This window comes from Aphis gossypii, unplaced genomic scaffold (genome assembly GCF_020184175.1).
Source record: "Aphis gossypii isolate Hap1 unplaced genomic scaffold, ASM2018417v2 Contig00458, whole genome shotgun sequence".
Lineage (NCBI taxonomy): Eukaryota > Metazoa > Arthropoda > Insecta > Hemiptera > Aphididae > Aphis > Aphis gossypii.
This window is the reverse complement of record NW_026083115.1, coordinates 113677-185765: the sequence shown is the minus strand read 5'-3', so window position 1 is coordinate 185765 and position 72089 is coordinate 113677. Positions and strand designations below refer to the sequence as shown.

At 29.5% G+C, this 72089-nt stretch overlaps 8 protein-coding genes across 8 annotated transcripts in view; 6 read left to right on the top strand and 2 right to left on the bottom strand.

Moving 5' to 3' along the window:
• LOC126554271 (zinc finger MYM-type protein 1-like) overlaps positions 1–28 on the top strand; it is a 2896-nt gene extending 2868 nt beyond the window's left edge. The window contains exon 6 of the mRNA XM_050209360.1: positions 1–28. This exon is cut by the window's left edge and continues 26 nt beyond it. Within this exon, the coding sequence (XP_050065317.1) occupies positions 1–28 (28 nt within the window).
• Positions 29–16389: 16361 nt separating this feature from the next.
• Positions 16390–17082, bottom strand: LOC126554270 (uncharacterized). Its single transcript, XM_050209359.1, has one exon. It carries the CDS (start codon positions 17080–17082, stop codon positions 16390–16392), a length of 693 nt encoding a protein of 230 aa, XP_050065316.1.
• Positions 17083–31149: 14067 nt separating this feature from the next.
• Positions 31150–32199, top strand: LOC126554269 (uncharacterized). The gene is made up of 2 exons (XM_050209358.1): positions 31150–31389; positions 31466–32199. The coding sequence occupies exons 1-2, from the start codon at positions 31323–31325 to the stop codon at positions 32197–32199; spliced, it is 801 nt and encodes a 266-aa protein (XP_050065315.1). The 5' UTR covers positions 31150–31322.
• A 1337-nt stretch (positions 32200–33536) lies between these two features.
• On the top strand, positions 33537–35483 carry LOC126554254 (uncharacterized). Its single transcript, XM_050209343.1, has 7 exons — positions 33537–33706; positions 33767–33877; positions 33935–34245; positions 34302–34611; positions 34671–34775; positions 34837–35311; positions 35374–35483. The coding sequence occupies exons 1-7, from the start codon at positions 33637–33639 to the stop codon at positions 35402–35404; spliced, it is 1413 nt and encodes a 470-aa protein (XP_050065300.1). The 5' UTR covers positions 33537–33636; the 3' UTR covers positions 35405–35483.
• A 5408-nt stretch (positions 35484–40891) lies between these two features.
• Positions 40892–41509, top strand: LOC126554268 (uncharacterized). Its single transcript, XM_050209356.1, has one exon. It carries the CDS (start codon positions 40892–40894, stop codon positions 41507–41509), a length of 618 nt encoding a protein of 205 aa, XP_050065313.1.
• Positions 41510–41526: 17 nt separating this feature from the next.
• LOC126554267 (uncharacterized) lies at positions 41527–42138 on the top strand. Its single transcript, XM_050209355.1, has one exon. The coding sequence runs from the start codon at positions 41527–41529 to the stop codon at positions 42136–42138; it is 612 nt and encodes a 203-aa protein (XP_050065312.1).
• A 199-nt stretch (positions 42139–42337) lies between these two features.
• On the bottom strand, positions 42338–42908 carry LOC126554261 (uncharacterized). Its single transcript, XM_050209347.1, has 3 exons — positions 42726–42908; positions 42614–42664; positions 42338–42554 (listed from the first exon to the last, which is right to left on the bottom strand). The coding sequence occupies exons 1-3, from the start codon at positions 42861–42863 to the stop codon at positions 42345–42347; spliced, it is 399 nt and encodes a 132-aa protein (XP_050065304.1). The 5' UTR covers positions 42864–42908; the 3' UTR covers positions 42338–42344.
• Positions 42909–56638: 13730 nt separating this feature from the next.
• LOC126554266 (uncharacterized) lies at positions 56639–58006 on the top strand. Its single transcript, XM_050209354.1, has one exon. It carries the CDS (start codon positions 56639–56641, stop codon positions 58004–58006), a length of 1368 nt encoding a protein of 455 aa, XP_050065311.1.
• The last annotated feature ends 14083 nt before the right edge of the window (positions 58007–72089 follow it).

The window sequence follows — 72089 nt, the reverse complement described above, 5'->3', positions numbered from 1 at the left end:
TCAACTATTCCAAAAACATTACATGTAGGTAGTTATTATAATTCACATAGATAATATCTATGATAATTCAAAATACCTAATATTATCATAGATATACCTGCTAAACCATATAATCACATATAATATTGTACACATCCAAGGTTTATAGATTATTATCTATAAACCTTGCACAGCTGAAGCTGCTGGTATAGATAATAAACTTTATCTATATCTGTGATATTTTATGTTTTGTTTACATTCCGTATGTTGACATTGTTGGTTGATTACGGTTTTTAAAATTTTATTTCTATTATGAATTAACCATGTATTAATTGTAATCGTTTTAAATTAATATGATTCGACGTCGTGTTGATTCCTTGTGTAACAATTACATATTAACATCAAGACGAGCCATTCTTAAAGATTTCATTATATAAGTTTAATAAGTACCTATCACATTAAATTACTTATATTTACTTATAATTATGTTTTTTGTTTATTGTTTAGATATTACTAATGGCTGAATTTTATCATCAAATATGCATATTATAGTGTAACCAAGCTCAGCTGATGTTATACTCAGTGTACTATAATACAAATTGTTATTAGTTTCTCAACTGGTAGACTTTAGTACAGTGGTATTCCAAATAAATTTGACCTGATTACTATGGACTATTTACAATATTAATAATTCAAATTAAACCATTAAATAAAAGATTTTTTTTTATATTTTATAAAAATAACAGTGGATTAATAAATTTCTTAAATTCTAAGTTCAATAGATACAGAATTGTGTAAGAATTTTGTATCACACAGCACATTGAGTAATGACAAATTGTTTATAAGATTCATAGTTCACAGTACATCAACGATATCAACTAATAAAAATGTTTGCACTGTTAAACCCAATGAAGGCAATTGAAAGATTCATATACTTTCAACCCTTAAATTGATTAAATATTTTGAATCTGTAAAAAATAACAAATTTAATGTAATAAATTAGTATTAACATATATAGTAAGTGGCTTTTTAAGTATTTACTTTTTACCTTTAATGTATTATAATATATTCAATAAATTGTTAGTATTCGAGTTGTATCATAGTTAAATGTACAATGTAAAATATGAAGTATTATGAATAAATAAATTTGTCACTGTATATTATAATTATATACTTCGCACAAAATTACAAAATAAAATGTCCTAAACAATTTAAATTATGTATGGAAAATAACATCTATTATACAGGCTAAAGTCATCTAAATACTTAACACTGGAAGATAGGCTTTGCTGTATAACTGATACTATATAAGTTATTAAAATATGTTATGATCCTAGGCGAATACATAATGAATGTTGATAATCTTAAGACCGCACAATTAAAATTGTAGTTTGTATTTGGAGGATTAAATACAAACATACATAGTATAAGGTATTAAGGTCAGAAGTGTGGATAATAATATATAGTTCGATATTATTTAAATAAAAATAAAATCTAGGTTTCTGCTTATGTTAAAAATAAAAATTATTATAAGGTTAGCACCCTCACACTTTTTATCCAGGCTTGGGACTGGCAACTCATACATAATATATTGTAAGTGAATAGTTGGCGGTTTATACGTTCCTTTTTGAATCCAATAACAGTCAGATTGTAATATTGTATACTTACAGGTTAAGTTTACAATTTATTTTTAGCTGTGTTATGTTTTGTTTTTTTCCAATTGGAAAATATTTTTACATTCTTTTTAGAATGATAACATATACATCTTTGCTGTTGTTTGGCCATCTTTTTTCTGCAACTATTGTGTCATTGGCGCAAACCCAATTGGAAGTTCCTTGTCTCAGGTATGCAATGTAATGGCCAGAACTCGTGTTTTCTCCCATATGTAATATTGCAGCTTGAGTTTTGTATTGTGCTCCAGCAATTTTCAAAATAGAGGTGGGTACGCTACTAAGTTTTAGATCTGTTATCTTGTTGGGAACAAATTGACCATTTACAAATGTTGGAATAAATAGTTTTAGTTGAATTACTATATACTCATTTGCCACTATTATCTGATGTTTATCTTCAGAACTTCCGATGTTATTACAATTATTGCATTTGTAATCATCTAATGTATTCCAAACATTTTAATTTGTTGAAAATAATGTTTGCAAAGTTTATGATCTGTGCTGTGGAATCTCAAAATGTAGAATCAAACTTGTAGGTGCATTGTTGGCCGTTGTATGTTTACAAGTATTGCAACGAATGGTATACAATTCTTGAAATCCAAATAAAGATTCAAATGTAGGTCTACTACGGTGCATAAGTGCTTCTAAAAATTCTATAAAATCTTGTTGCTGTTGCAGAGCATATAATATTGTCTCGTTGTCCAAATATTCTCTGATTGTTCGAGTATCACATGATCCACTATTACTTGTATATTCGTGTAGGCTATGTTGAAGTGTTGGTCCGAGTTGATTATTGCGAATTTCATTTACAAGAGATTGGCAATTAAAAAGAACCTGTATGACAGAATTAGCATAACATGATACACCATCAGTGTTAGTAAAGCCACAAAATGTACTAACATCAAGTTGTTATTTCAACTTTATTCTTAATACTTGATATTTTTATTGTTTTTGGATTTTTCGACACAGTTGCATTATCACTTATTGTTTCTAATAATGAATCTGCCCTTATGTTGCAATTTTCTGGAACTTTGAGAGTATTACTATTGACCTGAATAAATTGAATATCATTAATTATGATATTATAATCAACTATTTTGGTTGAATTAGTTTTAGTTTCTGGAACCAAAATAGTGTCACTATCAACCTGTATGAACTCAATATCGTCCAAGTTATTATTATTCAGGACCTTAGTTGATTTAATCGATTTTTAGATTTTTCCACAGGAAATCCATCGATTACAGGAACGTTTGGTTTAATAAAATTGTTTTTGACTTCTTCTTGTACAATTTGGTCATCAACAGTCTCAGAATATTTTTCTATTTCCTTGAAAGTATCTATGTCCATAACCAAAATAGGTCTGTGATCACTTATGAGGGACTCGTACACCAAAGCCGCAATGTCAACATTTGTAATGACATTGTCAATGGTTGTTCCGTGATCTGTAGTAATACCGACAACCAATATTTTGTAATTGAAATGTTTTAATATTTGAACTAGTTGTTTTGGCGGTTTGTTGAAGTTTATATTGAAATCACCAATAAAGATAACATTGTTTTTGGTGGAAGCTACCGTTTCAATGAAATCACAAAGCTTCTGTACAGGAAAATTTGGCGATGAATATATCCCAATATCGGTAATATTTTCAATGATAACTTCAATTGCTTCTAAGTGTGTCTTTTTCTTTTCATCTTGAAGCAATGTTGTGCTGCAGATTATTTCTTTATGATTAATGGATTCTCCGACAAAACAAATTGAACCACTTTTACCATTTGCATGTATACTGTCTATTCTACAGCATTCAGTATGGTTCTTAATGGTATATGTGTCAGATGATTTTGAACCAGTTTCTTGAAAGAACATTATTTTAGACTGTAAAAGAACGATATCCGCATTAATGTGAGCTTCATATTTTTTTAAAGATCTTATATTGTATGACATGCAGGAGAGTGGCATGTTGTGTGTCATAATTCTAGAAAAACTCGGAAAAAGAGCACAACTTGGTGTCCTGAGTCTGCACATCTCATGTTCAACTTTTGCAGAAGGTTTTGGTGGCTTTGCAGGAAAGTAATCTATACGCAAACCTTGAGCAGAAGTTGCTCGACTACATCCTACATATAACATATTGCACTTCAAGAGTTTTAGAGGTATATGAAATGCTAAAGATTGATATGTGGCACCTTGACTTTTGTGTACCGTCAATGACAAAGCTTCTACTAAGGGCAATTGCATTCTAGTTACTTTATGGTGCTCTGCATTACCGAGTTGAAATTCTAATTTTATGATTTCAATTGGTGTCCACTTGCACATATCATCTGTGTGTTCGCCTTCGGGTTTAAGTTTGTCTCTTATCTTCTGTCTGGTTAGTGACCCCACCTCTGGCTCATCAAACTTGATCCAAACCCTTTTTGTAACTTCTTTACCTCCTGCAGTCTGTCCTTTGTTTATTTGCATGAGTTCTCCGATTGCACCGTTCACTATGCCGTCTTCGGTTGAAATGTTAGCTATCACCATGTATTTAGCTGTTTCTTTTAAAACTAATCTTAAAGCTAAACCCATAGTCTTTTGTCGTGGCAGTTTCTTGGCAGATTCAATATCCGATCGTTTCGCAGACGTATCAATGGCTTCGGATATGAAACTAACTTGATTCATAGAGTAAAGCACTCTCTTGTTCATTTCATCGACTTCGTTATTAGTAGCCCAAAGATGCATTACTTGTGGTTGAAAAGTAATGTCTAGGTGGGTTATAAGATTTTGGAAATATTTTACATCAGCTTCCTCCAACTGTCCTCTGGCCAACTTTGTTAACATTATTGCAAATTGTTTGTGATCTTTTTGGCGCATTATTTCAGTCAACTCATAAAACTTGAATGTTTCCCAAATCGATAACATTTCTACAGCACTTGGAAAGTTAGACAATATTTCTTCAAAACTATCGTACAATGGTGTTGCTAATACCGGTGCTAATTGAAAGAAATCGCCAAACACTATTACATTTATGTCACCAAATGGTTTATTTATTCTTAATATAGACCTCAATCGTTGATCAATATATCCCAGTGTTTTTATGCCAACCATGGAAATTTCATCAATTATCAAAAGTTTTACATTGGCAAACTGACAACGTAGTGTATTTGAAATATCTGAACTTAACTTTGGTAATAATCCGGCAAATTGATTCAATGGTAGTTTGAATGCGGAATTAAATGTTAATCCTTTTATTCCATATGCAGCTTTACCTGTTGGTGCTGTCAGCAATACGGGAAGAAGTGACAGATCATCTATATCTGGTCTAAGATTTGCTATCCGAATTACAGATTGTGCTAATGCACGTATAAGCATTGACTTTCCAGCTCCCGCTGGTCCAGTGACAAATACCTTCATCGCAGGATGACCTTTTCCCCACAATTGACTTCTTATGACATTAGTTGTATGATATAAGAGTTGGCGTTGACCGTCGTTTAGACATCCGATTAGTCTTTAAACTGTTCATTGTCTATCAGGTGCACTATTATCTTACCATCATCTTTAGGTGAATCTACATCTGATGTATTGGTATTTTCAACATAATCTCCAACATCGTTTATTAGTACATCATCTGGTACCCAATCTTCATCGTCTACAAGCTGATTATTGTTACGGCCTTGTTCTCCTTCTATTTGAATTTCATTATCGTCTAAATGGGTTTCTTCTACTTTATTAAACTGTTGGTACAACTTTTTTATTTGATCAATGTTTGTTTCATACACTTGTTTACAGTTAATTTCTAACAAATCAGTTTTTTCATCGCGCCATGGTAAAAATAATATAATATTTTCTCTGTCAAAGTCTTGTTCATTTTTATCCACATTAAACCTAACATACCGTATGATTTTTCTGATTTTACGTTTATGTATATACTTGTTTGGTTTTCCGATTAGAGTGGAGTCAATCGGATAAGTGGTATCAGGTTCATTATCAGTGTCAGAATCAGAACTGTTGTTAGCCGTTTTTTTTTTACCGCGAACTTCATAATTGGAGCCAAGATTCTGCTAAAGTTACATCTTCAAGACTGTGTGGTCTACATGAATAGTATTCATTGAGACCGTCACAAAAAAATGTCGTCAGATTTTGGATCCATTTCTCCTCTAACTGCCATTGGTTTCAACATTCGAGTTCTTTTATCAGGATGGCTAGTGTTTATAAATATATACCCATTGAAGTATTGCATTGCTTCATACCTAAGCAAGTGTACACTGCTTCCTGTGCAGAGATTTCTTGACTCCCTGAAAAAGTTGACGCTATTTTTTTCAGTTGTTCTTTAACCGATAAATCAGTAGAAGACTTAAGATTTTCGACAATGTCTCTCATTAGTTTTGATATTCCGCGTTGGCTTTTTCCAATATACTCGATTACATATCTAACACAAGAATAACGTCCAATATGAACTGTATATCCATGTTAGATTGCCATAACGGAAATAATTTTTCATTGAATCCAGAAACCATTCGTTGTTTTATGGTACGTTTTAGAAAAACTGTTGGCCGTCTGATAACAGTTCGAATAATGGATTTATATTCATTAACATCTTTAATTGACAATTTTTGTAAAATGTCTTCTAATGTTGGATGTGAAGATGAATCACTGTCCTTGAAGTCCCTGAGGTATTGCAGAAGTTTTTCATATTGTAGTGTACGAATTTTTCTTGTGATCGGATTACTTATGTCTTCTGTTAGCGGAGTCAATATACAGGTTTCATTCATTGGCGGATATGGTATGTTTAAGCGTCACTTTTTCATTTGTTTTTCTTTGTCAGTTCTGTAACAAGTGTGTGTATGGCTATGAGTATTTTTATGCAAATACTCATGGGCCGGACTGCCATCGTCTACCATACACGTAATGTATTTGTTGATAAGTGTTACACATGCACCAAAAGTTTCTGGTTTGGCTGGTCGAAAACAGGTACATTGTCTAACCACAATAGCATGTGTACATGTGGACTGCCCCTATGTTGATATTCGACACGATAAAAGAAATGTTTCACACTGTGTTCTTTGAAAATAACATTTTTGGACTTGATCAATTTAAAAAGTGCTCTAAACCTATGATCAAAATAAGTAGCACAAACAACTGGGTCTTGTCGAATTAAATCTGATTTTTGTGCATAAGTTAGGACAGTATCATCAGACAACGTTTTGGAGTAACGCAGTTTATACAAAATCTTTAACAGATCAGTCCAAGTTGATTCACTAGGGCTAAATATTAAGAATAATGTCGGTTGACCTTCTTGACGCACCATGGCAAAAACATTTTTTCTCATCGCTGCAAGATATGAAGGTGAATTTTGTACGTTGTGTAACATTCGGTATCCTTGATCGTTATCGATCATTTTGTTTAGAACAGCTGGATTTGCTACGTCATTCGCAGTTGTGTTTCCTTTTTTGTTTTTTCGTAAAACAATTTACACATTGCTTGCAATGAGTTACTAATACTTTGCATTTAAAAAACAAGTTAGATGAGTCCGATGCAAACCTTCGATCTACGTTCAGCAGTTCAGACCTTACTACTTTTGAGTAATTTTTTAAAGGTGATTTATTTGTACGTGGATGACCACCAAATAAATCAGGAAAAGCTTTTTCCTCTGCATGGTCATCAATAAGAATAGATAACGGTTTCATGCCTTCGCCTGGTGCTAAAGAAACAAAATCACAGTTTTCAATCATCGTGTCCATTGATCCCGGATTGATTGGTTCAATATTTGTGTCTTCATCATCTGTTTCTTCACTTTCGTGATCCGAGCTGTTTTATAAACTTTTTGTTGTTTCTGACACATGCGCCAGCCAATCTTTGTCTATTACAGCATCTTTATATAGAGGTTTTTTAATCAAATCATTCAATGCTGATACTACTAATGATGGTCCGACATTTTGATAAAGATAATGCTGTTTAAAGCACGATTTTCTTTTTAATTTTACCTTCATCATCTTAACTGCAGCTAAATTTTCGGCACGCCTTGGCAAAATAGATGTAGTCTTAGTCAGATCTATTGGAACATTGATAACGTTACCTTTAATTTTTAGCTGTCCATCACTGCGAAGACATTGAATATTTTCATAAACAGTAATCTAAGGGAAACCATTTGCTTTTCTATTTGATTTAATTGCGTAACTGAAGACGGAACACTGTTTAACTCATAACCATTTCTTATGTACAACGGAGGAACTTTGGATTTTTTTATATGTGGAAGACAACTGGAACATATCGTCACAGTATTCTTGGCATCACTTGGAATTGACATTCCCAATCGACTGAAGATATCAGAGTTGCATTTATTGACACTGGATGGGAAACGTAATCTATGACACGAATAACATTTTTACATTTTTCTGATAAACCTTGAGACCTTTTCAAAATATATTCAGATATCAAAACATCTTCCTTCTGCATAGTTTCATTTGCTTTTTGCCGTTCTCGTTTTTTATAAGATATTGAATTTGGTGTTTTCTTTTTAGTACCCGGGTAGCAATTACTGTGCTATGATTGTGTCAAATCATCAATAAATCAATTGTGTGGAACACGGTGTATTTACTGTCTCTGCACTGTGTTTTAAGCCATTTTGAATACCAAATTTTTACATGGGTAGCACCGTGCACTCAAAGTGCAATTGTCAGTTCAAACACCGTGTCATGGTACAGTATTTTAACGGAGTTTTTATTGGGTATTGACCCATCGTACAACCGTGTAACAGTCTGTTCAAGCACTGTGCAACTGTGTTAATATTTCACCGTGTACTTATTGGGCATTTGACGGTTAAAACACCATACACTGATTGTACTGTATGTGTGTAGGTCTGGTTCAACACCGTGCAACAGTGTATTAATTAACTATAGCTATACGCCCCGGGCTCGTATTTAGAAATTATGAGCCCCGGGCGCACTTACGAAATTCTGCCCTTCTTTTTGGTAGCATGGAGGAGGATGTCTAGTGTTAAAAATAAAAATTATAAATACTTATATAAAATTATAAAACATTACTATTGTATTTTAATAAAGTAACCAATTCACTATTTAGTTACCTAACGTGAATAAATCTCCACCAAATCACAATATACATAATATAAGAAAAACTATTTTGCATAAATTATAAAAAAAAGTTCATGAAAATTATAATTATAATTATATAATATATATATATATATATAGCCATGCGCGTTTGTTGTCTCCGTTTTATACCTGTTATTACCAACGTACGACAGTAAATTTCTGTTCACTATATAGTTTCAATAGTGTGCTGTTTGTTTTTAAATTAGAGAAAATTGCCTATCATCAAAATTTTTGATATTTTCATTTGAATGTATAATAGATACAAGTATGTGAAATATCACAAATTAAAAATACCCATATCTCACTTGAAAATGAAAATATTTAATAAACACCTTCACTTGAGCACATAGAATGTTCTTACCTAGAGGTTTGATTATAGGTAAATTTACTCTAATATTAAAACTAACAGCACACTATTATAATCTAATTATAGATGATAAGTATTAAAATATGACATAAATAACATTGTATTATTTATTTTAACAATACATAATAACATTATTTCTTTTACATTTAATATTAAATAAAAAAATTAATCTTCTCACAATAGTAGGAACTGAATACAAATATAAAATTGAAAAATAAAACTGTTCATATACTTGACATAATAGTTGTAACAAAAACATTTAAAGAAATTATAATTTTTTTGTTCCTCCCTTATTACCACTGCAGTTATAAAGAGGCGCATGTCTTATGTAGTTGTCAGCAACAGAATGAAATTTAGTTTCATCTTCAGGACTTCGGCGAAAACTTGACAAGGAATCTAATAAAATTATGATATAAATCTTATAATTTATTCTTATAAATGATAGTAATGTTACCATAAATAACTGAGAATATCTGGAGACCAATAAATTTTTCTTTTGTTTTCCCCTTATAGCTAAATTTTGATAGCAATTCCTTTTCAAAACAACAGTCAATTGTTTTCTTAATCGCAGTGTTAAATGACATCCCACCAACTTTCATCAGCAAATAGAACTTCTGAAATGGCATCAATAAAACCAGTAGAAAAAAAAACAATTATTTAGATTCTATATCTGAATTATACATAATAATATATACCTATACTATTATGGATGATCTATGACTAAATATATATATGCAGTACAAAATTACAAATACCAGCTACTATACAAATGCACAATGACTAATTGTGACTAACACAGTGACTAATTTACAATACATTGTATCCATGTGATGTAGTATATTAATATAATAGTACAACTTATATACTATAAAGTTTTAGTGATTTGACAATTATGTAATACACAATTTTAAGATTATAAACTGTCAATATCCATAAGTCTTATGTTAATATATATATTTTATTATAATTTTATTTTATTGACTATTAAATATAATTTAAAAGTTTTTTGAATCGAAGAAATAATTTTTGTTTTATATCTGCAATATTAATATTTAAATAATAATTATCAATTACCAGTTCTTCTTTATATTTATTTGCTTCTTCGTTACCATCAGATAATAGTGTCTCTACAGTTTTCAGCTCATCCATTGTTTTTACTGGTAAGATACCAATGAAAGCCGGAGGAATATTTGGCAGTGGGACAGCCATGGCTCTAATTCGTGAATCTGCTTTCATAATACTTACTATTTTTTTGTCCATATTTTCCACTGCTTTGCAAAGTTTGGTGTTTGAATTGTTTAGCATCATTATTTGAACCATAAATTGTTTATCTTTAGATTTAAACTATGATTTCATATCTGAAATACTTTTACAGCAACAACCTACAAGATATGAAATAAAAGTTTTGTTTAATGTTAAATGATTGACAATAACCATATACATTTACAAATTACAGCATGATAAATATTTTATTATAAAATTGTTCTGATAAAATAAAGCTCGGTTTTGAATTTAAATAATGTTTTACTTATATTTGATATTGTTTAATTAAGGTTTGTATGCAAAAATAGAGTTTAAAGAATGTTACTTAGTTATATTTGATTTAGGTAATATACTTAACCAACTTTGTAAAAATAATAACATATACCTACTTAATATGAACTATTCAGAAATAAAGTTTTCTCTAACTTACTTGTGTCAGTGGTATTTTCTGTGTTTATTGAAGATTCAACTGCAGATGTGTTGGAAGGCTCATTACACGTATACAGAGGTGTAGAATCAAGATTTGTATATTTCATGTTAGCATCATCATTATCATCATTATTTATTAATGCTGAAAAATCTTCAGCACTACTACTTTCCTTTAAAAAATCTGAAATAATGTCTTTTTCGTGATTTGTTTTAGCATCTTTCAACCCATCATTACAAATAGCTGAACAAAATAAGATTGATAATCAATACACGATTGAAAGTATATTTGAAAAAATAATGTATAGAGGGTTAATTACACAAGGTTGACACATAAACTGACTTAATACCTGATAAAATTGATTGAGATGCCACATCTATGAATTCATTAATTTGAATTGAATTTGATTCTAAAGATCTATAATCTTTTGGCTCTAGATAATTTGCTGCAACATAGTTATAACAATTAATTTTAGTATAATATAAAATAAATAGTGTATTGATTTACTTGTATTTTGGTTTAAATCAGATTGAGTAACAGCAACTATTGGTGGATTCGGTAATGAGTATTCAATACCTTCATCAGTTTCTTCTGTATCTGTTATAGAACATATTTGTTTGGGTTTTTTAACTAGACTCTCAGGTGAATACAATATTTTTGGCATTCTTTTTCTTGTTGAAACTGTTATATTTGAACTAATTAGTTCTTCATCGCATGTTTCGCAGTCTGAACAAGCCTTTGCTACATTTCTTGCTTGGATTTCATTACCTTTATTTGAAGAAATATTTGTGAATTAGGTAATATAACAGATGGAAAGTTATAAATATATATATATATATATATATATATTATATATAAATATATACATTTTTTATCAGATTATAAATTTAATATTATTATTTGAAAGATTCTCTATGTAAGCATTTTCATAATACGTTTTAGTAAAATTATTTTTTCAAGTGGTCTTACATAAAAATATTATGTTTACAAATTAAGTAATAATTAATTTAATAAATTATAAACAAAAGAAACACATTTAAATGATGACTTGCGTATTTAGTACATATGTAACTATAGAGAGAATTTTATGAGAGCTGATATTTGTATAGTTTGAATAGTAAAATTATAATTATTATAGGTAATTACATAATATAATATTTTTGATAGTTATGAAACCATGGTTAAACTAGCACTAACCAAATGGTCCTGCAGTTCTTGAAGCTTCATAATATGACCCATCACATTGATTAGGTTCAATGCATATGGTTATCATTTTGGCAATTTGGGATCCACTAAAAAATGTCCTTGCAGCAGATGTATCTGATACCTTTTTGGAATCAGATTTCATGTTTGGAAACCAACAAGTACTTTGATTAATTTTTGAATAATTTTCAACAAACCACACAAATGGTACATGCTGTACTTCATTTGTGTTTAAAAATGTAACAACTAGCCACGACCTGAGAAATTTGAAAATTCAAATGAAAGAATGCATTTAAAATTTATAATAATTAAAATTATAATCAAACATTTTTATAAATTATGTTAGGTACTTAAATTATTAAACTAATAAAAAGTTATAAGGTAGGTAAATGTAAAAAAAAAGTTATATTATTTCATTGGCAGTGTAACTGTGGAATAACAATTGATGTTAATTCGTTGAGAGGTAAACACATATATTTTTTTTTTAAACATTCAAAATCCCAAGACTGAAGTGGTCCAAGTTTCGAGGCGGATTGAATTCCTAATAGTTTTGATGAACATGGAGTGGTGAAGAAATCTAACAATTTAGTAAATCGTCTTCCAATAACCAACATCATGTCTTTATTAATTTTTGAAGTCGCAATATTCTCTATTACTATTATATCACCGTTTTCCAATTCAAAACAATTATTAGCGTCATTAAGTTTAACTGTAAAATGTTTATGCTTCCATCCTGAATACTGTGGATCACAAGCTTCTTGCAGTAGTGGTCTATTTTTATTTTTACATGAAACTTTTATTGGGTAGTCAAATTTAGATTCATTTAATTGTCTGTGTTCCCGTAATAATTTATATTCAGTATATCTTCTAGCCAACTGTTGAAGGGGTTTTACACCATTTTTAATTTTTTTTTTCAATGGCTGCATGAAACTTTCAAACGGAAAGGCAGAATAACAATTTAAGGGTCCAAACTCTTTCACATCATCAGCTATATGTAGAGTTATGTGAATATTGTGTGACATGAATGTTTTTCCATAAATTGGTCCAAATGTTAAAACAAAATGTGTAAGTAGTTCCTTAGCAAACATAATATATGCATCTGAAATATTATCTGTAGAGAGAATTCTTATAGCGACGCATAATTCCATAAAATGGTGATAGGTTTTTTTACTGAGAAAATCCTTAAAAACTACCATACCCGTATAGAGGAGACATTGTCTCAACTCTGTAGCCTTCCGCCGGGATACATCGTGAAGAGGATGCTTTCGACTATTTTCATTTAGATTTCTTTGGAATTCTTGAGGAATATATTGAGATAAATTTGTCAATTTTTTATCAATTGCTGAAATTAAATTTTTCGGAAGATTTTGATTGTGTTGTTTTATTCCACCAGTCCAGAACATTAATAATTTTTTGGTGACACCAATGAGAATACAATGCATGTAATCAAATGGCACAGAAGAAATTACATCAAATTTAGGTATATCTAACAAAATTGTTTTACCACAATGAAAATCTGAATCAGAATATAATCTAAATTCATCATGAGTTCTAAGTGGTGCATTAATTTGAGGAAAATAAATACGATTATTCCCAAAAGAACCAATAGTATGACAACGAATACATGATTTTTTTCCAGTGTGTCCCTTAAAATTTAATGCAAACGATTTTGCTGGGGCATCACATATAAGAGCTTTTAGATGAAGTTTTACATGAATATTATTATACATCACACCATCATTAATCAGCACACAAATTTCATTTACAAAATTACTTAAAAATTCGTTACTGTCTTCTGGTTTTGGTTTACCATAATATGAACCAATAATGAAAACACTAGAGTCAGAGATATTTGAAAAATACCCTAAAATAGGCCATAATTGACTAGGAGGATTTTTTGTGATGGGTAATCCGTCTATTCCAACCATTAGCATGAGTATTGAAGGAAGCGAAGTACCAGATTTTATCAAATGTTCAATTTGATCAAAGATTCCAAAATGATAGTAACTACCCCCTTTGATTTCTTTAATAATAGTTTTGGTGGGGGTTTTTAATAATGTTCGAGAATCTATGGGTAATTCCTTAAATTGTGGATGCTTTGATAAATTTTTGAGCAGATCGTCTAAAGCCATGTGAGTAATATTATTTCGAATGGCCCATTTAGCAATAGTTAAATTAACCCCATCATCAATTTCTGGATTAAATGTTTTTCATCATAAGAACTAGAGCTAGAACTTAGTTCACAACAATCTTCATCATCATTAGTTAAAGTTACTTCTTCCTGTGTGTGTACTATTGCAGGTGATGAACAACGTTCATACATTTCTGAATTTGATGGAAATGCAATATGAGGAAGTGAGTTTTGATGAAAATCATTATTATACTCATTACTAGAACTAGATGATGAATACATTGAAGCAGTAAGAACTGTAGCAGCTCGTTTTCTTCTACGATACCGAGTAGATTTGCTTAAGTTAACCTTAAACCTATAAAGAACACAACCAAAACTTTATATTGTTAACACGTGTTACCTGTTATTTTTTGTATTCATGGATATACTTTTGGCATTGAATTATAAAATTAATAAAATTTTTTTTATTTTAAAGCAAGACAAAATTATGGTACTTATACATATTATTTTAATCCAAATTTAGTATATAATATATGTCATTTCTAAAAAAATTACCTAATTAAAATATGATAACATGTTATTAAAATAAATTAAATGTAATATAGTACCATCCTGACTATATATGTATATTGTATAATATATATGTAGGTATATACACATATATTATTATGATTACTTTTAACTAAACATAATCACTATTCGCAAGACAGTCTATAGATTTATACATAGGTACCTACCTATATAAAAATAATTAAAACTGAATGTTACATGTTGTAGGTACTATAAAAGATTTTATAAGTAAAAAAATTAATTTGAATTAGGAACCTATATTTACTTAATTAATAAATGAAACCTTTATTCAATCATTCCACACCTTTTACAATTTATAAGACCCAATATTATTTTAATAAATTAAGTTATATAAATTGGTTCTTTTAAATTAAATTAAATTAAATGTGTATATTATATAGCAAATAGGTATATATTTTTTAGTTACTTTTCATAATTACCTAAGTATATCTATATTACATATTTTAATTTTCAAGTTTGTATAATTATACCAAATCTATAATACCATGGCTAAATATTATAATAGTGCAGTGTTTACCATGTGCATAACTACATAAGACATATTAATAACACATATCACTAGTAATATACAATATTATATATCTGAGAAGTGAGAAGTATGATTAAGGTAGAGATATAATAATATTACTATTAAGACGATTGTAAAAATTAAATAAAATACTACTATATTATATAGTTATAATAATATAAGATAATATAGATAGGTATGTATATAATATATAATGTGTAGACTGCTGTTTATATATAAAATATATATGTGCTATATAATATATGTATCACCTATATAACAGACTGTATTATTTACATTTATTGTACTTACATTTTTAAATGTTGAATATTTATTATATATATAGTATATATATACTGTCCTTAGAATTCAATATTCATACATATTATGAACAATGCGATTTATTGAATACATATAAGTCATAAACTTTAGAATCTTACTATATAAAACGTGAATATAATATAAAACGTTATAATTTTTAATAATTAGGATTTAAGATAAACACTTACAAATACAGCTAGGTTAACAAAGAAAATAACGCGCTAAATAGTGAAAACTGAAAAGCGGAATGCCAATACAGAATGATAATAATTATTATACTCGCTATATTATCAATCTAAATCTAAAACACGTGGTTTAAATAATTTGCCCATTATCATAATATTATATAAGTTCACCGTGTGTGCTTTGCACAGACACACGTTATTCAACCAGAAACATAAACAACTACCTATATATAATATATTATATATATAAGTCTATATATAGACTTATAAATATATTTATAAATATATGTTATTTAATATTTTACATTTTGGCACAGTGGGGACACAGTGCTTGAAACAATTTTCACACGGTTATTTCACCGTGCGTACCTTGCACGGATACACGTTATTCAACCAAAAACACATATATACCTATTATATATAAATATATAATAATATGTTTCACGGTTTCATCTCTTGTATATAGCACACTGCAGAGAACACCGTACTTGAAATAATTTTCTCACAGTTATTACACAGTGTTTTTTTACATTTACACACGCAATTTAACCCAAGAATATATTAACACTTTTATTGATTGATAATTTATTGAAGCTGCACAGTGCTCACACCGTGTATGAACGGTCTTATAAGCACCGTGTAAATATACAGACGTTGCACCTTCAAATTGCTACTCGGGTAGATACATTTTGAATTTGATATGTTTTTTTGAAAACTGGATTTTCCATTCGTTTCAATCTGTTCTTCATACTGGCAACCTTGTTTGCATTTTTTATAACTGGATCTTGCAATCGTTTCAACATGCTCTTACGACTGGCGATCTGGTTGGCTTTTTTAACATCCGGATCTTGCAATCGTTTCAACATGCTCTTACGACTGGCGATCTGGTTGGCATTTTTAACATCCGGATCTTGCAGTCGTTTCAACATGCTCTTACGACTGGCGATCTGGTTGGCTTTTTTAACATCCGGATCTTGCAGTCGTTTCAACATGCTCTTACGACTGGCGATCTGGTTTGCTTTTTTAACATCCGGATCTTGCAGTCGTTTCAACATGCTCTTACGACTGGCGATCTGGTTAGCTTTTTTAAAATCGGGATCTTGCAGTCGTTTCAACATGCTCTTACGACTGGCGACCTGATTAGCTTTCTTTAAAACTGGGTCTTTCAATCGTTTTATTGTACTTTTTGAATTTAACAATTTTCTTTGATTTGTAGCAACAATATCATCAGACGCACGGCTTAATTGTTTTCTCAATTTATCCTTTTCAAGTTCTTGCAAATGAAGAACAATGTTTTCGGGTGATATTTTTATTGCTTCTTTTTTATTTTGTGTACGTTTACTCGGACGTCCCATTTTATGAAAAAAAAATATATATATATATTAGACAAAAAATAAATAAATAAAAATAAACTTACAGCTAAAAAAAACCTTAATACTAAAAGTTTAAAAAAAAAAAACAACAACAACTGCTACCTCTGTCAACCAAAAAAAAAAAAAAAATACAAAATTAGCTGATAATTAGAGTATATAATATTATAAAATAATTAATTTGAAAATTACCTTAACACAAGTCACAATCACAGAAATCCAGTAAATGAATCAAGAAAAAAATGATCTAAAACAAAATTATGAATGTTACCAAAAAGAAATATATAATAAAAACACCTGAATTTTAGTAGCACCGCTATTATAATATGATAGAGTGTAAGGACACAACCTTAACATATTTGACATTTACAATTAATATACAAATACATACTAATTCCTAATTTATTCATTTTCCTTTATTAAATAAAGTAGTTATTTTTTTAAGAGGATGCTATCCATACATTTGTTGTCTCCGTCTTACACACGCCCGATATACCAAAATTTCGTTCACTAGTTTCAACAGTGGGCTGTTAATTTGATATTGGAGTAAATTGACCAATTATACAATTTTTATATAATAACATTATCTGTGTTTAAGCGTTGGCTTCTATTCTATAGTTTAATTCTCAAGCGGGATATGAACATTTTTAATTTGTGATATTTCACTGCATACTTGCTCATAGTATGCTTGAAAAAATTGAAAAATCGCCAAAAGCACAGATAATGTTCTTACCTAAAAGTTTGATAATAGGTCAATTTAATCTAATATCAAAACTAACAGCACACTATTGAAACTAGTGAACGAAATTTTGCTATATCGGGTGTGTGTAAGACGGAGACAACAAATGCATGGGTAGCGTCCTCTTAATAAATAATAAATATATCTAATATTTTAAAAATTAAGTACAATTAAAATATTAAATACTATCTCCTACTCATAATGTCTAATAAGTATTATATTTTCAATAATCAAATGCTAAATATTTTATGGAATCCAAAAAAATTAAAGAGCTTTATTTATATTTAACTATTATAGGTATTTATTATTGTTTAACACGAAAATCATAATATATGAGTACTTTTTAATTGGTAATCAGTCAAAAAGTCTATGGAAAAAAGTCCGAACACATGTTTAGTGTCGGACAAACAAAAAGTCCGAAAATACAAATTATTCTATTAAATTTTCATTTATAATTGTATAATTTATTATCCATTTTAATCAATTTTAATAGGTATTTTAATATACATGTATTTATCTAGAATCTATATATATATAATGTTTGTTCTTTTATATAATAATCGTGGTAATATTGATTATTGTTTGTAGGTACATAATATAATTTTATGGTACCTAGCTAACATGTAGACATACAGCCACATATCATAGCGATAGATATATCTTAGAATTTAGATCATATACGATCTAAGAGATATTAATATAATATAATATATAGGTAATTAACTATAGTAGATTTCCGTTTTATTTTTTTTAGTTATACGAAATAATAAGAATAAGAAAATAGAAAAAAAAATATTAGTTATAAAGAATATTTTGTATTTTCCGAGTTTTTGTTAGAAACTAAATAATGTGCTAAGAATTTTTGTCCGACTATAAAACCTGAATCCGGACTTTTTGTCAAACTTTTTTTAAAATGGACTTTCTTCAGCGATTAATTTTAGTTAATTGCTGTATTCATAAAATGTACAATGTAAATACACACTACACAACTTGATAAACGAAAAAAATTATTCTCATACATGAGGAAATTCTTGACATAGGTACTAATATAATATATATATATATAATATATATATACGAATCCGATGATTGCAAAAACGTCATGAGTCAATTATTTAAAGCTTTTGGATAATTGATAAAAATTGTAGAATATAAATATTTTTGAAAAATAAATTAATTTAAGAAAAAGTACTTATTAAAATATATCATACACCTACTAATAATACTACACCTATAAAGTCGGTTTTTTCACTCAAAAACACATGATATGACTATTATAGTAGGTATATACGTTTTTACTAATATCTCAATTTCAAAAAAAAAAAAAAAAAAATATGACTCGTGACGTTTCTAAAAACATCAATTCACAATTTGTTTTACTGAGCATAATATTCAGTTTAGCATTTGAAAATTATTGAAGCATAAACTTATAATAATTTGTATAAATCTATAGTTATAAATAATTTATAAAAAAACATAATATGGAGACCAAATTATAATTATAATTTGATTTTTGTGTAGTATTAGCAAGCTTTAAATACCAACGCAAACTGATATTTACAATTAAGCAAGCTCCACTACTATAGGCTACAATATTATTTAAACAGAAGAAGAGGCCCAAACAATATACAAATAATAATATTAAATAAATTTCATTCAAAATCAAAGTATGGATCTAAAACATGATATATCTTTCGGATCACCTCCCGTAAACATACCACTGCACCTATGTAGTATGTACCAACCTACTAGGTAGATATTAAGATTATAAACTTAAGTAGTTAGTAGTTACTCACCAGAAAAACAATGTATTTATTAGATATATAAATGTGTATGAAAACAAGTCCCTTTCACATCGATTGCTAAAAACACACTAAATCAGAATTTACAGAATTTAAAATAAAATATATAATCGAATAGTTGTTGCCAATAACTATAGGTAGAAAGGAAGGTATAGAAAAAAAAGTATTTTGATATTTTGTTGCGCGTGTCAGCAATTACTAAGATAACGATTACAATTTCAAAAATCCAAAAGAAATGTATTTTGATATTTCGTCGCGCGTGTCATCAATTAGTAATACGACGGCTGGAATTTCAAAAGGCCAAAACATTAGATATAACAATGAATAGTATCTATGACTTAGACCCACACCGAACAGCATTGGTAGAAAACTGGTAAAATTATACAGCGAGTACAGGCAATAAATTACGATAGGTAATGATAACTAATTAAAAAAAAAAAAATAAATTGTCAAGGATAGGTACCTGAGACATATTATATCAGTAGAGATAAACTTCCGATTTTGGCACACACGTTAAATTACGAAAATAATTGGACCATTCGAGTTTGGCTCAACGTTCAAGCAACTTTATATGCTTATTCAAATAGCAAATGTAAGTACAATATTGACGTAACTTTATATTTATATTTTATTTTTTTACTGGATAAGTAATATTAGTACACAAACAATTAGAATTTCTTTAAATGCATAATATAATTTGCGATGTTTAAAAAATGTTTCATAAGATTTGCAGTCGTAAGTAATTCTTGAACAAATTTACATCGGAGTGACGTTTTATGAACCAGTTCAGGATTAAAATTATATTTTTAATTTTTAGTACCTATTATATTGAAGTTATAAAAGAAAAATAATAGAATAGGATTTATTAAAAATAATATTTATAAATCATTATAATTTAAATTCCTAAATAAAATTGGAAAATACAAATGCTTTTAATAATTTCTGTAACTAAATGTGTTTGAAACCCATCATATACATATACCATAGTATACTTAAATCAGAGGTTCCCACCAACCTATGGTTCGCAAACCATACCTACCTACAAAATTTAAACAAATATTTTAATTTTATATTAATTATATTAATTTAATATCTTTATTGGGCGTCACCGATATCGGCCAAAATGTACCCTTCCCTTTTCGGCCAGTGTCACTTTTCGGCCAACATTTACTGTTTACTTTTCGGCCACTGTTCCTTTTCGGCCAGCACAGTTTTCTTTAAAATTTACAATGTTACATTATATTAATTACATAATATGTTAAATTAAAAATTAATTTTTGTTTGGCAAATTTTACTATTTTTGTAGTCCTCACTCTTCAATGTAAGTTTAATTTCGTTTATAGTTGGTTTTTTGGAAGTAAAGATAAACCAGCGTTATTTCTTGTTTGACATAATACAATGTAAAACGCTATTCAATCAGTTATAACTTATAATGATGTGTCTAAAGTATAGACAATAGAGTACAGTAGTAATGCCAAAATGTTGTACCTTATCGTTTCCATCTTATCTAATATATATATATATAATATTATGGGAAACCAATTATATGTTATCGCTGGCATCAATTTAATACGACACACAGTTACACACACACACATACACACATTGTATGAAACAATTATAAACACTCAGTATAAAAGTGTTCTAGCATACGTATCTTTACTTTTTAGTACCTACCGAGTAGTGATAGACATTTTTTTAAATTAAAATTTTAAAAACATAAAAATAATTTATAGTGGCCGAATTCATTGAAAGCAATCGGGGAAAAAGTTTATTAATTTTTGAAAATTACAAGTTTTCAAAAGCTAATACAAAATTGGACGGCACAACTCGTTGGAAATGCATTAATCGTAAGTGTGCTGCTATAATATATACAAATCAAACAAATACAATTTGTTCCGAAAGCAAGAATATAATACACATAAACCATGATCCATATACAAGGAATTTAATTGATCGTCAAATACTTAATACAGCTTGTAAAAGAAAAGCTGAAGAGGATCTTCACAATAGACCAAAAAAAATTATCATGGAAGAAATATGTAAAATTCCGGCATTGAAAGAATAAGCAAAAATATTTATGAAAAACGCAAGAAAATTCTTCCTGCTAATCCTGATGATCTTGCTGGAGTACATAAAGCTTTAGACGATATGAAACCGGTGACAAAAGAAGGTGAGCCTTTTTTATTATTAAATGATATAGTAAAAAATGTGGTTATATTTTCTTGTAACACAAATTTAAAGTTACTATCTGAAATAGATACAATATATTATATGGATGGTACATTTAAATTTTGTCCTCGGTTTTTTACACAAATGTTTACCATTCATATACTTAAAAATGGTCATTATATTCCTATAATTTTTTGTTTATTCTTAAACAAAAGTTATGAAATTTATGTATATACTTTTAATAAAATAAATAGTCTGTTAAATGATTTTAATATACAATTTTCTCCAAAATGGGTCACAATTGACTTTGAAATGGCAATTCACAAAGCTGTAGAAGTTGTTTGGCCTAACGTAGAAATAGTGGGTTGTAGGTTTCATTTGACTCAAGCTTGGTGGCGAAATGTACAAAAATTTGGATTATCCGTGGATTATAAAAATATGTCATCTGAAATAGGACAATGGATTAGACATACTTTTGGATTATTATTTTTAGACTCACGTGAAGTTTCGGAATGTTTTGTTAATGATTTTATGTCAGACTGTCCTGATGATGAACGGTTAAAAAAATATTGTGATTACCTAACTGACAATTTCATAAATGAGGAAAGCTTATTTCCACCTCAATATTGGGCTGCTGCGTCGGCAAGTTTGGTTAGAACTACCAATGCTTGCGAGTCGTTCCACTCATTTTTTAATCAATGCTTTTATAAACATACTCCACCCATAATGAACTGATTAGCTGTACTCATAAATGAAGTCCAAACAGATGTATATATAAAAATAAGAAGTATAAACATTTTAAAAACACCTCGGGATACGAAAAATGTGGAACGGCAACAACGAAATGAAGCTTACATTGAAGACTATAAAAAAAATAAAATATGTCGTTACAAATTTGTCAAACTAATATCATATAACTATAAAAAATAAAACTTAATTATATTTTTATTCGACTAATTGTGTATTATAACAGTTTATTGTATTATCAATTATTTTATTTTATATTTTTTTAACAAAGTATTAGATGCATATTTATTTTATTATATTTTTATTCGACTAATGTATTTTAAAACATTTTATTGTATTACCCATTATTTTATTTTATAATTTTTTCACCGAGTATTAGGTAATAATTTTTTTTTAAAAAATCACATTTTTGGATATAATTATAACTCATAAGTTGTTATAATTGAAAATTTTAAAGCAAACTGTGCTGGCCAAAAAGGAACAGTGGTCGAAAAGTAAACGGTAAGTTTTGGCCGAAAAGTGACAGTGGCCGAAAAGAGTAAGGTAAGTGTTGGCCGAAAAGTGACACTGGCCGAAAAGGGAAGGGTGCATTTTGGCCGAATAGGAGGCCTCCCATCTTTATTAGTAAAGGAAATACAAGCCCAAAAATCACATTAACGTATTTTTATAATTTTAATTTACTTTTGATAAAAATAATAATACAATATACATTTTTTTAATAATAGTAATTTGTGTTAAATTGTTGATAAATGTAAAACTTTTACTTAAACTTGAACAATAACAAACATTATTATTATTATATATTATATTATATATATATTATTATTATTTATTATTAATATGTAAGTTATAAGGAATTTCATTATATTTTATTTATTCATAACCTAAATTCTAAAATGTGTAAAAAATTGATTCTTGGCTATGAGAATAAATAAAGTCTAAAATGTATAGTGGTCTGTGACGTATCGAAAGTTCTCAAAGTAGTTCACAGTGTCAAAAAAAATTAAACCACTGATTTAAATATCTTTCAAAATAGTATAGACATAGTAATTTGTATTTTATACTCAGTTCATTCATTTTACTAATTTTAATCTCAAAATATTATCCAATAAGATATATTTGTGTGACATTGTCACTGATGTCATGAATACCTGTACGGGATCCCTGCCCAACAATTAAATTAACTCACGATAAGTACACACTGTAAGCATTATACATACTTTTTTTTGTATAATATGTAAAAAAAAACAACGGTCATCTTTTAAAATTATATAGATTACTTTTTCCTGTATTGTCTACATACTTCTTTTGGTATTATAAATATTAATCACATATCATACAATCATGTGTTTATTTTAATAAATACACATCAATGTTTCTTTTTATACAACCATTTATTTATGTACTGAAATACTATTGTACAGTAATGAAATAATGAAACTACAAAATATAAAATATCAATGCCCCAATGCACATTTAATTTATTATTAATTTTTATTATGAAAAAATCAATAAAAATATTGATGTAATTTTCATGAAATTAAATTAATTTTATAATAAAAATAAATTAAATAAGCATTATTTAGGGAGTTTTATTTAAATGTATGTATTATCATCAAGATGATTAGATTAAATATAATTATTATCTTATGTAGATACCTAATTATTTTATTTTTATGATCTTAACTCTATTCATATGCTAAACAAAATACCATCATTCAAAATTTGTGGACCTTAAATGATTTATAATTTATTAACAATATCAACTTTGAAATTATATATTTAATATAGTTATTTTATTATATAGTATGTCTAATGTCTATATAGATTATATTATAATTATTACTATGGGGGTGCTGCCCCCATAAACGAAGAAAAAAAAATAGTAAGCATGAAAAAGTAAATTATTTAACTTCAAACTGATTAATTTCTATTTTTTTTTTTTTTTAGATGACAATCAACAAAATGTTGAGACAAAAAAAAAAAAAATAAAAAACCAAGTATGTATATTGTATACCTATTGAGTATGCTATGTAATTAATTTCACATACCTAATTTATTAAATTTTTTTTTTTTTTTTAAGAGTGTAAGACGTGTAAAAAATTACATTTCGGCAAATGCCGAATACAACAGGCCAACAAGTGTAAAAATAAAAATAAAAGTTAGTATACCTATATTGGATATTAAATTTTAATTGATTAAGCAATAATAAACATGTATTTTGTTGTTTAAATCAGAATGTGATATATGTAACGTCGGCCACAGAGGCGTATGCTGGTGGCAAGACGAAAAGCCAGTAATTATTAAATTCAACAAAACAGTTTTCTGACTAGGTGCAATTTGAATATGATTATTTTAATAATACAATTTTTTAAATTTTAGAAAACTACAAAAAAGGACCTGAGAGAGGTCCTCAACAAACGTAAGAGCATACCAGTAAGTTTTTTTTTAATACTTAAATATCACTATGCACATATCGAATATTTAAATACAATAATATTTATACTAAGTTCCTGTTAATTACAATCAAACCATGTCTTCATTTAATTTATTTATCAGTGGAATATCCAAGAGAAAAGTTCAAACTTCAGGAAATATTAAATTACTCTATAGTTAATTAAATAATAGGTATATGATAGTGCAATTATTGATATTGCAAATTCAATTGAAATCATGGGCGCCCATTGGGGGGGGGCAAGATAGGGCACTTGCCCCCCTGGACAAAAAATATTATGGACTTGTAGCTCAATAAATATTACCATAATATTATTATTATCTTTATTAACTTACATTTGAGAATTTTTTTTATTTTGACACCCCCCCCCCCCCTAAAATGTTACCTATGGACGCCCATGATTGAAATAACTAAAATGGCTCACTTTTGGTTTTCATAATCACACAATATCAAAATACATTCCACTACATTCAGACTCTCAAATATTTACAACCAAACATTTAATGTGTATTTATTAAGGATTTTTTTGTAATGTAACTAAACAACCACCCTCTCTCCCAAAAAAATTCTGAATATCACTGATGTTCATAAAAAAAAAAAAAAAAAAATAGGATAACTATCAACTTCAAACACCATTATAGTGAACCACTAAAGAATATGTGTATACACTGAAGAATAAGTTTATTAAAAATATTATGTCATAGTCAAACTAAGCATTTTACTAAATGACAATTAGTCAAATAAGTTCATTTTTTATTCAATTTCACTACCAGTCTAGACATTTAGTTAAATGATTTTAAGAAATTAAAAAATATAACGATATTTTCTATTAATTATTAGGTACTAATTAATTTATATATTATATAAAAAAAAAACCATTAGTGATGATAGTGAAATTATACAAAAATGTAATTTAATAAAATGTCTGATTTGACTATATGCCTATCACATATACACTATTAAAACTATAGTAAATACAAAATATTATCTAATTCTGTTGTAGAACAAAGAAGAAAGTCAAATGGAGGTGGAGGAGGACCAGGAGGTCCGGTTAATTTCATTGAATAAAAAAAAAAAAATCGTTTTAGTTTTTTTTTTTTTTTATATCCTACCTATCTACCTACATTCATCATGGATCATTAAAAAAAAAAAAAAATTCTACCTATAAAAATTACAAAATTTTATAGTACCTGTTCTTATTATACGTTGACTAGTTGGTTGTGAATGAGTTGCTGGTTGAAGCAGGCAGATATGCTAGCCAGCATAACGTATGCAGACATGCACTAATAAATAAATACACTTTTTTAAATCTGCTTCCTCAGGATTATAGGACCTGAAAATATAGGTGAATTATGTTAATTAGTAAGTCAAAGACAAATGTGTCAAAAGTTGTAACTCTCAGTGTATACCAATAAAGTTCTCGCCGAAAAGAGTATAACATTGTTAATAATACTTACCTATACATTGTGCTATTTCAATTATTGCATTGAAATGTCTAGTCCATAGTAAAGTTGCCCATAATCACATAGGTTGGAGTAAGAAATTTATAATTTATTGGCCAAAATATATTTTATTTCGACAAAACAATTTCAATGAAAAAAAAAATAATAATAATAAAATAAAAAAATCACACGTGCAGGCTACAATTAATATTCGATTCACAACCAGATTACCAGAAACCACTATTAAACAAATTAAAATTTAAAAAGTAAACATACCTTGACGAAATGTGAGGTATTATAGGTTATTATATTAAATATAATATAATATTATAAGTCTATGAATATACCATTACAATTAACTAAATATTTTGATTTTTGATAATCACAATGTAGGTACACTATAAAAATAATTTGAGCATAGCGACTGTCAGTGAAATATTCAAATATCACGTACCTATAACATAGAGTAATACTACTACTATATAATAATAGTACTCTATGACCTATAATGTATAAACTTACTATAAATGTATAATAATATAACATTATTTCGAAACTTTAAATTACATATTGGTACCACTGTATAGATTATAATGTTCAAACCACGAATTAAAATAATATACTGGATACCCAACGAGAGGTGATAAGGAGCTCCCAAAGTGACTTTTCATGTACAAAGGACAACTAGCGCTTCAAGGGAATTCAAAATATACTAATGTCGTTGTAATCAGGAATTGAATTATATAATATATATTTCCTAGAAGTTTTATTAATTAATTTAATTCGTGGAATTTAAACGTTGACGGTAAATTATCTTGAAAAAAGTCGCCACTAATATGATTACAAGTGCTAGGTGTAGTTTGCAACAGCTGTTTTACGAGTCAATTTGGGTCCCAGAAAAATGGTTGTTTGTATAGGTCGTTGGGTATCCACTATATTTTAATTCGTGGTTCAAACCACGGACTACGCTGATATTATCCATGAACTCAACGTTTATAGATTATTCAAAATTTGAACTTCAAATGCTAATAAAAAAAAAATTGTGCCTATGTATTCTTATAATTTTTTAATTACTATAAGAATAACATATGAGGAACTTTGTATAAAATTTACAAGTATTTTTATAGGGCCAAAAAGATTTTATCGACACATAAAAAAACAATTTTCAGAAAAATTGAAAATTTCAGTTGTCTATAAATAGCTCAAAAAAAGTCAAAATATTTTGAAATTTAAATCACGTAAAGAAAACGCGAATCTTAATAACTGGTAAAATTTTCAAGTATCTACGACTTATACTTTTTGAATAATAACAAATATCAAAAATCGTTTGAGGCTAAACTGTTATTTAACGCGGGTTTTGTAAAAATTTAAATTTCAAACACTCATAAAATTTTTTTGTCTGAATCCGGTAGTAGAGTTTTTTTTACAGATATTTGAAGAAAAATGTATGGAGAACCTTGTACCAAATTTTCAAAACTTAGTATTAAAAAAAAAAAATTTTATGATTTTTCAACTTCAAAATTACTTTCAAATTTTCGCGTTTTCGACAGATTTCGTAAAAATTTGAACTAAAAACGCTTATAAAAAAAATTGTGACCAACGTTTTAATTTTTTTAGCTACATTAAAAACAACTTATAAGGAACCTTGTATTAAATTTTCAAAACTTTTTGGTCATCCAAAAATTTTTTTATCGACACTTTAAAAAAAATTTCTCAAAAAAATCGAAAATTTCAGTGGTCTATAAATAACTCAAAAAAAGTCAAAAATTTTTTGAAAATTTAACTATATACGGATACCACTGACATTAACATTTGGTGAAAATTTCAAGTATTTTCAGTGATTAGTTTTTGAATTACAACCATAAAAAAAAATCGATTTGGTCGAAAACTGGTTTTGCGTAAAAATTGCCGTTTTTTTCGTCATTTTTTTTTTTGTTTTTCTCGATTTTTTTGAAAACTGTTGGAAAATGTTAACTTTTTACCTCTATAATGCACCAAGGATATTCACTTTTACATCGGAAACCACCCCCATAGTTTGAAATTGGAGCATTATTTCGACTAGTTATGCTGTACAGACACACAAAAAAAAAAGAAAAAAAAAAAACACACCATTGTAAAATCAATACATTCATCACTTCGTTCAGAATCTAAAAATAACAACGAAAAATAAAACAATTTTAAAGGCTTTAGGTTATAATTTAAAGCAGAATGCCAGAAAGTGATATTTTAGATATAAGTTTCCTAACCGATTCTAAAATTACGAAAATCGAATATCATTCATATACACCGTATACAACTTCATTTAATAATAATAATGAAATACGTATATCAATCCAACAAACAGATGTTTATCCGTATCTGAATGAAAGCTTTAGTAGGTGTAAAATGGGGCTTCTGGAACCTGAGCTTCTGAGCCGCTGAGCCTTGCTGAGCCGCCGCCGTAGCTGAGCCGCCGCCGTCCCCACCACCGCACCCGTCTAACCAGCCGCTGCCGTAGCTGAGCCGCCGCCGCCCCACCCCCGCCGCCACCGTCGTCCCTGTCCCGCCCCCCGTCCTCGCCACCGCCGCCCCCGCTGCCACCACCGCCGCCGCCGTCGCCCCCGTCCCCGCCACCCAACACCGCCCCCGCCGTCCCCGCCACCCCACCGCCGCCGCCGCCACCGCCGCCCCGCCGCTACCATGGTTATCATATTATTGTACTATATTACCGTACTATATTACCGTACTATATTACCGTACTATATTACCGTACTATATTACCATACTATATTACCGTACTATATTACCGTACACATATTACCGTACTATATTACCGTACACATATTACCGTACACATATTACCGTACTATATTACCGTACACACATATATTAATATATATTCAACAGTTATTTCCTTTCAATAAATATATCTGTATAATCAAAACAAAATGTATATTTCATCTACCTCATCCCTCGATGACCACCATAGATCGTCACTGCGTACTGTCACACATTTAAATTAAAACGTTCATGTCTGAATACACGCCTCACTAAAAAAAGAAATCCCTAACAAACAATAGTACAGGTAAGTATCCGTCTGTCTAGACTCTATTTAATTCATATAATATACTCTGGCTCCTTTAAGTCAAATGTATCCTAAGATTTCGAAATCGAAAACCAGAGTTTTTCGAAATTAGTTGTATTTTTGTCGATCAACAAGCAACAGCACATTTCTACATACATTTTCTGTACATTTTTTTTTCTTTTAAATATGGATCTCATGACACGTAAGTACCTTTATAGTTTTTTTATATGTAATACATCTAAGATTTTTTTTTTTTTTTTTTTTAGTTTATGAAGTATTCCATTTCTATTTAAATACTTCTTTCGAAGAATTAATTAACGTCACTTGTAAAAATTGTACTATAGATTCGTTATGTTTAGATTGTAGGTTAAGGAAAAAAAATTTTTGTAGTAAATACCATCTTGTAAAAAACTCAAGATGGTATAAGTTTATCAATAATAAGTTTATTGGTAGACCGCAATGGTTAATCGAGGACATAACCAAATACTCGAGCTTCGATGTCGAATTTTTCTTACGTGAAATCTTCGAAGAAGCCTATCAATTACATTGCGACGATGGGCATTCCCAATGGAAGCTTCATTTATTAGATAATAGTTTAGTTTGTAATTTTTATATATACCAAATAAATCATAACAACTGTATAGATAAATTATTAAATAAGTGTTTTTTTTTTTCGTAACTCCTCCTCCATAGGAAAAAACTATTGGGAGGAGTTATTATATAAGATTTATATGTATAAGTTAAATAATGTAAATAATGTAAATATTAGTTTAAGTAGCATTTTAGATTTAAGATTAGGAAAAATTAGAAGATAAGAAAAAATAGAATAGAATTAGAAAAATAAAAAAATTAGCTGTTTAATTTGATTCGTTAAATATAGACTATAGTAATAAGATTTTAGATTATATCAATAAAAAAATAAAGTTTCACGATAATTATGACGAGGAGGAGATATGGTGAAAAACATACAATCACATCTTTAGGTGAGTTATATAAATCATATATAAAATGTGTTACAAATTAAATAATACGTCGTTGGGTTTTACGAGACTATTTGATCGAAAAACACTAGTGTATTCTATTGTTATCGAAAATGTCCTGTCCCAACCGGTCTATTCTCGACACGTGCAGGTCAGTTTCAGGAATTTTATCGATGCTCTGTTCAATACAATGATACCCAAAATAGTTAAAAATCTATAGTGATATACCTAATTCCTAAATAATATTTTACCTAACCCTGGCTATATTTATCTTCACCTCCGCAAATGCTAAGACACTTGCTCCGTTACCCGTCGATGTACGTTCAGTCTGTTCTAGACAACCACTTCGTACGTATTATCTCCGCGTTTTCACACAACAGTATTAACAATTTTTCCAAGTGTTTAAACACTTTATTTAAACATGTTTAAATGCGATAAGTGTCCATCGGTTTTTAACGCGAAGCGTAATTTGTTGACTCATAAAAAAAATCATCTCGGAATTCGATTCCAATGCACTATTTGCCTTACGATATTTAAAAACAAGTCACATCTTAATAGACACCAAAAAACACATACCGGTATACGTTTCCCGTGCACTATTTGCCCAATGACATTTAAATACAAGTCAGATCTTAATAGACACCATAAAAATGTTCATGGTATGTATTTATATAATATTATTTTTCATCATTCATTATATTAATTTATAATAATTTTTTCAAGGTATCATTAACGTGCCTGCTCATCGTCAACCCGCCGCACGTGAAGATATACAGATAACACCACAAATAACTGTTCCAGATATACCGGCTGGTGGTTCAAACATGTTATCTGATGACGATATTTGTATGCTTGCAATGGACGCATATGAAATGCTAGACGCTAATACAGGTATTTATATTTTATCACTCGCGATATTTTCGACAACACATTTTTAGATATTAATTAGGTTTATTATTTTTTAAAGATTCTTACACTACAACCGATAACGGAAAACGTACTTCTTCCGCAAACACTACGTCTGCTATCAAAGCTAAAAAAGCACGTTTACTTCTTGTACAGTCTCCCGGCTTTATCGAAATTTCGTCTTCTGCAAATAGAAAAGTCGTATGGTATTACGCAAAAAATATCGAAAATATTCAAAACTATATTGAATTTTTTAATTCGATTAAATCTGAATTAGTCGAGTTACTAAAATCACAAGCGTCTAAACATCCGATCAAGTTTAATTTAAAGCTGGAAGCTACATACAATATTCCAAATGTTGATAATACATCAGAGAACCGTTCATTTAAGACCTCAGCTAGACCGATTTTTGCCGAAACTGGTGTACGGGAAATTGTTGAAGAAGGCATTATAAAATTAATGGCTGAACAAGACGAATATTCTAGCAAAGGAAGTGGTTATACGCTACAGTGTATTGACGGAATATTATTAGGTGTTTATCAATATACGCCTATGAGCGCATCGTCTTATATTCCGTTACCTGATTTCATTGAAAGAAAAAAAGCTGTAATCAACCCGCAAAACTCAGACCAACAGTGCTTCAAGTGGGCTATATTAGCAAAACACGTAACAGGTTCAAATAAACAACGTATAGAAAATTATACAACGCACGAAGAAAAATATAATTTTTCCGGTATCACGTTCCCGACAAAATACATCAGGTTAACATTTTCGAAAAAAATAATCCTAATGTAACTGTCAATGTTTACGGACTCGAAAAACATTTCCAACCACCGCAAAAATTTCCAAAATATGAAGTGTTTCCATTGAAGGTGGTAGATGAAGAAAAAACAGATCATTTCGACTTGTTACTAATAACCGATGATGAAAATTCTCATTTTACCTACATCTCTAATTTTTCTCGACTTGTACGATCACAGAAAACCCGACATAAAGCAAGCGCTGTATTTTGTAAACGTTGCTTTACATCGTTCGAACCTCTAAATATTAATAAATACGAATTAAATGAGCGCATACGATTTGAAGAACACAAGTTAATATGTGGAACACATAAACCAATTTTACCTCGAATGCCTGCTCCTGGATCGATGTTAGAATTCGACTCATGGAAAAAAACTCAACGACATCCGATAGCTATATATGCAGATTTTGAAGCACTACTAAAAAAATCAGATGAAAAATGTGGAAACAATACAAAAGCTATTCAAAAACACGAGGCCATGAGTTATGGTTTTATGGTTAAAGCAAATAACGACGTTCCCGCAGAACTGCTTGAACAATTTAATATTCCAACTTCACCTATAATTTTTCGTGGCGATGAAGATAATCAGAATGTGGGTGAACATTTTGTGAAGAGTATCGTTGAAATAGCTGAAAACATTGAAAAATTACTACAAACCAACATACCCATAACCTTTACTGCAGAACAACAACAAGCACATAATTTATGTAAGACATGTAATTTATGTAAAAACGGTTTCTCTGTGGGAAACCATAAAGTTGCTGATCACTGTCACTTATCGGGTAAATTTCGACAAACATTGTGTAATACCTGCAACCTCAAGCTTCAAACACCAAATTTTGTACCATGTTTTTTTCACAATTTATCGAATTATGATGCACATTTTATTGTAACTGAACTCGGTCTCGATGTGAAAAAAATTTCTGTTATACCAAACAGTGAAGAAAAATTCATCTCATTTTCAAAACACGTTTCCAACAACTTTTCAATACGGTTCATCGACACATTAAGATTTATGGCTTCAAGTTTATCAACACTCTCGGACAATTTATTAACACCAGGTTCGAAAAGTTTAGAGAAACAGCTAAACATTTTAATACCGCAGACTTGCCACTCGTTACTCGTAAAGGTGTTTACCCTTATGAGTATACGGATGGTTGGAACAAGCTGGAGCAAACCAATTTACCAGAGAAAGCAGATTTCTACAGTACACTAACAGAATCAAATATACAAGAAGAAGATTATGAACATGCAAAAACTGTTTGGAGTCACTTTGGTTGCAAGACTTTGGGTGAATACAGTGATCTATATCTGAAAATTGATATTTATTGTTGGCTGATGTGTTTGAGAACTTCAGAGACCTATGTTTAACCACATACTGTTTGGACCCATCTTTTTACTATACAGCACCAGGATTCTCCTTTGATTGTATGTTAAAATATACCAGAGTCAAATTAGAGTTACTCACAGAGTATGATATGCTGTTGATGATTGAAAAGGGTAATTATAATAATAATTATATATAAAAATTTACATTTATAATATATAATTTTTTTATAGGAATTCGAGGCGGTTTGACACAAGCAAGTATGAGGTATGCTAAAGCTAATAATGAAAAGACCCCAGATTATGATCCAACAAAGTCCAAATCATGGTTAATTTATCAAGATTGTAAGTATACATATACATATATTTTAATTATTTTTTAATATTAATTTATTTTTTTAGGTAATAATCTATACGGTTGGGCAATGTCACAACACATGCCCTATGGTGGTTTTAAGTGGGTTGAACCTAAACTAGAAGGGCTGAATGATTTGAACGATACATCACCCATCGGACGGATATATGAAGTTGACATTACTTATCCGAAAGAACTCCATGATAAACACAACGACTTACCTTTCCTACCACAAAACGGTATTCCAGCTGGTTCAAAAGTTAAAAAACTCATGGCAACACTTCAGTCGAAAAAAAACTATATTATTCATTACCGAAACCTCCAACAAGCTATAGCCAATGGACTCATAGTTGAAAAAGTAAATGTATAAATGTTTTTATTTTACATTTATAATATAATTATTTTTTATTATAGGTTCATAGAGTAGTTCAGTTTAATCAATCACCATGGCTGGCTCCATACATAGCACTAAACACAGAGATGCGAAAAAAAGCAGCAAATGACTTTGAGAAAGACTTTTTCAAACTTTTAAATAATGCGGTTTTTGGGAAAACCATGGAGTCTATGCGGAAAAGAATAAAAATGGAACTGGTGTCTAGTGATCGTCGTTTACAAAAACTGATAAATCAGTCAACATTCAAACACTGTACCACATACAATGAAACTCTAAATGCAGTTGCATTAGAAAACAAAATCATTGATTTTTGTAAACCTATTTATATAGGTAAATTACATTTATTTTAATTTTTTATTGTTATATTAATATTTTAAATTTTTTATCAGGTTTTGCAGTGCTGGAAATTTCCAAGTATTTAATGTATGACTATCACTATAACGTAATGCAGAAACATTATGATGATAAAATTGAGCTCATGTATACAGATACAGGTAAATTATTATTAATTTATTATTTTAGTTTCATTGGTATTAATTTAATTTATTATTTTAGATTCATTGGTGTACTATATTCAAACTGATGATTTTTACAATGATCTGTTGAACAATCCAAACTTGTTGAATCGAATGGACACTGCAAATCTACCCCGTGACCACCCGTGTTACATTGCTGAGAGAAAGAAGATTCCTGGGTTATTTTCTGATGAAACCGATGGACGTATTATGAGAGAGTTTTGTGCTCTCCGTGCAAAGTCCTACGCTTACATTTTAGAAGATAATGAGAAAATCAAAGCAAAAGGAATCCGTGGACATGTTGTTAGAAACCATATGACCTTTCAAGATCATAAACGGTGTTTGTTTGGTGATACCAGTTTGGAAGTAACAACGTCAAACGTCTCTATCCGTTCATTCAAACACAAATTAAAGACCATCAAATCCGATAAATTAACTTATAACAGTTTTGATGATAAAAGGGTTATACTTGAAGACAAAGTACACACCCTAGCTCATGGACACTATTCTATAGAGTGAGTATATAAATATATATATATTTTAATTATTTTTTAATTAATAATTTTGAATTTTATAGGGAGGAACTCGAAGCAGAACTAGATAGTTAGTTATATATTTGTAATTATTATTTCTGTATGTATAATTTTTTTATACTTGTTTAATTTTTGTAAATATTTTTTCTATGTCTTATTTTGTACTTGTATATTTTACTTTAAACCATTTTCTTTGATAGTTAGTAGTATATATTTGTAAAGATTATTTCTGTATGTATAATTTTTTATACTTGTTTAATTTTTGTACTTGTATATTTTACTGTAAACCATTTTCTTTGATAGTTAGTATGGTATAGAAATAAAACTCAATTTTGAAATAAAAAAACATGATTACAATTTTTATGAATTATTTACAAACCATTTTCTTAAAGCAAACACTTTATAAAATGTACAATATTTAGGATTTAAGTCCTTATGAAAGATACAACAAGGTAAATTTTCTTCATCACATATTTGATCCAGTCGAGGACAACCCAAGTCTTCAATGTTGATAACTGCAACGTGTGGTATATACTCTATAAGTAGTTGTTTTTTCTGTTCGCCTTTGGTGTAAATACAGTCAAACTTTAACGAATTCAATATTCTGGTCTGCCATCTCACTCAATATCACCATAATCTATAGATAGCTGATGAAAATTTTGTAGCCACTTGTTAGTTTTTCGACGTTTATTATCTTGATTAGATTTTGAATTTTTAAAAATCCAGTGTTGAGTAGCCCATGTTTCTGTGTCTACAATAGACATCTCTTTAATCATATATTTGTTATTCGCTCCAAGAATGCATTGAATGTCAATGATGCCTGTAGACATTATGACTTGTCTTTAAAATAAGTTTCAATAGTATTGAGTTGACTATGTATAGCAGGTAATGTTTTTTTCAAATCGTTTACAGCTTCTAGAATAGTTTGTAATGTAACTTCAGCTTTTATCATATGCTCTGTTATATCTAAACACGTTAATTCCAACTTTTCTGTTTGTTCTTCTTGTAATTGAATAGATGTATGATTTTCTTCAATTAAATGTTCAATTTTATTTAATTTATCCGAATATGATTTAATCGAATGTTCAAGATTTGAATTAATTTTTTTTATTTCACCAGACTGAGAACTACCGAACACGTTCATAGTAGAAACTCAACTAAAGTTATTTTCTAGTGTCACTTATATTTATCCAACTATTATGTGTATTGTCAAACCCCAGCCACTTTACAAATATCTGTGTCCCCTTCCTACGAATAATTTTTTCGATTAAATATTCGTTTGGGTAATTTGTTTTACATATTTCCTCAGAGTAAAAACAGCCAGCAATTGGTTTTCCTGTATAATCTTGTAATTGATATGTAATAGGCATGGTTTGATTAATTTTGATAATTTTGAATATTTCCGCAGACCAACTTGGTAAATAACCTTTTGTAAATACACTTTTATATGTACTTATACGAACGTAATCACCAATTTTTAAACTATTTTTTCTATTAATAATTTTGCGTGTTTTTATTTCAACTGATGTTGGATCTAAATCAGCTTGTGTCGGAGTCATCCTTATTGTTCTATGTTTTGTATTATTATACTCATTAATCAATGAAGGTAAAATAGAAATCCAATTGTATGAACCTCGTGCAGTAAACTCTCTAAACATTTTTTCTTTTAATGTACGGTTGAAGCGTTCTACAATACATGCTTTCATGGTGCTATACGTTGAATATTTGTGTATGTTATACTTTTTCATCAATTTATCGAATGTTGTATTATAAAATTCTTTTCCGTTATCAAGCTGTAGTAGTTTTGGTGAACGTTTGAGTAGTATTTTCGACATTGCATTTGAAACTTCTTTAGCAGTTTTTGATTTTAATGCTATCGCCCATGCAAATTTCGTAAAACAGTCTATGACGCATAGAATATATTTGTAACCTTTATTTTTTTTTGAATATGGTATCATTTCAACCAGATCAGCTTGCCATAGATCATTTTTTCCGTATACATTAACTATACGTCTTATGTAATTTTTTCTAGCAGGTTTGTGTAGTTCAAATGCGATATCTCGCTTAGACATTTGGTATACGTTTTATGTAACCAGCTTCGCGTAATTCTTCGAAAATTGATAGTATTTCGTTGGAAACACCTGTATTGCCAGCAGCTTTTGATGCTAATAGTAGTTTTAAACGGGAAACCAATTCATTCGGATCGTTCCAATATTGAAGTGTATGTTTCTGTAATTGTACAGATAGTCCACTACCAGATGGAAATAATGTTGTGATTATATCTCTGTATTTATTACCACCTTTTTTAATTTGTTTGCTGTTTGACGTTAAATGAGCTGATGTTTGAATTAATATAGATTTATATGTTTTTAAATCGTTTTCGGTATATAATTTCGGGGCTTTTGAAAATATTAAACTACAGAGACCCTGTGTTAACGGGTATGTAGTATCATCAACAATTATCGTATTTCCAACAAGTTTGATTTCTTTTTTACCTAAACGTACCGTTTTATTAGGTGTAATTTAGGACCATACGTCTTGTCTATGCTGTATGAATCTAACAATTCATCTATTTGATAAAAATGTAAATCTTCAGTGTTGTCTATAGTTTTATCCAAAGTAGATTTTTGTATTTCGTTTAACGGATCGATAATCGGTTTAAATGTTTCTGTTACTATCGATTGAATATCGGCTTTTCCTTGTTTTAATGCAATATATTTTCGTTTAATATTTTCTTTTGCTTTTATCAATTCTTCGAGTACTTCACCACTGGCGTCCATGATCGTGAATGAGATGTTTTTTAAAAAACGTAAGTTTATATAATAACAAACGTGTCGAAGCCGTGACGATAACGTCCATTATCGCGTTCACACTCTTTGTTTATTACGATAAAGTTGAACCTCCCCTTACGCCAACACGATGTACAGAAATCTTTAAATTCTGTATACGACATGTCACCAGAGCAATGCTCCATGTAAACATGTTTTAAATTAGTTTCATCTTGTTTAAATAAAACGATAAGGTTAGCGTTATCACGCAAAAGTTGTTTTGGTACTCTTGAATAACTCTGAGCTAGATAGCACACATCTATAAGGTTATGCCTTCCCCTTGCAAAGATTGATCTACATACTCCTTGCCCCTCTGTCAAAATATCGTCTAGAATATACACAGAGTTTGGTAGGGCTTTTTCAGGTTCAATAACTTGTTCGTTTTCGTAGAACGTAAATAATTGTACTCCTTCGATATCTGATAAGATATTACTCAACATTTTATATTTCGGTTGATCCAGAGTTTTCGAATATATGTAAACGTTGTGAAATCTTATTCCATTTATATTAGTTAATAATGCAAACATTAAATTCGTTTTTCCACAGCCGGACGGACCCACAATAAGCGCACGTATCGTATTGGGTAGAAGCGGACCGTGTCTATAATTTTGAAACGAAGTAGGTGGATCTACGTTCTCAACTGTAAGCTCGGTTTCTTGTTTAATGAATTTCATTTTGATATAAATATCTATGTTGTGATGAGAATGTCATCAGTACACAATGTCACTCGCTCGAAGAAGCAACAAGAATAAAGGTGGCGGGCTTATTAACACGCTTATAAACAAATTACCGGTCGAACTTCACGTGCCTGGTAAGTTTATTAAATCCGATATTATCATAATAATAATAATAATAATATTTTAATTTTTTTTGTAGGTTATCAATACTGTGGACCTGGTACAAAATTGAAAAAACGTTTAGTTCGTGGTGATAAAGGTATAAACCCGTTAGACGCTGCGTGTAGAGACCACGATATCGCATACGAACGTAGTAACTCTATCGCCGATCGTAACGAAGCTGATCATATATTAGAACAGCGAGCCTGGGAAAGGTTCAAATCGAAAGATTCTGGTTTAAAAGAAAAAGCTGTAGCTTGGGGTGTGACTACCGCCATGAAGGCAAAACGTAAAGTTGGTGGTGGTTGTGATTGCGGTTTAAAGCAGCGGTTAAAGCAACTAAAAACGTTTTAAAGAAAAATGTCGGTGAAAAAAATTTAATGAAATTAACAAAAAAGTGTGTAGCCGTCGCACGAAAAACATTTAAATCTACAAAGACAAAAGTTCCGAGAATAGTAAACATTCCGAAAAAAGGCGGTGCATTACCACTTATTCCGATTTTCGCTGGCTTATCAGCTCTAGGCGCTCTGACTGGTGGAGTTGCCAACGTTGTTAAGGTGGCTAATGAATTTAAGAGGAACGTTCCATCACATTTGGGAAATGGTTTATACCTGACGCCATATAAAGGCAACTCGTACAAAATAGGCGATGGTCTATATATCACACCATATAAAAATGGTGGTGGGAGAGTAAAGACGAAAAAAAACTAATATCTACGTTACCCAAGAGAGCGTTGTACGATTTCGAACTTATAAAAATCGCACGTTTGTTGAAAATACCACATTTCATCGGCGTTTTACTAGAGATAAGTTGCCCGTTCGTCCTAAACGATTTGAATCGGCGATTGTTAACTTGGACACTGAAAACGGTACAGGTACGCATTGGGTAAAATCGGAAAAAATCGGAAAAAAAGTAAAATATTACGACACAGCTTTGGAAATTTAGCACCTCCGCTAGAAGTACAGAAATATTTTCAAGGATGCGATATTAATTACAATTACAACACAGAGCAGAGATTTAATACATCAAACTGTGGACACTTGTGTATACAATTTTTATCATGTACACGATAACGTTAAACGGGAACTCGAGTGAACTGTCATGCGATATTTTTCCGCCCATAGAGGTAGAAAATACAGCACAAATATGTCTTTTGAGCTTGCTAACAAATAATTCAATTCCAAACATAGAACCTGGTTGCAATACCATAGGTTTTCGGAATATGATTGGACAAGTTGAAAACGTAATTATACCTACTGGAACGTATGAGTTGGAAGATTTAGAGTTTGTTATAAACAAGTTGAAGCCCGACTATATAACTTTTTTCGAATTAAAATCAGATGGTAACACGTTAAAGTGTATGATATCCTGTAGCCATGAGATTGACTTTTCAATCGAAAACAGTATAGCAACATTATTAGGATTTAGAAATGTTGTATATACTACTGGTACTACACACGAATCTGAAAATACAGTCAACATAATGAAAATAAACTGTATAAAAATAGAGTGCAACTTAATAACCGACTCATTTTGTGACGGATCGCCGAGCCAGATTATACATGAATTTTATCCGACTGTTGCTGTGGGCTATAAAATTGTTGAAGTGCCTAGACATTTAGTTTTTTATGGTCTTAATACTACTTCTATAAGTAAAGTTGAAATCATACTAAAAGATCATAAAGATCGATTGATAAATTTACGTGGTGAACCAATTACGATTCGATTACAAATAACACACGGATAAGATGGCGCTCAAGTTTAATATAAACTACTGTAATAAAAAAACCCGTCATTAAAGTGACTGCAGTTAAGAAGTCAACACCTATATCTAAACCGAAAAACAACGAGTTCAAGCTCACGAAAAATAACTTGGATTTTCTTCGTTCACTACAATAATGGATGACACATATTTAGATGTAACGGCCGGTTATGTCGACGATTGTAAAATAACTCAAATGCAATATCATTCGTTCACGCCGTATTCAAACACGTCTTTTTCATACAATGATGAAATTAGAATAAATATTCAAAATATGGAATCTTACACTCTACCGTGTGAAAGTTATATTTACATTGAAGGAAAGCTAAGAAAACCTTTAGATTCTGAAGGAGACGTACGTTTTTCGAATAATGGTTTGGCATTTTTATTCTCCGAAATGCGATATGAAATAAATGGAATAGAAATACAAAAATTGAAATCACCCGGAGTGTCGTCTTGCCTGAAAGCATACTGTTCATATACACCAAGTGACTTGAATACGTTAGACAATTGTGCTTGGGACTCGGGCTTGGACGGCGAAGATAATAAAAATTTTATGAGCAATGATGTATTTACCGGTTGTATACCTCTAAAACATTTATTCGGATTTTGCGAAGATTATAAAAAAATATTACTAAATTGCAATCAACAACTGATTTTAAATCGCTCGTCTACCGATTTAGACGCATTACGTATGACGCAAATCGTAACCCCCGAAAACGTTGAAAAAAATAAAAAATTACGATTGAATTGATTAAAGTGATATGGAAGATGCCTATAATCAGAGTTAATGATAAAGAAAAATTAAAACTGTTGAAAGTGATAGATTCACGTAAAACGTTATCATGTGCGTTCAGAACCTGGGATCTATGTGAATATCCTGTACTACCTAGAAATACTTCACATTCATGGACGATAAAGTCTAGCAGCTTGCTTGAAAAACCTAGATTTATTTTGTTTGGATTACAAACAGATAGAAAAAAAAATATAGAAAACGACGCTGGGCGCTTTGACCACTGCCAACTAAAAAATCTTAAGGTACACTTAAATTCTGAAGTGTTTCCATATGAAGACTTTCGTGCTGATTTTAAAAATAATACCATCAGCTTACTGTATAAAGCCTATACAGACTTTCAAAAATCGTATTACGAGAGAGATTATTCTGAACCATTGTTATCAAAAAATGTTTTTCAAACATATGTTCCAATCGTCGTTGTCGATTTATCGCATCAGAATGATAACGTAAAAGCATCGACCATAGACCTACGAGTAGAATTTGAAACGGATACGGTTATTCCTGAGAAAACTGCAGCTTATTGTTTAATTTTACATGATCAGATTATAACTTATAACCCGTTTAGCGGTGATGTTAGAAAACTGTAATTTTTATACATAAATATGTATATTATTTCTATTTGTAATTATTTTTTTATACCTTGTAAATATATTATTTTTACTTTGTAAATATTTTTATTACTTATTATTAATAAATAAAAAGAAAACTTTTTTTTTAAAAAATAACTGAGTTGTTTTTATTTTACACAAATACTATACAAATTTTATACAAAAATTTTTTACACAAAAGTACATTAAACAGTGTGTCGTCTTTTGGGTAGTGAGTTGGTAGTATTGTATTGCGGTCCGTATGGTCCATCGTTTTCGTCTGTATAAGTATTGTATTGCGGTCCGTATGGTCCATCGTTTTCGTCTGTATAAGTATTGTATTGCGGGCCGTATGGTCCATCGTTTTCGTCTGTACAGCTTGTCTGTGATGGAGGGGAGATATCAGAAAGAATTTCCTAAAACATGAAATATTAAAATATTTGTTTTTTTTATAAAGTAGGTTTTGTTATATTACCTCATTAAATATAGTGTAAAATGATGGCGGTGAAAAAGGTTTCTCGTATCCCTATAAAATATAATATATTAATATTGGTATGAGAAAAATAAAAAAATATTTTTTTTCTTACCTCATCTTTTTCTAATTCGTCCAACCATCTTTGTGCGATATGTTCAGCTGCATGTAATTGAAGCTGACTTGTGAAATTGTAGTCATTTACATGTGTTGCAATGCAAATGTTGTTAATGCTTTTCACGCGAATTGTCATATCTTCAAGCGTTCTAGTTTCAACCTTGGTATTTGTTTTTAAGTATGATGCGATTTGATTAATTTGTGTATTACGAGCGGTTTAACGATTTTGGTTTTTCTCTCGATGATCTCGAAAATTGACCACTCTAAATCTTGTAACTTTAATAAGTCGTTACGATTTAACAGTATGCGACATCCGTCTTGAATTTTAGACTCTATAATGAGCATATTCTCTCCTTGGTACACCATACTAGATATTGTAATTGAATCGGAATCCAAAAATAAATTACGCTTATACTTTTGTGGTTGTTCAAGTATAAATGATAAAATGTTCCCCATAAGTCGGAAAATACGTTTGAGAAAATCGGCGGAAATATTTACAAAACGTGATGGTGTTATAATGTGAATCACGGTGTTGAATTCATCTGTCGGATCGAGTCCGATGTTTAAAAACTTGCGAGATGAAAAATCAAGGAAAAAATTACTGCAATCGATTAGGTTAGCCGGTGGTGACGGAGGCACATATGTAAAAACATTCTTCTTGTAAACAGCACGCATGTTTTCAATCGAACCAGCCATATTCAAAAATTTAATCACAAAACAACGCACTTAATCGAACGAAGAGTGGTGATAGACTGATTTCATTTCAGATTTTGAAACCCTCACATGTATATTTTATGGTAGGGATTTCTTCTACAGGTTTAAAGTATGCATGTCAGAACATGTTAGATTATTGAATAATACTATTGTTTGTAATGCAGACAAGACTCTACATGCTTGTTATACTATAATTTTTCAAATGGTAATATGCCGGTAACAACAACAGGGACAGATAGCGTTATCTGCTGAATATATGATAAAATAGTTCTGTGTATGATAACTGTTGAATATACATTAATATGTGTACGGTAATATGTGTACGGTAATATAGTACAATAATATGATAACCATGGTGGTGGCGGCGGCGGTGGCGGCGGCGGCGGTGGTGGAAGCGGGGGCGGGGACGGGGACGACGGTGGCGGCGGGGGTGGGGGCGGCGGCGGCTCAGCTACGGCGGCGGCTCAGCAAGGCTCAGCGGCTCAGAAGCTCAGGTTCCAGAAGCCCCATTTTACACCTACTAGCTTTATATATTTAGAAGGTCAAGTATCAGATGCTGGAAAAGTAAAACTTACTAATAACGGTTTTTCCTATCTCTTTGAACAAATACGACTTGAAATCAATGGAATAGAAGTAGATAGTACACGTGTACTTGGTATTACCAGTTCGTTAAAAGGTTATCTATCAGGTACACCTGATAATTATAATTGTTATGAAAATGCTGGTTGGATATTTAAAAATAGTTCAAACCCAGCAAATAATAATGGAGAATTTAGTGCATGCATTCCGTTGAAATATTGGTTAGGTCTATTTGAAGACTTTAAAAAGATATTAGTTAATTCTAGATTAGAACTAATATTAACTCGAAGTCATAGCGATTTAATCGCTCTAAAAGTAATTACTAGTGGAAGTACAAATTCTGGAAAAGTTGTTTTGAATGAAATAGTTTGGAAGGTTCCACATATTACTGTTGATGATGAAGTAAGGTTAAAATTATTAAAAGTTATTGAAAAAGAAAAAAGTTTGTTTATCCCGTTCAGATCTTTTGAAACTTTTGAATATCCTGAACTCGGAACCACAAAAAAAGTAGTATGGAACCTAAAAACTGCTTCAAAATTAGAAAAACCTCGATTCATTATAATCGGATTACAAAAGTGACGTAAAAATTCGTTAGAAAAAGATTGTGGTGTATTCGATCATTGTAATATAACTAATGTAAAAGTATTTTTAAACTCAATAGCATATCCTTATGATAATTTAAATTTGGATTTTGCTAAAAATAATTTTACCTTATTATATGATATGTATACATCGTTTCAAGAATCGTACTATGAATAAAGTATTCGGAACCCGATATTAAGCCCATCTACATTTCTAACGCAAGCTCCAATTATTGTTATCGATACGTCAAAACAGAATGATTCAGCTACAGCTTCATCAGTAGATGTTCAATTAGAAATTGAAGCATCAGAATATCTTTCAGGTGTAACTGCTTATTGTTTATTAATTCATGATCGCATTGTAGAATATGTACCTTTTACTAGGGAAGTAAGAAAACTAGTATAATCAATTTAAAATTAATTTAGAATAATGAGACAATACGTATATAAATATATTTTTTTTTATTTTGAACCAAAACGTATTATTTTTTATTTTTTAAAAAAAAAAACATGACTAAAAAATATAATTATGAAGTGTGTATACACTGCTTAAACTTTATGTGTAACATAGAAAAAAATTTATTGGTTGTAGCGGAATACTCCGCCTGTGTTACACGGGAAATAAATATTGTATACACTGTTTAAACTTTATGTGTAACAGGGGAAAAAATAATTGGTTTAAATTTTAAAAATCAGTGTTTTTACTGGTATAGCGGAGAAAAAAAAGTTTGAGGGGAAAAATCCCCCTTAAAATTTTGCAATCTCCGCAGTCAAAAGTGCGCAGAACATACAAATGTATACTACTGGCAGCAGTATTAGTCTTTGAAGCCATGTCACCATGCTTTAATAGTCTGTAACAGTCAAGGAATTATTTTTTTTATAGGTAAACAGACTACTTCACAGTACACTACTACAGACTTTAAGAGTATAGTGTCTACACTTCTTCAGCGGTAGTTTAAAACAACTAACAATTGTTGCTACTGTAGTACAGAGTACAGATGTACAGACAGAGTAACAATAACAAGTTTTTATTTGTAACATAAATTAACAGTTACTACTCTTATTTATTTTGTAAACACATACACTGTGTTTTTTTGATAATAGGCAGTACTGCAGTAGTGATAAACCAGTAACAACGGATAACGGATTATAAGATAATTTTATGTAATCGGCATAGAAAAGAGATTAATTGGGATCGGAAGCGATAATCGACAGTAGCAGTTCAATTAGTTATAGGTACCTAATAATCATGTGTTATTGTAGGATCAGGTAACCGCTATACCTTGGGTCGAATGATAACGGATTTACTACATAATAGCCAATAGGTATAACTTCTGGTCTTTATAACTGATAAGTTTTATTATGATCAATCAGTAATCACCTTTGTGGGGCGAACTGCGCTAACCTTCCCAAAACTACCTAATTTTGAGGAGCTATATCTCATCAACGGATTGACGAAAAATGAAAATTTTAACGTGATAATTCATAAAAAATAGAGTTTTTAATTTATGAAATTTAAAGTATAGGTTGTCATTTGAAAATCAGAAGTTGATAGTGGTTTACCTAATAAATATAAGAGCGAAAAATAATAAAGAGTTCTACAATTCTAGAACAGTGTAAATATAAAATTTTGAAGAAAAAAAAAATTGAAAAAAGTTAATACTTTTTGAAATAATGAGTGTTGTTTGATAAAAAAATCACCCTGTATAGGTACCTATATTAAATAATATTTACTCGGGCTAGTGTGTGTTATATGTTTCCTATCGGTTCTTAAATATTCTTTTGAGTTATAACTAACAACAGCTGCCTGTACTCTAGTAGAATAAGAACTTTTTTGAGTAAAATTTTTCCTCTTTCCTCCCAAAAATTTATTTATAACACTGTTTAGCTGTTCACAAGTGTTGTTGTCTATGTCCACTATTAGGCTATTCGCATTATTTGTTAATCGGGATAGAATTGTATTGATTTATTGTTTAATTTTTGTATACTTATTTTTTTCTTCTAGAGAAATATTTTGTGTAACACCAGAGTTCTTACAAAAATATTCTGAGCACTTTTCATGATTTTCAAAAATCCGATGGTTTGGAGCATTATTTATATCAAATCTAAGATCTATAATAAAATACAAATTAAGTTGATTCTAAATATTTTTATAAAACAATCCGACAAAAACTTACGAAAATATAACAATATTAATATTTTTATTTTACATTTTGCAAAATTGCAATTACCTGCAATTTTTTCGTTCACTGGTTTGTCCTTTAATTTTCGAAAATGTATAGCGCACGTAATATCTGTTCTCATTCTTAATATATTTTTTGATATTTTTTTCGAATTTCAATAGGATAATCAGTATTTTTTGCTAATGTCATTAATTTTTGGCAGTAATTACGAAGTAAGTGGTTTCTGAATTCTATTTTCTGTACTCTGCATTGCGGTCCATAGGGTAGTATATTATTTAGCCGTTTTGTAACTCTGCTGTCCCCGTCACCTATTTATATTAGTTAGGTTAGGTACCATTTAATAACTATTATTATATTGATGTTGTATAATATGGGAAACATGTGATTATTAATAAGTTATTAGTTAGTTAGTTAGTAATTAATAATAACTATGTCTTACCGATTAACTTAGTATATTTTACCCCATGCGTTTCTATACTTTTCCTAAATCCCTCTACGATGGCATCAGCTTCAATGCTGATGGCCCCTTCCTTCCAATTTAAAAAGCAAGCGTGTGCTGATGCATCAACTTTTTTATTGTATGCTCTTTCACAAACAACACAGTATCTATTTCGTATACCAACGAATAATACCTTTTAAGTATTAAAACCTATTATACTTGCCTAATAAATTAATTATAATATTAGAAAAAATAAATTAAATATGAAACGTATTTTAAAACATAACTTACTACTACAGAAAAAGCATCGTACTTGGTTCGATAACTTCTTTCGGACCATTGTCCATTAGCCACAACAGTTATAAAAGGTATAGGGATTTTTTAATTGCAGATTATAGTAGATACTTTTAATTAAATAATAATTATGTCTTTAATGCTTTGATTATACCTGATTCAATAGCTATTTTTCTTTCTTCTTGGCTCGCCTTTAGCATTTCAAACCAATCAGTGTTTTTAATTTCAGTGTCCAAGGTAGTTTCTATGTTCGAATATGTTTTGGAGCTCATAGGAAATATTTCTAATCCAGATAAAAATTCATTGAGTTGCGTGTATCCTATTCCTATATAATACAATAGTCAATAATTATATATTATAATTTATAATATGGAAATTTATAATAGATTTATGTTTAATAATTTTTACCAATTGCTATTGTACTGTTAACTAAAGATTTATTGATTGACCTATTAGTCTTTGGAGATTCTTTCACTGAACATATTTTTATTTTTATATTGCACATTCTACACTTAAATCAAAATTCCGAATAACATCCACGTCGATCTTCTGATATAAAATACACATCATTAAAAGTACAACCAAATTCTCCATCGTGTTTATTATTTTGTATTTGTTCAAAAAGGTAAGATACGTCGACGATTCTTTTGCCGGGTATTTCATTAAACGTTTCACTGTAGTTTTCCAAATATTGGTTTCATAATTAATATTTAGTTTTGATATTAGGTAGGTCAAATAATGTCGAGAGATTATCTTACGTGTTCGTAAATTCATCAATTTGTGTGCCAATAGTAGACAACTTGTCATTATTTTTACTTCCACCAGTATTTATAGTAAAATCACGCCTAATACGTATAAGGAATAATATAAATTATTTTACAATTATTAAAACAATACTTAAATTTGAATTGTATAAATAGGTATACTTTCTAAAATTAAAAACTGGAGTTGAATGTTTATCATAAGGAATGTCTACACAATTTTCATTGAAAAATGATGTACTGCAGTTTCCTAGACTTTTCTCGTCGTAAAGAATATTTATTCCAGACATGTCAATTTCATTAGTATTTAGTATATCATTATTTGATAGCGGTATATTATTTTGTACATCTTCATCGTTTACCGAGTCTATTATGTCATCCAATAACTGCTTTTTTTGGCTATAAAAGTATAGGTACGAAAAATATTTTGGATTCTAAGAGTAGTGATATATTATGTATTATTTTTACAACGATGTGTGTTTTTTCTGTCTGTTATACATTTTTTAGGTGTTAAATATGCCGTAAATAAATAAATATACGTGACCTACTAAATACCTAGTTATTTAACATTAGTGGCCAAAAAAAAAAACAAAACAAAAAAAAGCTGGTAAATGGGTACCACTCTGCTGTACATTAGGTTCCGTGTGTATCACTATTATATTATAGGAGTGTTAAATTTGAATCCAATGATGAGTATCATTGAATACGAAAAACGATTCTGAACGAAGATGATTTGTCAGCCTAGGATATAATTTCCAATGGTTGGTGAAAAACCAATGTATCCTCGAAGAGATTTTTTTGATCGATTTAATGTATCAACCAATACTCAAGCTTAAAAATGTCATTTTTTTTATTTTTTCCCTTCACGTAAAAAATAAACCAAAACATTTTTTTAAAAAAACTCATCGAGGAAGCATAATATAAGTCATGATCTTTCTATTGGAGTTAAAACCATGTTTCTACAGTATCTGTGCATTGTGTTGTGTGCATAGAGCCGAAGCTTGTTTTATACATTCAAAATACACGTTCGACGTCCTCTTAACAGTGATTGAAGAGTGAAGACGTGCAACGTGCTCTGATGTCTCATATATTAAATATAATATATATAAGCATCGAAACATAGATAATAAATGACCAAATCCAAAATGGGGAATATTTCTTGCAACTCACGGACGAGTTCGTTAAAATAAATATGATCAGTAAATTTAGGCGTAGAAGTGAAAGGCGAAAACTAATCAAAAAACTTAATTAAATTTAAGTACAGTTGTCGTAAACCTAAGACTTCGTAGGCCTACGATCATCAATAACAGCGGAGTAATTTTTCTTAGAAACGCTGACCGCTTCAATAATATTATACAGCGGTATCGTTCATGGTCAAAGACGGATCATCGCACGTATGCTTGTCACCCGGTATAAAATATTATAGGCACACAATTACCATCCGATAGAATGATAGGAATATTGTTTGACGCACGACGTTGCGCGGATAACGCAATTCGTGGGAAGAAGCGGATGCAGGTGCAGATGACCAACAGGGACCTGAAGGTACCGCGGGAGTCCCTGGACGATATACAAGGGGGCCCAGATTAGGCACATTTCAGACGTGATCCACCAGAGTTAGAGCGAGCACCTTCACGTCACCCAGATCAATAGTTTTGTCATTTGGACGTAGAATATTTTTCACAAGTTTAATTATTTAATTTATTGGACTTAGAATAACTTTCAATAAAAACACTTAGAATTATTTCAAGAGTCTTCATTTATTTTACAACAACCTATCCGATACGACATCATTCTACTGTTTGTACGTGGCACGTTACAGACGTATAAACCGTTGTATAATATTGTGTAAAGAATGAATGCAGGATACTAAAAATTATTGAGTTATTATCATGTAGGGAGACTATTTATAACTTTTTATTGAATATCGTTGATCACGGTAAATATATATTTATTAATATTTAATATAGCTAAATCTATGAGAATATGTTTGTATCCACTGTTTAGTAATTACTGATTAGTAATTATTGCTGTCATCTATTTGCTAATCTCAGTAGTCAGTGGTTGGTTTTATTATAATTTATTACTTTAATAATCATGATAACCCAAGTTTACAATATATAGTTCTATTTATGGAACATTTCGGCCAGTGAGTTAATAATGTACATCCGTCGTTCTCACTCGTTTCTTACAGGGAATCTCATTGCTACCCACCGTAACGTTATTATTTACGAAAAATACACAACGACCCATTATCGCGTGCTGCTCAATCAACGAAAAAACATGTTACGTAACGATTATTAAATCATTGAAATAATATTTTTCTAAATTAATTATTTGTTTATTTATTTTTTTTACGTAAGTCTTTTCGATATATTTGTGCTGAGTAACAATAAATTATACATACATATAAATTAAATGCTCAGCGGCATATTAATTATCTAGATAATTTATCTAAGATAACCATTTTATTTAAATAGATAAAATAAAAATATAATTGAAATTTTTTTTATCTATATAAGATAAAAAGATAAATATATTTATCTAGATATTGCTCAACACTGGTCATTAGTTGTTTTCCAATAGCATTACCTAGTCATTAAGCTTTATGATGTTAGTTGGTCATAGGCAGGTTGGTGCAACTCCCCGTGAGTAATTGGTACCACTTTATAGTTCATTGTACAATCACCAGGAGCAGGTACAACTCCCAGCCTCCACCGCCGCCGCCGCCGACCACGTTCCAACCACGTTCGTCGTTCACTTCTGCTTTTAACCTAAAACACTAAACTACAGTAAACAATTTTTGACTTTACATTTTTGCTGTGTTCTGTGTGCCGTGCAGTTTACAATTTTTTTTATTTAACTTGTACTATAGTTTGCTTCAATTAAGTTTATAATTTATATTATGTCATCCAAGAACGCATCGAAGTGTGTCGTGGCGGGATGTAATTCAAAGGGTATGTACTATTGTAATTTTTGTAGAAGTAACCAAATATTTTGTTAATATTCAAATGCGCAAATAGGTGTTGTCTGTCATCGTTTTCCTAATCCGAAAACCAACATGACAAGACTGCTTAATTGGATGCAAATTGTTGGACTGGAAAAACAAAATAGTCTTGATGTGTATGCCAAAAAAGTGATTTGTGCTGTACACTTTACTGCTGATTGTTCAAGTCCCGGGACCAAAAGACTTAATGCCAACGCATATCCTTCTCTTAACTTGCCTCAAAACGATGTTACTGAGCATAAACCAGTTGTTGATAATGGTAAGGACAATTTTATATCTTCATTTATCTAATATTTAAGGTATATTATTAAATTTTTTGTTCTTTTAGCAGTTCATCTTAATGATAGTACTCCTGCTATGTGTACTCAAAATAATCTTGCTGATTCTTTAGTGATCCGTCCCAGTTCACCTACAGTGTTGAACGATTCTATGATGTCTGGTATTAATGTTTTGGATACATCTTCAGTTGAACCAGACCAGATAGGTTAGAAATTTATTTATAATTAAAATTTTTGTATATTTAGTAAATTTACATTTTGTATTACATTTGTTGCTTTTAAATATGCATATAGCATGGTACTAGCATGATTATTTAGTTAATTAGTTATTTATTGCATGATTATTTAGTTAATTAGTTTTGATTGCATGATTATTTTGGCATTAACAGCAGACAAAATAGAAGTAAGAAATTCTGGAAATGATAAAAAGTTGCATGGTAAACAAACTACAAGAAACCTAAAAACTGGAACTGGTGCTTATGATTTTTATTTATTTGTTTTAAGATTTTTAAATTATTTTTATTTGCATGTAGATTGAACAATTGAGTATTTATCTTAATTTTGGTTTTTATTCTAGATGTTTTGAAACAAATAGGAGTTAGAAATTTTAAACGTTTGACACCAACTTGTAGAAAGTTTTACAAAATTTCAAATTTGCTCCTTAAACAAAGTAGGCGTAACACAAATCGAAACAATTCGTTTAAAGCAAGACTGAGAGATGCTGAAAAGTTCAACGATAAATACTTAGTTTCACGGTTGTCACCAAAAATTACTGCTGCTGCATCATTGTTCATGAAACTTCAAGTTAGAGAGACCAAAAAGTCAAGCCGAGGACATCGATTCAATTTGGATGAAAAAATGTTAAGTTTATCTTTGTATAAACGTTCACCAAAATGTTATCGCATGTTGGCAAAACTTTTTACCTTGCCAAGCAAACGAACACTGAATAACATCCTCTCTAGTGTTAAAATTTCACCAGGAATTTGTCCTTTGATGATGAAAGTACTTACAGATAATGTTAAAAATCTCAAGCCATCAGAAAGGTAAAATGCTAAATTGAGCATAGCTTTTATTTTATTTTTTTCACCTACAATTATTTGTTTCAGGTATTGTTCAGTTTTATTCGACGAAGTGTGCTTATCGAGTGGTTTGACTTATGATACAGTTACCGATGAAATCAATGAGTTTGTGAATACGGGGCATAGTAAAACTCAACAAATTGCTGATCACGCATTAGTCTTTATGGTACGAGGAATAAAAAAGAAATTCAAACAGCCTATTATGTACACATTTTGCGAGGGAGCCACAAATCAACAAGAAATTATTTGCCAATTGAAACAAGTAATTTATTTTATTATATATTATTTTATAAATAATAATAATTAATAATACAATAAACAATAATTTTTAATAGGTTATTGAGGCTGTTCATTTGACAGGTCTTCGTGTTGTAGCCACTATTAGTGACCAGGGAACTGCAAATGTTGGTGCAATAAAAATTCTGAACAATGAAACTCAACTTTATCATGTAAAAAACAACTCAGAATATCATGATGAATTTTATGAGGTTTGAAAGACTGAAGTTGGTTCATATATATGATGTCCCTCACTTACTGAAATGTGTCAGAAATAATCTTCTAACCAAAGACTTAGAATATACAGTTGATAACATCACAAAATATGCAAAGTGGTCACATCTTGAAGATCTATACCACATGGATAGTGCCATTCCAGATTGCAAGATTTTACCACGGCTAACCGATCAGCATATAGTTAGAGACAAAATTGGAAAAATGAAAGTGAAATACGCTACACAAGTTTTTTCACAACGAGTTTCTTCTACTATGAATTTTCTTGCATGTAAGTTTTTATAATACAATGAAATGTGAATTAATGACTTAATAACAAAAATGTTTTTAGCTCGTAATATCATTGGGTCAGATGCTTCTGACACAGCGTTTATATGCTCTTTTTTTGATAAGCTTTTTGATTCACTTAATGGAAGTTTTGATAAAGTAACTGATGGAAAAATGTACCGTACTGCTGTCAAAAAAAATTCTATCCATCATACTGTTTGGGCAGATAGCTTGAAAATTCTGAGTACAATGAGCTTTGTATTGGGTAATGGTAGAAAAAAGTCAGTTCCAACAATCAAGAACTGGATGACAACTATAAGATGTATTTCATTTTATCAATAAATTTAATTATAATTCTTATAATAAAAAACATTATAAATTGTTTGTTTCAGCTTTTCAAACCCTGTCCATTGTATTAGGTATGAATGGTATACGTTCCTTACTCCCTCGACATCTCAATCAGGACCCGTTGGAATGCTTCTTTGGTGCGATCAGAAGTATTGGTTCAAAAAATCCAAATTGTCATGCATTTGCTTCTGCATACAAAACTTTAGTTTTGAACAATTTGGTGTCTTCTCATTCACCGGGATACAATTGCGAAGAAGACTTCACAGAAGGAAGCTTGTTCTCATTCACAAACTTCTTTGAAAGTGCCATTGCTCCAACGTCTGAACTTGAAAACTAAATGGTCATTAGTGCTGATTTACCTCAAACTCTACATCATTTATCAATGTCTACTTCCTTCGTCCGCGGGCAAGCTCAAAATTATATTGCTGGATTCATAGTAAAAAAACTGAACAAAACTTTTTTTAAAAATTGTCAACCATGCCTCGCTCAGCTTAGTTCAGAAAAAGTAGCCGAACATCATTCATTAATAACTGCTCGAGAATATCAATCAAATCATCCAAATTTAAAATACCCATCATCTACATTATGTTCAATAGTTCAACAAATCATACATTTTGTCGGAGAAAAAATGTCAAATGTCTGTCTTCATCCTAATATACTTTCAACTCAAACTAATGCTTTAAATCAACAACTCTTTTTCCCTTTTGAATTAAATTGTTCAGAACACAAAGATAATTTCCGGCAAAACATAATCAAATTAACATTAAAAATGATGATACAACATTATTGCACCGAAGTCAATAGAATACTTGTAGGAAAAAGACAACTGCGAGAAAATGAGACTGATCCTGTTAAAAAATTGGCCCACACATGGTATTCAAAGCACTCTAAAACAAGAAAAACTCAAGGCAAATTTAACTTAATCTAAGTGTGCCATTTTATTTTAGTTTTTGTCTTTATAGTTTATGTATACCGAAACATTAGTTCCTAAAATTGTTTATTTTGTCTGTTTTTAAGAAATGTAACTAAATTATGTAATTTGTATATAATTAATGTGACTATTTTATTTTTAATTAATGTATATACAATTTGATTCTTACGATCATTATGTTTTTAATATTGAGATATTATGTTTTATAAAGTATTAACCATTTTCATTAATATTGTATTATATAATTTTTTTATGAAATTTTTTTGTTAATTTATATTTGACCATAACAATTCTTATATTTTTAATAAATTGTTTGTATTGTTTAAAATATATAATAAAATATGATCTCTTATTAAAAAAATAATTTGTTTTAATTTATTTCTAGTTAATAATTATTAAAAAAAATTTAATAAAAAGAAAATATATCGATAGTAGAAGTTGAAAATTATCGATAACTATAACTATCGATGGCAGCGATTATTTAGTTATTTCGTACAACCACCGGGAGCGCTGAAACGCGGTACACTTTTATAACACGGGAGTTGCCTATCTATTATATTATACTTATCTATGGTCATAGGTCATGGTAATTGTAACTAACTGTTAGTCGGTTTATTAGGGTAAAATATAACTATTAATCGGTTATTCAAATCATTCGGTAATGCCCATCGCTAGAACCTAACGTCTTAAATAAATAACCGATACAACAATAACCGTTTTTATGTGGACTATTACATAATAATATAACTAATATATATTATATTGAATATGTACATATATTACTATAGGTACACTATTGAATAATATTTTACAGTAGTATTATTTTCTCATTATTATAATATACAAGTACATACATAGTATATATTGTGTTTCATTAGGGAGTTAACTATTTTTTTTTTAACAATATAAAAATATAATTAAATATAATAGGTAATTAAAATTATATTAAAAATATAATAAATAATAATTTAATTAAAATCAAATTGCAGAATTATAGGTACTTGATTACCCATATTCAACATAAATCAAACACAGAAATACTTTTTGGTGAAGTATACAATACTTGAGTTTACTAAATTAATCTATTTCCATGATGTTAAGGTAAGTCGCAAAAAAAATATCCCAACGATGACAACAGGAATAATTAATGTTTTATAGCATTTGAATTTTTCGATTTACAAAATCATAAAAATGTTGTTGACATGTTATTCATAAAGGTATTTTTATGTAACATACTTAAATCATATTATTATAGGTAAATACAACTATAAAGTGAACTGTTAACGTTTCTCAAAGCAACGTACACTCGGAATACTTTCCAATTCGTAACATATTTTACATATTATATTATAGGCATATTTATAATATATCATACTCGTGTACACGAACGTGCACGGAACGGAGTGGAAAAGTAAAAAAATGCGACGGAAATCGTAAAAATCATTTTCGAAAAGCTGCATTATCGACTGGAAAAGAACCGTTCGTCGTGATAATCGCGTTATTGAGTACCGTCCGTTTCGATAATGGCGGTTGGCGAAAAAATCTAATTTTTCGATTGGCGTTGTTTCGATTGGGCAACGAAAACTGGCCGGTGACCCCCGTGACCCGCCTGCCTTATACCAGCGGTTAGCCATGGGTTCTCAAACTGCACCGCGCCGCCGAGATGTTCACACAATAAGCGCACGGCATGTGTTTTTTTTTTGTCCCTTATTCAATTCACAATTTAGGTACCCTAAAACTGGTATATAACAGGTGGAGAACTGGAATGTATTATGGAGGGATCGTACACGTGTATAGTGTATACGGCTGTTGATTTTGTGCTTTATGCTACAGACATTTGTAACAGACGGTGTGTTGTACCAAGGATTTTGAAATCAGTTTTGTGAATATTTGTTTTTTTCTTGTGTTTGAATACATTTTTGTACAAGGATCTATTAAAAATGTCTTTAAGTAATAGTGATACACGCAGCCAGAGTAAACAAATTGTTTATAATGTTTATAAATATTTAAAAGAACTGTCATCAAAACCGGATTTAACTGCCGATTTCTTTAAACAAGCTCAAATACGTACCGGCGAAGCTTGTGGATTGTCAGAGCGCACTGTCAGACGTATTTGTTCTGAAACAAAACATGCAGAAGATAAACTCGATGAATCAAAGTCAGTTGTATCATTCAAATCTCCACGCAAAGGCTACAAACGTGCGAAAATTGTATCAGAGCTCGACGATTTTGATTCAGATGTCGTTAGAAGAACGGTACACGAGTTCTACGATCGAGGTGAGTACCCAACTGCGAATTTAATATTGAATGCTTTAAGACAGAAAATCAATTATACTGGGTGCTTACGTTCGGTGCGAAATCTATTGAAGAATTTGAAATTTTCTTATAAAAAGTGTAATGATGGTCGAAAATTTTTAATGGAGAGAAATGACATTGTTGCACTTCGATGTAAATTTCTTCGAGAAATTTGTACGCTGCTCAAGGCAAAAGATGATCGCCCTATCGTGTATATTGACGAAACATGGGTCAACCAAAACCATTCGAGGTCAATTATATGGCAAAATGAATGTAGCACTGAAGGTTTGAAAGTTCCTACAGGAAAAGGAGGTCGGCTTATCGTGTGTCACGCTGGATGTTCTCGTTACGGGTTTATTCAAGGGTCCAAGCTAGTATTCCGTAGTAATACAGGCAATACCGCCGACTATCATAGTCAGATGAATGCTGAAGTATTTCAAAAATGGTTTATTGAACTATTAAATAATCTTGAAGAACCGTCTGTCATAGTTATGGACAATGCGTCATATCATTCCACGTTGGCAGAAAATTATCCAAAAAGCAATTGGAGAAAAGCTGACGTACAAAAATGGTTAACTGAAAAAAATATTGAATTTAGCCCGCTTGAAACGTTACCAGAACTTCGCCAAAAAATTAAAGCCTTAATTCCACGCGAAAAGCAATATTTGCTTGACCAAATTGCTTTAGAAAATGGACACGAAGTAATACGGTTATCTCCTTACCATTGCCAATACAACCCAATCGAACTTATTTGGGTACAAGTTAAGAGTCGAGTGGCGAAAAACAACAATACGTTCAAGATGGTGGATATCGAACGTCTTACCCACGAAGCGTTAGATGCGGTAACCAAAGAGGATTGGGAGAAGTATGTAAGACATGCTGAACAATTACAAGAATTAGATAACCAAAAGGAAATCCTTAGAGACACCTTAATGGAACCAATAATTTTGACGATAATTCCTGATGATAGCGATTTCAGTGATGAAGAATCAGATACAGAGCAATTGGAATAACTATTATTTTATTATTTTATATTATGATTTATTTTATTTAATGTATATATAAAATATATTTGTAGATTGTTTTGCAATTATTATTAACAATTAATAAATTGTATGTATAATATATACATATATATTGAATAATGTTTTATACTAATAATTTTTTTAACCATTTTGTCCCATCATTCGTATAATAATAAATGAATATAATATACCATGGTAATAAATTAATTTAAAAAAAACGCGCCAATTAGTTTTGGAAGTATAACGACCCCTGAGTGGAAATGGCCGCTAGAGTCGCGCCGGTCACCGGCCAGTTTTCGTTGCCCGGACTATAGGTGCGTCGCTGATCGGCGACCGCCGGGGAACTGCTTCACGCTTTATTATATAAGGAAATAAAAAAAAAAATATCTGATAATAATAAACTTAAATGTGATAATAACTTATTTAATACCTCGTGAACGTATAGCCTAGTGGGATAACGCGTCTAATTTAAATTTAATATGTTAATGATTTTTAAAAAATGTTTCAGATCAGATTTTATCTTACATTAGTTTAGTATATAACTTTCATGGATAAATAAAACTTGTTAGTTTGAGGTAAGCTGTCTAGTGATCATATTCATACTTCTGGAAAAATAACTGTTTACTGTTTTATTTTTTTTAACAATATGAATCCATTAATTGTTATATCAAAATTCTGAGCGAAGCAAGGAATGTATTGGTTTAACAATAATGTTTATTTATTTTTTATTCTGTAAACATTTTTTCTTCCCCTAAACTTGCTCAAAAGTACAAGTGTAGCATATTTTCTGAAAGGTAATGTTCTTGAACTGGTGCTTTAGAGAGGTTATTTTTCGATTTTCAAAATGATACTCGAAATAAAAGTGGTTAAAGGAGAAAAAATGTACATCTTCACGATTATGTAGATAATATAAAATAATTACGGTTTTATTTTTCACCATAGAAAAAAATAAAATTAAATAAAACAGATCCCCTCGTCCGCTCATCGTTTTTTGTCGAATGCAATCATTTTGCATTCAAATCAAATACCTTCAGTAAAATTACACTATCCTGTCCGAGGACCGAAGGGACGATGGACAAACATCCACTAACGAAATGTGCTGATCTACTTTTTTATTATTATTATTACTAGGGCAGAGAAGTAATAGGATTTGCATGTTTTATTCTGGGCCTCTATTTTATAGCAAACCAAGATATAAATGTAAGCTTACAGGCTCCACAGTTGAAATATGAATTTTTTTTTGCATATTTTTGCATATTTTAAAGATTGAAAAAAATATTGCATATTTCATGCATATTCTAATAAAAACTGCATATGTTATTATTATATATTTATATACTATATATACATTGTAATCATCCGATGTCCGTGTAAACTATGTACTATATAATATAGGTACTCACATATTATTTTCGGGTATTTTCATATTATATTTCGGATAATGTTATCGAAGATAACTTATCTTTATTATTTTAACTTATTAGTTTTATGTCGAAGTAATTAGCATTTAAATATCTATATTGAATTGTATATCAGCATTATTATGTGTCCAGTGTCCACCATCCGTCAGTAATCTCGTTAGTATGGTGTTAAGTGTCGTTCGATACGAAACTGCGTGCCGTTTGCTGTGTTTTCGATGCTTGAATTTCTGATAGCAAAAATAAATGCAAATATATTTAACAAGTATGTGAAACAGTTTGGTGAAAATACATTTGCTATCGATGGTACTATGTTCTATTGTAAGATTTGCGAAGTTAAAGTAAGTGCTGAAAAAAAAATTACAATAACTCAACATATAAAAACAAATAAACACGAACGGTTATTAGCTCCTCGAAATAAACCTGCAGAAAATAAACAACAATTTATATCACAGCCGTTAAACAAAAAATCTGTTTTTTTCACATGATTTATGCAAGGCTATGATGTGTGCAAACATTCATTTACATAAAATTTCTAATGTCTAATTCCGATCGTTCCTCGAAAAATATATTCTCTATGACATCCCTAGTGTATCTACATTGAAGAAAACGTATACAAACGATTGCTATTTAGAAGCTATTGATCAAATTAGAAAAGACGTTGTAAGAAATAAAATATGGGTTTCTATAGAGTATAGATGAAACGACTGATGTGCAAGGCAGATATATTACAAACAAAATAATTGGAACTCTACTGAAGGATAGACCCGGAAAAATATATTTACTAAAAACCGAAGTTTTAGAAAAAGCCAATTTTTGCTGCAATCACCAAACTTTTTGACAGCTCAATGTTTCTTCTGTGGCCCGACGGTGTTCGTCATGATGACGTCCTCCTATTTTTAAGCGATGCTGCGCTATACTTGAAGAAAGCACGTACAACTATCAAAGTTTTGTATTCCAAGATGATAAATGTTACTTGTATAGCTCACGGTTTACATAGATTGGCAGAAAATATTCGGAGTCATTTTCCTAAAGTTGATAAATTAGTAGCAAAAGGAAAGCAAGTATTTTTAAAAGCACCTTCACGTATTTTATTGTTTAAGACAGAAGCTCCTGGAGTCCCTCTTCCACCCGTACATTTATTTAAACGTTGGGGTTCTTGGATTGAAGCTACTTCTTATTATTGCCAATATTTTAAGCAAGTACAAAATGTTATGGAACATTTTGATTCTAACGATGCTGTGTCTATAAAAGAATCTCAAGCCCTTTTAAATGAAATTTCAATGGAACCAAATTTGACTTTTATACATTCAAATTATGGGTTTTACCATCAATTATAACTAAATAAGAATCACAAGGAGTATCATTAACTGATTCAGTAACTGACAGTAATAATGGTAATGTTCATTAAAATAAATTGGACGAAGTTGCGGGTGACGTTGGAATAAAAGTAAAAACAAAATTTAACCAAGTTTTAGAAAAAAATGATTGGTTTGCAGTAATATTAAAAATTTTGAAAATTTTGAACGGAGAAAGTTCATCGATGGATAGTTTACCAGAAGACCTAACTGGGAATGACTTAACATTTTATAAATATGCACCAGTAACATCTACAGACGTCGAAAGAAGTTTTTCTCGGTACAAAACCATACTAACTGATAATCGGCGATCATTTGACATAGAAAATATTAAAAAAAACATTAGTTGTGCAATAAAATAATTTATCAGGTGAGAAAAAAGTTATTTTAAAACTATTTTGGTGTTAATATATTTAATATTTATTTTAAGGATAAATCCAAAAATTTGAGATTGAAGAAAACCATACGAACAATCGGCGATCATTCAACAAATATTTAAAATATAATTAATTGATACACAACAATTACATAATAATTAATTATTGTGCAATGCATGAATAATAAAGGTACTATTTTCCCTCTATTTATAAATAATATAGAAGAAATAAATCATTTTGATCTATTTTTGTTTAATAATCATAAAACATCGTATTATTGTTATATAAAAGATTTTTAAAAAAAATAACATTTGGTTTTTTATTTAATACAATTTAACATAATGTTTTTCTCAATTTTATTGTTATTAATTTATTATAATGCATAGTATGAATAAATTATGATTACATAAACATAATTTATTTAAGCCTGATATTGACTATTTATTGATTAGTATGTTACGGTATTTGCCTTCTTATATAAATAAAATATTTAGTTACAAGACATTAGCAATATATTTTATTATAATATATAAGTGATTTAAGATTTAAAGAAAATATGTATACTTTTTTGAGGGGAAGAGGGGTACGCTCCTTCACATTCAACTTAAATTTGGGCCGGTAACCTCGTATTCCCATTGTGCCGGAACCTTCCAGTACGCTTCTGGGTACTGGATTAGTACACCAACAAGAGGAAGAAGGTCTACTTTATTAGAAGCTTTTATGAAAAAGACAAATAGAACTAGACCTACACACATTCCAACCAATGATACAAGAATTGATTACATTGGTCATTTACCAAGACCACAAGCTAAAAGAGGATACTATAAGGTTCCACCATTCAAGGGATTCACATACTTCTAATATACCAAGTGCAACTGTTACACGTGTGTTGAAAGAACCATAGAGTGTTTGATAAGTTATATACATTATAGTGGTCTCACTATCTCAGTTGTTATTATTTTTATTATTATATATACCTTATGTAATTGTACTGTGATAAAATGTATTATCACATAAAATACTAATATTTTTTATTGTTAATCTTATATTTTAGATACAGAAAAGTTAATATTTTAAGTTTTTTTTTTAAATTGAATAAAGTTGTTTTCGAGTAAAATAAAAAAAGTCGTAAAAATATGTATATTTTTTGTGCGCAGTGTTGCATAATTGCAAAAACTGAAAATTATTTTTCCACAAAAAACTATAAGTCTGAGGTTTTTTTTTAAACTATTTTTTCGGAATTTAACTATTAACAATTAGTCATAATAACTTATATTGCTAAAAAATAAAATAACGCGCATTGAAGGGTTAATTAAGTTAAGTATCTTCAGTTCTATAATTAGCTCAAAAGTGATAAACTCTTGATATTTATCGTACTTAAATACCTATCTAATTTTAATTTTTTATTCCTAGTAAAGAAAACAAATATTTTATTATTATAATTAAACGGTTAGTGAACTTACTAATTGGTAATTGGTAATAAGGTGTATTGGTAAAATCATACAGTATACAGAATTTAGAATAATTAATTATAATAATTGAATAATTTATTAATATAGTAATATATTAATACGGGATGGATACAGTTCGACCCCTCGATAAGAGTTCGGCTCATTGATAAGGAATTATAGGTTATTAAGAGTTCGAACACTAACCTCAAAATACAAAAATTCAAATTATTACCAAACATTCGATTTTGTAAATAGTTCCACTACGATTTTTGAGTATATGAATTTCTCAGCCTGATCCCAGAACCAGATACATTATTTATCCATCCGTTAATATTTCAAATAGTAAATAACCGTCTATAATAACTGTAATGGTTATTTTACGTTTGTCGCTCCTATTTGGAAGTTGGTACTTGATTCAGCATCTTAACGTAAAACAAAATTTTTAATTTTTACCTTTATAATAAGTCCTTAGATGAATTGTTTGTAATATATCTTAATGTTTATTAGATATTAATTACCTAGGTATTTATTCATAGCATGTGCACTCCGAATTAATAATTTTTTCGACTAGAAAGTACCTACTACATTTGAGTTTTTACTCATTGACGTAACTATAGACCCAAATACTAAGTTTTTATTAAACAATTTCAACAAAATTATTTATTTATATTTTTTATATTAACAGCTTATATATCATTATACTTATAAAGTTAATAATTACCTTACTCTTACAATATAAATACTATAATACTTTACATGTTACAAATAACACACTTCCAATTTCCATTAGGTGTTAAATTTAAAATTAATCCTCATAACTTACATAATGTAGCTTAGCATAAGTTTGTCTAACTACATTAAACATTAGATATATTGTCATTCTATTATTTTAAATCAAAAATGATTTTTAATGCTCTGTTCATTATCTTTTTACTTATATTCTTTAAAATGTATGTAACCAACATTATTATATAGGTATATTAATTCATATTGTTTAGGCCTTTTAAAATTTTGCAGATTGATTGTTAAAAGGTTTAAAGTATTCTAATTTTTATAATTACAGATTTGAAAATACGGAATGCTGCTTAGAAAAATCTTCCAATTATATTTAATGCATTAAAAACCATGCATATTGTTGTTATGGTCATTAGTTGATGGCTATTTTGATGACGCATCCTGCAATACTTAATTTAGCCATAACATTCAGCCATTGTATTTAACAGTTACACATATTTTAATGACAATTTTAAGTGGTAGGTTAGGTTAACGCACGGCAACCTTAAAACAGTCACTATCAACGTACAGAACAAAACAATGTGCAATATTGCTTATTTTGGGAAACAGAAACATTTTTACGGTAAAACGATGACTTAACGAACATTTTACGTAGAGGTCGATTTGTTTTCCGAGGGATATATACTAGGATCAGTTTTACATTTTTCCAAAAAGTCATTATTTAATATTTTTATTTTTAAATGCCATTTGACTTATACGATGTTTTTAAAAAACCTAAATAACACGTTTTCCAAAAATCTAAATTATAGAAGTTACGAAGTTTCCTACGGAGAACAATTTAATCTCTTATGATTTACGTCCTATCTCTCGCGGGTTTCCCGGAAAACAGCTCGTAAACTAAATACAATAATATTTTAATTTAAAAATACATAAATTTGAATTATACAATAATTGTACAATAATTTTTGAAGTTGAAAATACACAAATTTGGGAAATGCATTGAGAGTTTTTGTATTTTAATGTTGGTACACCTGCATTTGAGTTCGGTCCCGATTTATGCGTTTATTCCATGATAATTCCATGAAAATTACCCTGCCTGTTATCTCAGTGCCAAACTGTACTACGAATGGATCTTCGCAAGAAAAATGAAAAACCAATATTGAAGACACTAACATCTGTCAATGTGTTCAAAGAACATCTACTAAAACTTACCATAATGTAGAATACATAAATTATGTTTAATATATGTTATATATATGTTTGGGTGATATCATCCAAGATAAGCTAGCAAGGTAATAACACATTTTCTACTTGAAATAAATGATTCCTGAATTTAAAACCTATAAAGTAAAATTAAATTATTAAAATATGATATACATTTTATATTTAAGGGTCAAAGGAATCCTAAAAGTAGTGAATCGGTACAAATAGGAAAGGTTTGTCCATCATATATAAAAGTATACAAAAATGAAGCCCAATTTAAGATAGAATTGTGTAGTACTCATTTATTTCATGATAATAAAATAGGGAAACAAAGATTACATGCTGAAGACAGATGCCAACTAGCAGGTACTCATATAAAATAATACAAAAATATGCTTAATTTACTTTTGTGTAGTCACATTATAAATTAAAAAGTATTAGGATAAATTACCTTTTATTTATAGTTTATCCTAAAAGTGACCAATCATAGTTTAAAAATATTTATGTTTAAATTTTTTTAAGCGAGTTTTAAATGACGTTCAAAATTCTGCAACTATAACTGATTTTAAAAGAATCCATTTATTAGAAAAACGAGATTTACATAATATTAACGTGATTTTAAAATTGATAATTATTCAACAGAGATGCACGAAAATAATTTTAATAGTGTTTACTCACACATAGGCGCAACTAGGGGGGGGGGGGTGCTAGGGGGACTTAAGCACCCCTAGACTAAAAATGAGCACCCCCAAAACTTCAAACTCCGATCCAGGGGCGGACCCAGGAGGGGTTTGGAAGGTCAGTTGACCCACAGTTTTTTCTTCGGTACAATATGGCCCATCAAAATGACAAATTACATGAATAATATATACAATACTACAATATTCAAAATAGAAATAATATTAAATAATAATAATATGGGTGTTGTAAGTAATTTATAAAACGTACAGGCTCAAGAACATTTCTATGAAAATACAATTATAAATGTATAAATATATTATAATGAATAATATTATGAATTTATGATGTATTGAAAAATGTGATGACTGGGTATTGAAGTATAAATAACGGGTACGAAATCGTACGGCTAGTGCGTATCAACAATCAATATTATATTATACTTAAATCGAAAAACACGCATACCGTACGCTCGGCTGCTTTTACAAAACATACACTATACTAATAAGTAAAATCCCTTTTCTATTTATAGATTTTCTTATCGTTTTTTTTATAGTGGAGTCTACGATTATTTTATACTATTATCCAATATTCATAATAAATATATGAGCCATTGGTCGTTATAGATGTATTATATATATTAATATATTATGTATAAATGTATAGTATGTTATACATAACTATTTTTAACTATTTTACTATTCTTTGTGTTTTTGTCATATTTTCTAACTATGGAAGCCCCTAATAAAAAAAATTGATTATCTGGAGGAGCAAGGTGAATAAATAAAGAAAAAGAAAAGGCAGTTACAGAAAATAAAGGTATTCTATCATTTTTAAAACTTAATATCAATCAAGAACTATCTTTTAAATATAGTTGTAGTGTAGAGGGGGATAATCTACCCTTGGTAACAATTTTAATTTCAAAAACAGAATTATTTAGTTATTGATACAAATTTAAACTAATTAAAATAAAAGTACATTAGAATATTAGATACCTAACCTAATTATTAAAAAAATAAAAATATATATTTTCACATTTTATTTCTATCTATGTGATTTTCTGTTTATAAATAATAAATATCAAGCTAATAATTCTAAATACTTAGCCTAAAGTATAGTTAAATGTTTGTCTTAAAATTTTCATTAACAAATCTAAGTAGGTACCTAATTAAAATTTATATAAAATGTAAATATTACTTTTCTTAAAGCATGATAATTACATATTTACATGAGAATATGAGGTACTTTAGACTTACCTACGGAACTAATAAAAATGTATTCAATTCTCATCAAAATAAATAAATAATGTATTCTAATATTCTATATTTTATTTATTAAATTTTTAATCTTATTTAACTCCATCGTTATGGAGAGGTTCGTAGTGAAACAACGCATAACAATAGTGAAAACGCGCCACAAGTGCAGGCGGAGAGTGTTTTGCTGAAACCTTGCGAAAGCTTCGGATGAAAAAATGCGCCTTAGTGAGCAACTGTAACTCGTTTGTTAGTAAAATTTGAGAAAACTGGCTCAGATGTGTCCAAAGATCGTCCGAAGCTTTCACAAGGTTTCAGCAACATACTTTCCACACTTGTAAAACATTATCACTAATGTTAGGTACGCGTTGTTCCACTGTCAACCTCTCCATAACGACGAATGCCAAAAACTGCTTTACGATGACAAATGGGACTAATGGGAGATGTTATAAAATAAGAAAAACATTATAACAAAGCAGCCAACCCAGATACAAATAAATCTTGGCGTACCTACTTAAAATATGCGCTTCTGCTGGGACACCCTATATAATCTACTAAATTATTATATTTTATAACTACCTATTATACATATATATCCAATTAATTAATAAAAAATACTTTATTTTAATCAATAAGTCCTCTTTTATTAATAGATAAGGTATATATGTTAAATAGAACCAGATTTAATAAATGCATGACAAAATTTAAAAAAAAAAAACACTTTTACTATTTAAAAAATAAACAACAAGTAGGTACCTAACCTAACCTAGACAACTTGTCAATTAAAAAATTATAATTAATGAGGTAATATTATTAAAAACAATAATAATAAAAAAAAAAAAAAATCAAATTTAATTAATGACACATTACATAAAAATTAACAATTCATAGATCATAGATTATGCTCGTCAAGTATAAAACTATAATAAATGAGATAATAAATACAAAATAATATTAAAATAACAATAACAGTATAGTGTATTATAATATAATTGTGACTATTAATTATTAATTTTTTACTTTGTATCTTTTACAGAAGTAACAACATTAAAATGATTACTATTTGAGTTGACTAAATATACACATTTCTCATGTTTATTAAAAGTGTCTAGAATCCTACCAGATATATGGAACACTTGCCAGTCCTGTTTGTTTGAAAAAGTATTTATCATTATGGTTGTATTTATCATAAGAGCTGCAGCAAATAGCTCAACTTCAGTAGCTCAAATCGCTGAAATATAAGCAGGGTCGGATAGGCGTCAAAAGGCCCAGTCTGCAATCTGATCAAAGGGCCTTAGGTTATACTAAAAATTATTAGCTCCAATATTTACTTGTTAATTTTTTTATTTAATTAGGATGACAACTAAATATAATTAAAAAAACATATTATAATAATAACAATTATAGAAACATTTCAATATTTTATATTATATCTACTTTAAATAATACATCATATAGGTAGAATAAAATTATTATTTATAAATAAAATAATGTATAACAATTTGTTCAACCTTGACAAACATAAACCAATACCTACATATGATAAACATTTAAATGAAAATAATTAAAAAAAAAAAAAAAAAAAACATAAATCAATAGCTAATTAAAATTTTTTTCATAATTCAAATTTAAAACAACAGTTTGGATAATTCATTAGAACTTTTCCAACAGTATCAATTACCTTTCTTTATCAATTTCAAAATGTCTTTCAATATTCATCAATAACAATGCTTCCATTGTTTCTTGGGAAATAGCTGATCTTAATTTTGTTTTGACATTTTTTAATTTTGAAAATGTTCTCTCACAAGTAACTTGGGTACATGGTAGTGTTAATACAAATTTATATGCATAATATATATGTTGTTAAAACAACCTAAGTGTTGAACTATATTATGTAATACATTGAATGTACATCGTAAACAGTTATTACATGTTTTACAATTATTGGATGAATCAACAAATGATGCTTGGTCTTGGTCTAAATCTAGTTCATGATCATAAATAGGAGATTGGGGCTCTTCAGATAAAAATATGAATGTGTCATTAAAAGTTTTAGTGATAGAATTAAACTGGAAAGCAAATTGTTGTAATTCACATGCCAATGTATTTCTATCGATAGATGTTAAAAGAGAAAGTTCAAGTAATGCATTTGCTAGTACATAATTTTTTATAGAATCAAAGTTTTTGGGATCCAAGAAAGTACAATCACTTAGTAATTTTGAATTACTAATAAATCTTGTATCCAAGCTATTCGCACAAATATCATGGATATTGTAAAGATTGTTACATATTTATTTATAAACATAATAATATGCAACTGTAGGTACATATTATATACTTACACATATTATATATTATATAGTATACATACATATATGTATACCTATAGGTGTATATATGTATGTGTATCGTAAACCAAAACATGTAAAATATATTATGATGAATGTACATTATGCCCCTCCTGTGTTGTCTCATATTTAACTATTGTAAAGCTACGGCTAAATAAGAATATATGTAATAGACAGCCAGTTCCCCGCGTTAACACCAGCGCACACGAACTCCAACTTGTTGAGCCAGCCCAACAGCTTGTAAACATTTTAGTTAGGTAAGAATAAACTTGATTTATTTATAAGTATTTGGATCAATCCACATTTATTTGTATCCTGAGTACCATTTGCTCCCGAGCTACGGTTAACTTATATTCATAAGAAACCAACTTCTTCCCTGAATATCATATATTTAACGGGTCATCCCCGACCACGTTACAATATAATAAAAAGTTGCGAATTTAAATCTATTAGTTAATGAAATTTTTGGTCGTTCATCTGTTGCTTCTTCACCAGGCATATTTTTTTTTTTTTTTTGATACTCTACCTACAGTTTTCCCATTATTAAAATCAATATTTACAGTGAAATAACTATTATTTAAATCTTTCTCTTTATTTATTTCTATAATAAAATGTTTAACTTTAGAATAAAGATTTATAAATATACTATCAGCATTATCTCTTCTAGATCTAATTTCTTTATGTAAATTGTTAATCATATTAGAAGCAGTTAGATAATTTAATGACGTAGATTGAAGAAATTTAGAAACAGGTGAACTAATATTAAAAATATCCAGATAAATTGCTGCTGTCATAATAACATCAAATTTGGACCAATTTTGTAATTAAGTGCGAGCAGTGAATTTTGTTTTTGAATCAAATAAAGAATGATTTGAAATTATTTCTAGCAAAAAATTTAAAAATAATTAGAATCTTGAATTTTTTATACCTGTTTCATTGAATTAATTAATAGAGCTTAATGCCTTATCTTTGTTCCACCAACGTGTAGCGCCAATTAAATTTAATTTCCTTAATTTGTCATTACTTGTATGATTTTTTTTTGTTAATTCAGACCAAACTTTCATTCTTTTGTAGGAATCTAATACAAATGTAGATGATTGTTGTACTAAGCCAAATAGAAATTCTGTATTCACACAACATTCAGATGAATCCACCATAACCAAATTCATCAGCACATGTCCTACACAATGTGTAAAAATAATATTTATAAGTCATTATAATTTAAATTCCTAAATGAAATTGAAAAATACAAAATATGCTTTTAATAATTTCTGTAACTAAATGTGTTTGAAACCCGTCATATACATATACCATATTATATATAAATCAGAGGTTCCCACCAGAGCCTGATTTACCAAATATATGGCTCAAGACAAAATAAAAATAAATTTTTATTTGAACAAAATAATATATTATAAAAAATAATAATATAGTATATAATATAGTAATATAGTAATATTAATATAAAATATTAATATATAATATAGTATATAATATTACATAGTTGGTGATAGTCACCGGTGGGATCCTTGGTCACGTGGGCCCAGGACAAATGTCTTTTTTGTCCATGCGTAAATATGGCCCTGGTTCCCATCAACAATGGTCCGCAGACTATACCTACCTTCAAAATTTAAACATATATTTTATTTTTATATTAATTTTATTATATTAATTTAATATCTTTATTAGTAAAGGAAATACAAGCCCAACAATCACATCAACTTATTTTTATAATTTTAATTTACTTTTGATAAAAATAATAATACAATATACATTTTTTTTAAAATAGTAATTTGTGTTAAATTGTTGATAAATATAAAACTTTTATTAAAACTTGAACAATAACAAACATTATAATATGTAAGCTATAAGGAATTTCACTATATTTTATCTATATACATATAGGAGACCGCCCCGAATCACTCATCAACGCCCAGAACAAACCGCTGGGTATAGGGACTTCAAATTTTGTACAGAGGTTCCTTAAGCAACGTATAGGCGCACTAAGAAAGGATTTTTCAAAATTCGCATTTTAAAGGGTTGCTAAAACGGGGATTTTGATATTTACGATGGAAATTTTGTTTTTAATTTTTGTTTATAAATGGTTGCTATAACAACTTGATTTATGTGTTAACACATTTATCACTTTATTATCACTTTATTTATATGTTTTACTTCTACACACAATTCACCATAACTACTCAAATTTGTGGGAGTTGTAGACTCTACAGCGGGATTGTTTCAAAGAATAACTGTGCAGTAGAAGGTTGAATTAAATCTGTAGAATGTCTTAATAAATGCTTAGGATAAGAATTTTTTAAGTATTAAGTGAAATAATTTTGTGTGTTTCAGTACATCGATAACAATTAAAATTATGATTAGAATGTTGTAAATCTAAGTGTGAAAAAAAAAATCTTACCATTAAGGTACGTGTTTTTGGTAAACGGAAAACTGGTACGGTCTTTATAAACGCGGAATATTGGTACGATCCACGATAGTCAAGGTTTCCCAAACTTAAAAAAAAAAAAGACTAAAATATGAACGATTATTTTTAATATTACCGGCAATCGATGGGAAACCTCGAGTGACTTTGCGAGTGAAAATAATCGTTATTGTACGATAAAATAAGATTATGATAAGATACGATAAATATCTATTAATCAGTAAATATCATGAACTATGTACACCACTATATAATTTGCAATAGTGGATTGAGTACGTACTATTTTTCACTCAAACAAAAATTTTACTAATACATATTATACAATGAACAATTTTGAAAGTCAAAGAGGTAGTGAATTAATAGTATATAAGAATTATTCATAAGTGGTTTTGAGGAAAAATGAAAATTCTATAAGGTGGAAGTGCGCACAAAACACAACATTTTAAATGCCCGGGAAAAGTAACAACGAATTTGATCAAACCGGTAAGTCATAATATTATTAAATTATAATATATTTTTATTTATATATTTACGGAAACAACTTAAATTACAGTACATAAATTATTCTAATGAAACTCCACATAACCACACAGCTAATAATAAAATAGAGGAGATAATTGTTGTGAAAAAAAGTATAAAGGTAAGTCTTTAGGAACACGAGAAACCCCAAGTCAAATATTGTCATCTATCGTGCACAATATTCCAAGTTAGACAATAATTATTTTATTATTTAAAAATGTATAGAATATCGTTTTAATTTTATAATTATATTTGTATAGAGGATACAGCTGTAGCAGTCGGAAATTT

What these genes read in the sequence shown, in the direction of transcription:
- LOC126554266 (XM_050209354.1), top strand. Translation starts at nt 56,639, where the DNA reads ATGTCTTTAAGTAATAGTGATACACGCAGCCAGAGTAAACAAATTGTT.
- LOC126554267 (XM_050209355.1), top strand. Translation starts at nt 41,527, where the DNA reads ATGCCTATAATCAGAGTTAATGATAAAGAAAAATTAAAACTGTTGAAA.
- LOC126554254 (XM_050209343.1), top strand. Translation starts at nt 33,637, where the DNA reads ATGTTAAAATATACCAGAGTCAAATTAGAGTTACTCACAGAGTATGAT. An exon ending in ATGGTTAATTTATCAAGATT is followed by an intron (nt 33,878 to 33,934) that starts GTAAGTATACAT and finishes TTATTTTTTTAG; the next exon opens with GTAATAATCTATACGGTTGG. An exon ending in TTGTAAACCTATTTATATAG is followed by an intron (nt 34,612 to 34,670) that starts GTAAATTACATT and finishes ATTTTTTATCAG; the next exon opens with GTTTTGCAGTGCTGGAAATT.
- LOC126554269 (XM_050209358.1), top strand. Translation starts at nt 31,323, where the DNA reads ATGTTATCTGATGACGATATTTGTATGCTTGCAATGGACGCATATGAA. An exon ending in AATGCTAGACGCTAATACAG is followed by an intron (nt 31,390 to 31,465) that starts GTATTTATATTT and finishes TATTTTTTAAAG; the next exon opens with ATTCTTACACTACAACCGAT.
- LOC126554270 (XM_050209359.1), bottom strand. Translation starts at nt 17,082, where the DNA reads ATGGGACGTCCGAGTAAACGTACACAAAATAAAAAAGAAGCAATAAAA.
- LOC126554268 (XM_050209356.1), top strand. Translation starts at nt 40,892, where the DNA reads ATGGATGACACATATTTAGATGTAACGGCCGGTTATGTCGACGATTGT.
- LOC126554261 (XM_050209347.1), bottom strand. Translation starts at nt 42,863, where the DNA reads ATGACAATTCGCGTGAAAAGCATTAACAACATTTGCATTGCAACACAT. An exon ending in ACGAATTAGAAAAAGATGAG is followed by an intron (nt 42,665 to 42,725) that starts GTAAGAAAAAAA and finishes TATATTTTATAG; the next exon opens with GGATACGAGAAACCTTTTTC. An exon ending in TTTACACTATATTTAATGAG is followed by an intron (nt 42,555 to 42,613) that starts GTAATATAACAA and finishes TTCATGTTTTAG; the next exon opens with GAAATTCTTTCTGATATCTC.